The sequence below is a fragment of the Rutidosis leptorrhynchoides genome, chromosome 1, assembly GCF_046630445.1.
Source record: "Rutidosis leptorrhynchoides isolate AG116_Rl617_1_P2 chromosome 1, CSIRO_AGI_Rlap_v1, whole genome shotgun sequence".
Taxonomy (NCBI): domain Eukaryota; kingdom Viridiplantae; phylum Streptophyta; class Magnoliopsida; order Asterales; family Asteraceae; genus Rutidosis; species Rutidosis leptorrhynchoides.
This window is the reverse complement of record NC_092333.1, coordinates 177,704,883-177,776,971: the sequence shown is the minus strand read 5'-3', so window position 1 is coordinate 177,776,971 and position 72,089 is coordinate 177,704,883. Positions and strand designations below refer to the sequence as shown.

At 36.3% G+C, this 72,089-nt stretch overlaps 5 protein-coding genes and 1 non-coding gene across 6 annotated transcripts in view; 4 read left to right on the top strand and 2 right to left on the bottom strand.

Annotated features, from left to right (window-relative positions):
- The first annotated feature begins 26,247 nt into the window (after positions 1-26,247).
- LOC139887302 (small nucleolar RNA R71) lies at positions 26,248-26,354 on the top strand. The gene has a single exon (XR_011773139.1). It is a non-coding gene; the product is annotated as a small nucleolar RNA R71 (small nucleolar RNA).
- A 7,371-nt stretch (positions 26,355-33,725) lies between these two features.
- LOC139892123 (LOB domain-containing protein 23-like) lies at positions 33,726-34,306 on the top strand. Its single transcript, XM_071875164.1, has 2 exons — positions 33,726-33,878; positions 34,022-34,306. The coding sequence occupies exons 1-2, from the start codon at positions 33,726-33,728 to the stop codon at positions 34,304-34,306; spliced, it is 438 nt and encodes a 145-aa protein (XP_071731265.1).
- Positions 34,307-34,964: 658 nt separating this feature from the next.
- LOC139886520 (ABC transporter F family member 1-like) lies at positions 34,965-39,479 on the bottom strand. The gene is made up of 6 exons (XM_071870355.1): positions 39,340-39,479; positions 39,016-39,243; positions 37,565-37,638; positions 37,272-37,482; positions 36,933-37,167; positions 34,965-36,461 (listed from the first exon to the last, which is right to left on the bottom strand). Exons 2-6 carry the CDS (start codon positions 39,241-39,243, stop codon positions 35,404-35,406), a joined length of 1,806 nt encoding a protein of 601 aa, XP_071726456.1. The 5' UTR covers positions 39,340-39,479; the 3' UTR covers positions 34,965-35,403.
- Positions 39,480-48,005: 8,526 nt separating this feature from the next.
- On the top strand, positions 48,006-48,629 carry LOC139892107 (uncharacterized). Its single transcript, XM_071875147.1, has one exon. It carries the CDS (start codon positions 48,006-48,008, stop codon positions 48,627-48,629), a length of 624 nt encoding a protein of 207 aa, XP_071731248.1.
- Positions 48,630-65,624: 16,995 nt separating this feature from the next.
- Positions 65,625-68,352, top strand: LOC139867247 (heavy metal-associated isoprenylated plant protein 3-like). The gene is made up of 4 exons (XM_071855593.1): positions 65,625-65,838; positions 66,484-66,698; positions 66,814-66,901; positions 67,914-68,352. Exons 1-4 carry the CDS (start codon positions 65,685-65,687, stop codon positions 68,276-68,278), a joined length of 822 nt encoding a protein of 273 aa, XP_071711694.1. The 5' UTR covers positions 65,625-65,684; the 3' UTR covers positions 68,279-68,352.
- Positions 68,353-68,851: 499 nt separating this feature from the next.
- The window catches only part of LOC139867238 (probable CoA ligase CCL7), a 3,702-nt gene continuing 464 nt past the window's right edge, over positions 68,852-72,089 (bottom strand). The window contains exons 1-6 of the mRNA XM_071855581.1: positions 71,493-72,089; positions 70,374-70,563; positions 69,810-69,955; positions 69,368-69,435; positions 69,148-69,250; positions 68,852-69,060 (exon numbers count right to left, since the gene is read on the bottom strand). The exon at positions 71,493-72,089 is cut by the window's right edge and continues 464 nt beyond it. Coding sequence (XP_071711682.1) covers positions 68,947-69,060; positions 69,148-69,250; positions 69,368-69,435; positions 69,810-69,955; positions 70,374-70,563; positions 71,493-72,089 — 1,218 coding nt within the window. The 3' untranslated portion in view covers positions 68,852-68,946. The remainder of the gene's footprint in view (positions 69,061-69,147; positions 69,251-69,367; positions 69,436-69,809; positions 69,956-70,373; positions 70,564-71,492) is intronic.

Below are 72,089 nucleotides of genomic sequence, written 5' to 3'. Positions count from 1 at the left end.
GACTTAAGCAAAACAAGATAACAATTTTTAAGGTTCGATGGAATGCTCGTAGAGGACCCGAGTTCACCTAGGAATGAGAAGATCAGATGAAGAAGAAATACCCGCACTTATTTCCAGAAGATACGTCAACACCTCCAACTACTTAAAATTTCAGGACGAAATTTATTTAACGGGAAGGTACTGTAGTGACCCGAACTTTTTCATGTTTATATATATTAAATAAAATTGTTATTTACATGATTAAGTGTTTCCAACATGTTAAGCAATCAAACTTGTTAAGACTTGATTAATTGAAATAGGTTTCGTATAGACAATTGACCACCCAAGTTGACCGGTGATTCACGAACGTTAAAACTTGTAAAAACTATATGATGTCATATATATGGATATATATATATATATAGTTAACATGGTATTATGATAAGTAAACATATCATTAAGTATATTAACAACGAACTACATATGTAAAAACAAGACTACTAACTTAAGGATTTCGAAATGAGGCATATATGTAACGATTATCGTTGTAACGACATTTAATTGTATATATATCATATTAAGATATATTAATACATCATAATATCATGATAATGTAATAATTTAACATCTCTTTAGATATAATAAACAATGGGTTAACAACATTTAACAAGATCGTTAACCTAAAGGTTTCAAAACAACACTTACATGTAACGACTAACGATGACTTAACGACTCAGTTAAAATGTATATACATGTGGTGTTTAAATATGTATTCATACACTTTTGAAAGACTTCAAGTCACTTATCAAAGTACTTCTACTTAACAAAAATGCTTACAATTACATCCTCATTCATTTTCATCAACAATTCTACTCGTATGCACTCGTATTCGTACTCGTACAATACCCAGCTTCTAAATGTATTTACTATTGGTATATACACTCCAATGATCAGCTCTTAGTAGCCCTTGTGAGTCACCTAACACATGTGGAAACCATCATTTAGCAACTAGCATGAAATATCTCATAAAATTACAAAAATATTAGTAATCATTCATGACTTATTTACAAGTAAACAAAATTACACATCCTTTATATCTAATCCATACACTAACGACCAAAAACACCTACAAACACTTTCATTCTTCAATTTTCTTCATCTAATTGATCTCTCTCAAGTTCTATCTTCAAGTTCTAAGTGTTCTTCATAAATTCTATAAGTTCTAGTTTCATAAAATCAAGAATACTTCCAAGTTTGCTAGCTTACTTCCAATCTTGTAAAGTGATCATCCAACCTTAAGAAATCTTTCTTATTTACAGTAAGATATCTTTCTAATACAAGGTAATACTCATATTCAAACTTTGATTCAATTTCTATAACTATAACATTCGAGTGAAAATCTTACTTGAACTTGTTTTCTTGTCATGATTCTGCTTCAAGAACTTTCAAGCCATCCAAGGATCCTTTGAAGCTAGATCTATTTTTCTCATTTCCAGTAGGTTTACCTATTAAAATTAAGGTAGTAATGATGTTCATAACATCATTCGATTCATACATATAAAACTATCTTATTCGAAGATTTAAACTTGTAATCACTAGAACATAGTTTAGTTAATTCTAAACTTGTTCGCAAATAAAGTTAATCCTTATAACTTGACTTTTAAAATCAACTAAACACATGTTCTATATCTATATGATATTCTAGCTTAATGATTTAAAACCTGGAAACACAAAAAACACCGTAAAACCGGATATACGCCGTCGTAGTAACACCGCGGGCTATTTTGGGTTAGTTAATTAGAAACTATGATAAACTTTGATTTAAAAGTTGTTCTTCTGGGAAAATGATTTTTCTTATGAACATGAAACTATATCCAAAAATCATGGTTAAACTCAAAGTGGAAGTATGTTTTCCAAAATGGTCATCTAGACGTCATTCTTTCGACTGAAATGACTACCTTTACAAAAATGACTTGTAACCTGTATTTTAGACTATAAACTTATACTTTTTTTGTCTAGATTCATAAACTTAAGTTCAATATGAAACCATAGCAACTTGAAACTCTCAAAACGGATTTAAAACGAAGAAGTTATGGGTAAAACAAGATTGGAAAATTTTTCTTGTTGTAGCTACGTGAAAATTGGTAACAAATCTATATTAATCATATCCTAGCTAACTCATATTGTATTATACATGTATTCTAATATATTATGTAATCTTGGGATACCATAGACACGAATACAATGTTTTGACATATCATATCGACCCATCAATATATATATTTCGGAACAACCATAGACACTCTATATGCAGTAATGTTGGAGTTAGCTATACAGGGTTGAGGTTGATTCCAAAATATTATATATACTTTGAGTTGTGATCTAGCCTGAGGCTTGTATACACAAGGTCGTGGATTGATTCAAGATAATATATATTGCTTTATTTTCTGTACATCTAACTGTGGACAACTAGTTGTAGGTTACTAATGAGGACAACTTACTTAATAAACTTAAAATAGCAAAACGTATTTAAAATGTTTTAAATATATTTTGAACATACTTTGATATATATGCACATATTTGTTATAGGTTCGTGAATCGACCAGTGGCCAAGTCTTACTTCCCGACGAAGTAAAAAATCTGTGAAAGTGAGTTATAGTCCCACTTTTAAAATCTAATATTTTGGGATGAGAATACATGCAGTTTTATAAATGTTTTACGAAATAGACACAAGTAAATGAAACTACATACTATGGCTGGATTATTAAACCGAATATGCCCCTTTTTAGTCTGGTAAGCTAAGAATTAGGGAACAGACACCCTAATTGACGTGAATCCTAAAGATAGATCTATTGGGCTCAACGAGCCAATCCAAAGTACCGGATGCTTTAGTACTTCGAATTCATCATGTCCGAAGGGAGTCCCTGAATGATAGGGGATATTCTATATGCATCTTGTTAAGGTCGGTTACCAGGTGTTCACCATATGAATGATTTTTATCTCTATGTATGGGATGTATATTGAAATATGAAATCTTGTGGTCTATTATTACGATTTGATAAATATAGGTTAAACCTATAACTCACCAACATTTTTGTTGACGTTTAAAGCATGTTTATTCTCAGGTGATTATTAAGAGCTTCCGCTGTTGCATGCTATTATATGGACAAGATTTGGTGTCAGCATGTTTGTATAATATTGTTTAAAACTGCATTCGAGATTTATTTTGTTGTAACAAATTAATATTTGTAAACCAATATGTATTGGTAGTGTGTAAGTGTGATATTTGTTAGATTATCATTTCTGGATAATCTAAGTGGTGTCCTGTTAACCTTGTCGATAAAATAAAGGTTATGGTTGTTTTAAAAATGAATGCAGTCTTTGAAAAACGTCTCATATAGAGGTCAAAACCTCGCAACGAAAGCAATTAATATGGAACGTTTATAATCAATATGAACAGGACATTTCATTTGTTATTGTATTCGTCCTTATGGATTAGGACGGGTCGTTTCAACGGATACAATGACTTTTGATAAAAACAGTATTGTTTTAAAACTAAACCTAAAAGAAATAAAATTCAAACCGCTGACGATGAAATTATTCATGTCGAAAGTGGTGGAACTATTGAAATTTCACCAACGATTAAATTACCTAATTGTCTATATATTCCAGCTTTGTCTCATAAGCTGTTATCGGTAAGTCACGTAATAAAAGAATTAAATTGTAAAGTCCTCATGTATCCTTCATCTTGCAGGATATCCGGACGGGGATTGTGATTGGATGTGGCACTGAAAAAGAGGTACTATATTATATTAACGAAGTTTCTCAATGGGGTACTGTGTTACTTGCTCACGGAACACCTACGAGAGAAGCTTGGTTATGGCATTGGAGGTTGGGACATCCTTCAGTCGAATATCTACGTTTGTTATTTCCTAGTTTATTTCCTTCTAATGTTTGATAGGTCAGATCATGTTCATATTAGAAGAAAAGACAAGTTAGAATGAGATTCGGTAAGTGTGAAGGAGATTCGGTATTAGAGAGAATTAACAAGATTTACATTCTACAGCTTCTAGAACTCAGTTACAATGCAATGGCTATCTAATTAGGACTACTTAGGTTCCTTATATAGCCCTCTTCTAAGGAACCATCAATTAAGCTTATTTCACATTAACACTATACAACTTCGGGGTCCTAACAATCTCCCCCTTAGTGTTAAATGTGAACTTTACAATATAATCCTATTTAAAACATCTAAAGGAACTTTGTTCCTCTGAAGTGAACTTTGGATTTGAATCCCTTGAGATTCTCATATCTTCGTATGTTCACTCTTGTCTTCAGACGACTTTTCAATCTTATGAGAATGTATTTGACAATCTCATTATCTTCAGTTGAATAGCAGTTATTGATCAGTCTCCATCTCAAATATTTGAAAGCATACATCAACGTTTCGTCTGAATATCTTCTGAAATCTGAGACTCTGATGAAGATCTTTGTATAGTGAGAATTGACAAACACAAACCCATAAGGACAGTCACTTACTTCAAGTAAGGACATATATCTTAGCTCTTCGATTACTTGATTTGGCGGTTTGATTCCGAGCTTTTTGTGTCCAGATTCTAACCCCATCTGAAAATTGTGAACGGACATCCATCTCATCGAGTCAAGAATAAATCTGTAGACTACCTTCATAGCAGTAGCATGATAAATTGTTGCAGATTCATTCAAGTTAATCAAGTAGTTGTAAATGAAAATAATGTCGTCCATCTTTAATCTATCAAAATCTGCTTCAGAGAATTGATAATCTTCATCATCCATTCTTGTTACCTGAAACAATGGCATCTTCACTCCATCCTTGTTAATCATCAAAATCTTATTTATGCTTTTGATCTCTGAATTTCGCTGAACTTGAAGTTTCTCTTCATTCTTCAATTTATATTTGTCACGAACACTCAGATAAGCTTTGAGATATTCTGGTTTCTTATGATATTTCCATGCACCCAGAACACTCATTGATGCAGAAAGGACGAGATCAGAATCACCATAGATTCTATACGCTTGTTGTTCAATGAATGGTGAACGAAGAATCATCTTCTCTTCTTCCTCACTTAATTGGAAATCAGCATCATGCTAAAGAACAATCTCTACAATTTGAAATGGAACATTCAGATTAGGAGGAGTCGTAGTATCTTCCTTGCCATTAGAGAAAATCTCCTTCTCAAAGTGTATCCCATATTCATCAGTTGGAGATGACAAGCTAACAACTTGATGATCATTGAATTCATTGGTGACACTCGACGACCCCTTCAAAATATCTTCAATATTATTGAAGTTTTGATTGTCCTCTTGAGCTGACTTATTCTCTACTTGATCAGCTGAATCCATAATCATAAGCATCCCTGAGTCACCCCCTCTCTGACCTTCTGATTCATCTAGAAAACTTTCACACTTAATTTCCTCAATTTCATCGCTTTCAGAATCAGATATATCAACAACATCTTGATCCTTATGTTGACTAGATGTACCAGCTTCATACATTGATCTTTGAAAACCACTGGACCGATAACCACCTTGTCTATTCTCCCCCTCATGAAGATTGTCGGGATCGAAATCATCATGATCAGGCATGTGATTTGGTCCAGGTGACTTGCATGGAGATAAAGGATATACTGTCCTTGCTTGCTCAAGATAAATCATCATAGTCTCGTGAACTTCATCAAGATCAGTTCGTTTAGCAAATTCAGCAAGATATAGTTCCTCTACCTCATTTTTAGAGAGATATTGCAATCCATATCTATTTGAAATCCGAGAAGGTGACCCAGTTGGTGAAGCAACGGTGTAACCACGAACAACATCAGCATCAGCAGCAACTGTTGAAGGCGATGTCGGTGGAAGTGTTTGATTTGCCGTGAGGGCAGGTAAGGATATATGTGCGGTATTATACTTATATGTAGGGATGTACATACTACTAGTCAGATTCGTGATATCCCCTTCTGATGGAGGTTGGGCAACAACCGGAGATGTCGCCGGCGAAGTTTCTTTCGAAGTATCTGCCTCCATGACTTTAGTCTCATGGGACTCTGACAAAGTAGTAGAACTACCTGTCGGTTTTGATCTCGCAGAGATATTGCTATCTCCGACTCCTGAAATCATTGATATACCATGAGGTGGTACATCTCTTTTAGTTAACGACTCTTCCTCCAAACCCTGAGATTCAGAATCTAGAAGAGAAGTGGTTTAAACCAATCGATCACTTTCATGAACCAAGGGATCAGTCTGCTGGAAGTCTGATAAATATCCCGAAGGATTGTCATGTTGACTCGTTTCCATGGGACGCGGCAGATCTCCCTCATCAAGATAAGCCGGACCTCGAGAACCTGTTGTACGTTGAGGCACAGGAGGATTTCCAGCCGATACGCAGGTTGCCTTTTCAAGACTTTTCAGCTCCCCTTCGGCCGTTCTGGACTTCAATGATTGAGTTTCCTCAATCGATTGAGTCAACGCAGTCTTCCTCGACTTTACTACAGAGGAAGACTTTACTTCCTTAGATGTCGAAGCATCTTGCTGTGTAAGATTTATTATTAAGTCATGTTTAGATTGGAAGGGCTTAGTGGTCTTTTTACCATCCTTGCGTTTAGATCTCTTACCTACCGAAGCTTGCGCTTCATTTAGCGTAGGGCTTACTGTTATTATTGGATGTGATACGGAGATGGGTGAGGGTGACCTAATCGGCTCTAGGTCTTGGTCCGTATCACCAACGGTTGGAGTAACTGTTTGGCGGACGATGGGTGTCGAAGTCCTAGATCTAGTTACTCGTTGGGTTGGCGGAGTCTGAATCATCTCATCAGGTATAAATCGAGTTCTCTTAGGAGAATGTTCAGGAGATGACTCAGTTGCTGAAGAATCAGTGTCACTGCTCACTTTGGGTGTTGTTGAAAGGGTTGGTTCAATCCTAGGTGAACTAGGCTCCCTGATCCTCACGGGTTGAGCTTGGTGTGCTACCCTAGAACGATTGAGGTTCACCCTAAGTGGAGGATTAGCTGGCCCGGGTGGTTGTACTACAGGTTCCTCTACAACCTCTGGGCTGGAACCGTGGCGGTTTCAACTTGTTCTTGTTGTGCCGGGTTCGGAAGAGGTATTCCTACAGCCTCAAAATAAGAACGCATTCGAACGTCTTGGGGTGCAGCTAGCCCCACAAGCCAATTTGGAATCGGCGCAGTGAATTGATTGTCAGATACCATTGGGGTATTCATCTTCAGCTCCCCAAATCTTTTCATCTGTAATCCATGTGTACCTGGAACAAATATATTTGCATTTCTGCAAGCAGTGATAGCATCATGGATAAAGATATAGAAAAACCTTTCATAAGGGATGTATGAACTCCTTGGCTTATCAACTTGAGCCTGAACCAAATCCCATAATAATTCTGCATAATCAGGAGTCTCTACTCTTGTGAAAGAGTAGAACAATCTCAGCATTGGCACAGTTAGGCTTTCGGATCCACTCATGGTCATCAGCAAGCATCTATTGATGATTGAGAAGATCACATACCACCTTGAGTGCAGGTATTTCTTCTGAAACTTACCTGGTGGAACATTGTTTGCTCCAACATAACCAAGATCAAAGATTGATGACATCATTTGCTGAGTAGCAGGGAAAGTAGGAGCATTCTGTACAAGAGAAAGCCTAAAGATCCTCTTAAAATCAGCCTAAGTGATACTCCTCATCCCTTGAACTCCTCTTAGCTCAAACTTAAATCGAGCTTGTGTACCCTCTGGATTTGCAGCAGTAGGTTGTGTAGCTTCCACAAACCTAATGGTTCTATTGAGTAGATCCAGATCTGTCACAGGTACACTGACAGTTGAGCTTAGAGCAGGCCATAGTGTATGCCTCTCTAGTATTGCAGTCCAGTAATTGCAAGGAATGTTGGTTTCAGAGTTGATGAAGTGATTGTTCGCCATTTAGCTGTATAAATAAGAAATAGAAGACCACAAGATATTTAACATAAAGCACATATCTCTATTCTTATTTGCCTTTGAAATCCTTTGTATTTTTCAAATTTTACAATTTTTATGATTTTTCTAAGTTATAAAAAATCATTTATTCCAAATATGAACAAGTAATTGACAAACATGACATTCATATGATATTCATTACAGTATAAAGTCATCATGCAAAGTCAATTATATAACACAAAGAATCAGAACAACACTTAGTCAATTTTAAGCACAAATCAAGCAGATTCGGTATTCATGAAAACTTGAGATTCTATAACCAAATAAGCTTGAGTTTTCATACCAAAGACTTAAATAAAGCATGCAAGATTTATCAAGTTGAAAATCTCAAATTTTGAAAGTACCAAATAGCAGACTCGGTATAATGCCAAGAACAGATTCGGTATCTTCAAAAATCACATATTATTACCCAAACATGCATATTCAGTCTTATATCATGCAAAAACATAGTCACAATCAATTAACAACTCAAACAAATCAGAAAAACATGTTAATGACTTAAACAGACTCGGTACTGTAGCAAGAACACATTCGGTATGTACAGAATCTATCAAATACTCAATTAAATATGTAATCAGACTCGGTCAATTGATAGATCAACTAATTTAGCATGGATTTGACAAAATTTCATGTTAATCAACCAAATCAGATGAGTTTAATCAAAGAATTAAGAAATACGACTCAGATTCAGTATAAGCAACATTTTTCAAAATTAAGTGTCACAATCATGTTATTTGCTTAATTTTCTGGTTTATAAATGTTCAATTATCTCAGATCTACAACATGTGATACTTAAATTCAATTAAAACAAGAATATACCAAAGATTTGAAGATACAGAGAGACGGATTCGGTAGATTAGGCAGACTCGGTAGTTTAGATCAGATTCGGTATGCAATTAGGTAAAAGTAAAAGAAAGTTTGACTTTGACCCTACTATTTATAGATACCGAATATTTTGAAGACATGGGCTTTACCGATTGGGCCTTACTTACCGAATGCAGTCCATTTTCATATTTAGACACATTGCACTTCAAACTTTGACAAATCTTTATCAAAAATCATTCAATATTATCACTTTTTTGATGAAAAACATTTCTGAGACAATTATTGAAAATTTTGAACTTACCGAATATGTACTGTTGGTTGTCAGATTCGGTATAATGCTAAAATTGGCATTTATTCATTTAAATTCAAATCTTTTTGGATTTTATCTTTTCCAATTTTTATGAATTTTATCAAAACAAGATTTGTACTTAGAAAATTTTGAATTATATACAAAGTATAAATCTTCAGTGATACCAATTGTTAAAACAGGTTGCATACTGAGATGTATACAAGCCTTAGTGAATTATTTCAGATAAAAAACAAAGAATTTATAAAATTCACTTTTGAAAAACAATTTTCTTTTCATTTTCTCCCTTTTTCTCCCCCTCAAAATGTGATATACAAGAAAGTAAATCACCATTTTGATATATTCCGAAGAAAATGAGTTAACTCCCCCCTGAAATATGATATCAATGAGTTACCTCCCCTTTTTGTAACCATTGAAAGTTAATCCCAGTAAGTTAACAGAATTCTAAAAGTAAGGCTCCCCCTTGAAAGATGTTATCTAAAGCATATGAAATCAGTTGCTTCCCCTAGAAAGTATCACTCCCCCTAAACACAATATCCCAAGTATAAGTCCCAACAGATCTAAGGAATATCAAGCACTATACTCTACCATGCCAATCTCTTTGATCAAGAACTTTAACCTAAGTTCATCTAACGGCTTAGTGAACACGTCAGCTAATTGCACTTTGGTAGGCATAAAGTATAACTCTACATCCCCTTTTTCTACATGGTCCTTAATGAAATGATAACGAATATCAATGTGTTTAGTCTTAGAATACTGGACTGGGTTGCTCGTAATTGCAATAGCACTTTGTGAATCACAGTAAATTGGGGTCTTAGAAATCTAAAAGCCATAGTCCAAAAGTTGAGTTTGCATCCACAAAACTTGTGAACAACAGTGAGCTGTAGCAATGTACTCAGACTCAGCTGTTGATAAAGACACACAGTTTTGTTTTTTGGATGACCAACCAACTAGCCTATTCCCCAACATCTGAATTGATCCAGATGTGCTTTTTCTATCAACATGGCAACCGCCATGATCCGCATCAGTATAAGCAGTGAGATTGAAATCGGATCCATGAGGATACCAGATCCCAAGGTTAGGTGTACCTTTAAGGTACTGAAAAATCCTAACAACCGCATTGGAGTGAGATTTCTTAGGGTTGGACTGAAAGCGGGCACAGACAGTTACACCAAGTGTAATGTCTGATCGACTTGCATTTAGATACATTAAAGAACCAACCATGCTTCGATAAAGCGTAACGTCAAAGGGTTCCCCATTAGCATCAGTATCCAGTAAATCCTCATTGGGGTTGTCATTGGTTTTAAATCAGTCATTTTAAAACGTTTTAGCATATCATTGATATACTTTGTTTGACTAATAAAAATCCCATTTGGTAATTGTTTTACTTGTAACCCCAAGAAGAAATTTAACTGGTCAAGCATGCTCATTTCGAATTTGTTGGCCATAAGGTCACCAAATTCTTTGCATAAGGCCGGGGATGTGGAACCAAAAATAATATCATCAACGTAAATTTGAACCAAGAGAATGTGACCGTGGTTTTTACGGATGAATAGCGTTGTATCAATCGTTCCACGAGAGAAGCCATTGTCCAGCAAATACTTTGTTAAGGTCTCGTACCATGCATGCGGTGCGTGCTTCAGACTATATAAAGCTTTCTCCAAGTAGTAGACATGGTTTGGATGAATGGGATTGGTTGATCAACATAAACTTCCTCTTAAAGATGACCGTTCAGAAAAGCAGTTTTGACATCCATTTGAAACACCATGAACTTCATATGAGAAGCAAATGCCAGGAAAAGACGAATAGCCTCAATCCTAGCAACCGGAGCAAACATTTCGTCATAATCAATACCCTCTTGTTGTCAATATCCCTTGGCCACAAGACGTGCCTTGTTTCGAACCACAATTCCATTAGAATCCGTATTGTTCTTAAAAATCCACTTAACCCCTATTGGTCGTTGACCCGTTGGTCTTGGAACTAATCGCCATACTTTCAAACGATCAAATTGACTGATCTCTTCTTGCATTGCTACTACCCAGTTCGGATCTAGTAAAGCTTGAGCAACCATTGTTGGTTCAATCTTACTAAGAAAGGCAGTGTATAAACACATATTCCGAGTCGCCCTTCGAGTTGAGACTGGAGCAGATGCATCACCAATGATAAGATCAATTAGATGACTTTTAGTCCATCGATTGTTATATGGAAGAGGTTGTACATCAGTGGTATCCATTGAAACATCAACCGTTGTTGACGTTGAGCCTTGATCCATTTGATCTGATGTAATACCATCTAATGGATTCAACTGAGTAGCTGTAGAAACAACTGGAGTTGTATCAACGATGAATCTTGAATTGGTTCAAGATTATCTGTATCTGGAGGAAGAAGGGAGGATGAAGAAGCAACGGGTGAATCAGTTGGTGTTGTATCTTCATTGAAAAGACTTGATTGAGTCTCTACAGTAGTTGACTGTGATGGTGTAACCAGTACGATTTGAACATTTGGATTCCATTGAGGAGCATAAAGACTATCAAACAAGACATCTAGTTCCTCTGTTGTTACCGTAGGAACACCCTTCTTCAAGAAAATTGAGTTTTGCATAGAAGAAGTAATAGAAAGGTTAGGATCGGGTTTTGAACTGAGTTGTTCAAAAGCCATTCTCGATAATTCATCGAACCATACATTATTACTTTCCTTAATCGTCTTTTTCCGTTTGTGATAAACACGATAGGCAACTTTGTTCGAAGAATAACCAAGAAATATGGCCTGATCGCCATGAGGATCAAACTTTCTGAGGCTGTTAAAATCGTTAAGCACATAGCATATACAACCAAAGACACATAAATATTTGACATTCGGGCATCTACCATATAGTAACTCAAAAGGAGCTTTATCAAAATGTTTATTAATGATGCAGCGATTTTGGGTATAACATACAGTAGAAATGGCTTCCCCCCACATTTTCGGAGGTAGTTTAGAGTAAGCAAGCATCGTTCGAGCTGCTTCGCACAATGTACGATTACGTCGTTCGACTACTCCATTCTGTTGAGGGGTTCGTGCAGCAGAGAACTGATGTTCAATGCCTTGGTCTTTCAAATAACTATCAAGCAGGTCATTCTTAAATTCCGTCCCATTATCAGTTCGAATACTCTTAACATGTTTGTTAAAAGAGCGTTGAGTCTTTTTAATGAACTCAATGATAATGGCGGGGGTTTCTGACTTTGTTCGTAGAAGGAAAATCCATGTAAATCGGGTATAATCGGGTATAATCATCAACAATGACAAGCACATGTTTCCGGCCACCAAGACTAGAAATCCTCATGGGTCCACATAAGTCCATATGCAATAATTGTAAGGACGATGAAGTACTGGGGTGTTGCTTAAGCAGATGATTAGTCCGTTTCAGCTTACCCATTACACATGATGGACACATATGATGCTTATCATATTGAAAGTTTGGAATACCATCAACTAAGTCTTTAGAGACGAGTCGATTAATACCCTTGTAATTCAGGTGAGATATCCGGTGATGCCATAACCATGAATTTTTCTTTGTTGAACGAGTGACCAAATACATGGTTCCATGTGATGGTGCATCATTGAGGTCAATAGTATAAAGTGAAGCACAACGTTTACCAACAAGGAGATCGTTTCCATCGGTGGATTGCACCGAGCATTGACGACGTTCAAACAAAACCTTGAGATCTCCGTTACAAAATTGGATGACACTAAATAAACTGCACCCCAAACCCTCAACATATGAGACCCGTTTGATCGTTATTCCATTTTTCACAAAATCTCCATAACCCGTTATTCCTGCAATCTCATCATTTCCAAAAGTAACCGTTCCTAGGAATTTGTCAACGAAATTAACAAGCAAGGATTTATCGCCCGTCATGTATCGAGAGCAACCGGAATCGATATACCAAACACAGACGTCAAAACCCTGTAAACGTTAATTCCCTAGAGTTTATGTACCCAAAGTTGCTTGGGCCCTTTAAGGTTAGTACCAACAATAAACTTTGGATCAACAATGAGATAATCACGTAAAGCATCATGCAATTTAGACAATAAAGCATCATTTAAAACCACATTACATGAAGCATCATACGCAATATCAAGTTTTACATCGTTATCAGAAGTCTTAACACACAACTTATTCCAAGTAGATGTTTTGTTCACAGACGAAAATCGAAAAACATGAGATGATTTCCTAGGTCGACTAGCAGATTTCTTTGGTTTAGTTGCTACTTTCTTAGTCGTGGACTTAGGAATCCATACAGACTTGTAAGTCAAATTTGGATTATAACCTGTGACACGAAAAACACCTATGTTAGTTAGACATCCAAACTTTTCAGTTGACACATGAGATGATTGATTTCGCAAAATTTTCAATTTGATTTTACGTTCCTTTGCATCATACTCACTCAAATCGGGTTTTAGACTCATGTGTTGTGTTGACTTGACTGATTTCGGTAAAAGACTTCCCTTTGATTGATTTGACATTGGAATCATAGGAATCTTTTCAGTTAACACAGAACCATTTTGAGAATGAACTTTCTTGACAACAAATTGTGTTGAAGGTGCAACTTTTAAAACACGTTTACCAAATTGAGAACGTAATGGGTTTTTAAGAATAGTAATGGGTTTTGCATCCGTAGATGTTGTTGTTCCCTTCCCCTTCTTATAAATCCCACCAACACATTCAGACACATTGGTTTCAACAGTAGATGATTGCTTAAGTGTGTTAGCCTATTTCAGTTGAATTATTTTTTGTTTTAAGCTCTTAATTTCAAGACATAATTCCTCTGCAGAAACAAGCACTTCACCTTCCGTAAAATCATAAGTACATTTTTTCTTAGGAAGTGGAGGCAATTTATCACACAAAGCAAGCATTTGTTCTAATGATTGACACATAAGTTGCAAATCAACATTTTCCTTTTCAACTATACCTAATATACGTTTCAAGTTTCGTACAACATGTATGTTTTCATAAAATTCATTAATTGTTGTGTTAAAGTCTATCACGTTTTTAACATTTGGTTCATCTCGAGGTTCTACCTTTACATCAGGTTGGCCTAGGGATTCTGTCTCAAAGAAGACAGTTAGTTCATGTGCTAGGTCTTCACAGAAAACATTATCAGAACATGCAGGTAAAGCCGGTAGAATTGGTTTCACATCAAAAGTTGGTTCATCAAACACCTCATCTATGGCAATAATGCTAGAACTAGGTTTGTTAAACACTTCATTCTCAAGCATTAAAATATATTTCTCTAGCATGAGTGTTGGGATATAAACCAGTCTACGCTTAGGCACATAATTTTCACGTTGCATATTCTTTTCAGTTTCAACAAGTTCCTTCAAGAAATCAGGATTTAATTTACCCATTTTAGCATTGATTTTCTCATACATTAAGCTAATTTGATGGTATTTCCTAGATTTGTGATTAACAATAATATCATCAAAATCAGCATCAGAAGCATGCACAAAATGATATGGTAAACCAGCTTGAAAGTAATCAGAATGATATAATCTCGGAATCTTTTTGGAAGCATTTTCTAATATCTTAGGATCTTCATAACCCAACCCCCACTTGTCACCATGAATTGTTTTTGGTCTATTCATGAAAATAGTTTGTTTTGAAAGTTCCATATTCATGATAGCTTTGGATTGATCTGTTCGATAGAGTTTTTCCTCATATCGAGCAAGTTGTGCTTTCATTTGAAAAGACTCTTTTGACAACGAAGAGATTTCAGAGTTCTTTTCAATTATGGTGTTTTCTAATTGAATAATTTTCTTGTTTAGCTTTGAAAGTGTGGGTTCATGTTGAGTTTTCAAATCAGAAAGATCTTTTTCTAGAAATTGAACTTTTTCTGCAAGTCGTTCCGGTTTTAGACGATAATCTGTCCTTTCGACCTTAATCGGATGAATTGATTTTTTAAGATCTTCCAACTCAGTTTTCGTGGAGCTAAGTTGGACAGTCAATCTTTGCAATTCCGATTGTAATTTAGATGAAGATGGTTTAGTCTCAAAAAGTTTGATTTTATCTTTTAAAACCTTGTTTTCAGATTTTAAATCTTTGACTTCTTTTGACACTGAGACCAAATTCTTCATCATGCCATTTTGCACTTTGATAAAATCAGGTGGAATTTCAGATGATTGTACCTCATCATCATCAGATACTGAGTCAGAATTCTCCATTGCTTCCGTAGCTTTGATGAGCTTAGTCGCCTTGCATACATTTGCATGTTCAACCTCTGAATCTGAATCGTCAGTCCAGTTAAACCAAGTATCATCAACTGGTTTCAGCTCTCCCCCAGTTTCTACAATCTTAGCCATCAACATTTTCTTCTTGTAGTAAGTTGCATCCTTCTTCTTAGGCATCTTGCACTCACGAGAGTAATGACCAGCTTTGCCACAATTGAAACAGATTGAATCATCCTTCTTGGAATCATCGGCACGTTGTTGTTGTTTTGATTGATCAGCTTTCTTGTAGTACGAGGAAGACGATGAATTCTTGCGTTGATTGCTTGATTTGCCTTTGAACTTGTATTTGTTCAAGGCTTTTGTGAACATGGTTGCCATCTTGACTAATTCAAGGTGAGAATCATCAACATCAAATAGATTCAACTCTTCACAATCAGTTGATTCTTCAGCAAGCACTTTCTTGGACAAGCTTTTGGAAGTCGTAAATGATTTGCTCTTCTTTTTGGCAACGAGAGCAAGATGTTCACTTGGAGATGACTCTTTCCTTCCTTCTTGAAGTTTAGACACTTCAGGTTGGTAATGCATAAGAACTCCAACAAGCTCATGAATAGTCAGCTTGTCAATCTCTTTGGTCGATCGAACAATGGTTCCATAAGGAAGCCAATCAACATTGAGCTTTTTGAGAAATTTCATGTTGACTTCAGCATTTACTTTTATGATCTTGCACCTTTTCAACTCATTGAGAACACCATTGAAATGACGGTAGGTATCCTTGAGTGGTTCATCAGGTTCCTGCGTGAAATCTTCATAAAATCTCAGAGCCTTATTCAGTTTAGTAACATCTGACATGTCATAACCTTCTTGCTGTCGTTTGATCTCATCCCATATATCTTTTGCTGTTGTGTTGCTATCAACATTTTCAAATAACTCATACGGAATAGCTTGCATAACAATGTTCTTTGCCTCTATGTCACCCTGAGCTCTCTCACGTTTATCACCAGAAAGTTCATTGACTGGAATTGGCATACCAGTATCTGAATGATAATCTACAACTGGACCATCTCTCAGAGAAGCCCATATGTACTTTGCTTTCTCACCCTTGTAGTCTATGTACTGAGTGATACAGTGAAGCCACTGAGTGTACTTGCCATCAAACAACACTGGAGGACGGGAATCTGATCTAATAATCAAAGTATCTTGAGTAGACATCTTGAAAATGAGGTAGATTCGGTAAAGATTCGGTATTACTCAAATCTAAGATGAAAAATCACAACAATCTAACACAAATGTCAGATTCAGTAACTGATTCGGTACTGTAGCAGATTCGGTACAGATTCTGTACTGTAGCGGAATCGGTAAACCAGATTCTGTATCAGAAACTGATCAGAAATACAAGTAACACACCCAGATTCAGTATAGATTCAGTAACCACAAGATTTGTAGCCTGAGAACACTTAAAACCAATGAATTAAGTGATATCGAGATCCTGATTCGGCATCTGACTCGGTAGTCAGATTCTGTATGAATTTGAATTCAAACACAATTCAATTCCTTTGAATTAGATTCTGTAACCTTGCTGGACAAGGAAACAAGTTAGTATCACACAAAATATCAAAGATACCGAATGTATAGGATACCGAATGTCAACTGTAGCAGTTGACAATACTGAGTCTAAGTATGAAAACTTTGAATTCAAACGAATCCTTTCTCAAATCACACCAATTAGCTAAGTATGACCAAACCAAATGTGATAGAATCACAAACACACCACAATCTGTAACACTGATTGAGAATTAATAACTTTAAAGCAGATTCGGTATGGAAGTTACGATACCAAATGTGTATCAAATCTTCAAAACTTGAAGAATTGATGAAATTAAACCATCAGAAATGTGATTAAACACCTCACGATCACAACTGAAACCTCAAATCTTTACTTAACTACAGAATCAAGCTGTAATTGATGAATACCGAGAGTTTTAGCCAAGAACTCTAAAAATCAACTTGATTCTCCATAATTGATGTTAAAAAAGCTGTAATGATGATTAAAACTCTTTCTAATCAACCTAATACATCTTCGCTGAACTTATCAAAGGAATCTGAACGTCAGATTATCAGATTCGATTATACCGAATCTGATTCAATATACCGAGAGTGCTCAGATTCTGTAATCTTCAATCTCTGGATCGATCTAGTAATGTAATATCACTCCCTGGAAGCTCTGATACCAAATGATAGGTCAGATCATGTTGAGATTAAAAGAAAAGACAAGTTAGAATGAGATTTGGTAAGTGTGAAGGAGATTCGGTATTAGAGAGAATTAACAAGATTTACATTCCACAGCTTCTAGAACTCAGTTACAATACAATGGCTATCTAATTAAGACTACTTAGGTTCCTTATATAGCCCTCTTCTAAGGAACCATCAATTAAACTTATTTCACATTAACACTATACAACTTCGGGGTCCTAACAATGTTAATTTGTGTTGTGAAACTTGTATTATGGCGAAAAGCCACTGGAGTACTTTTAAAACTTCTAATACTCGGAAGAATGTATCTTTTGCTTCAATTCATTCTGATGTTTGGGGACCGGCTCCGATTAATGGGGGAAAATTTTAAATATTTCGTTACATTTATTGATGATTGTACTCGGATGACATGGATTTACCTTTTAACAAACAAATCAGAAGTATTTGAAAAATTTTGTCATTTTTATAAAAGGGTTCAAACCCAATTTAACAAGAGTATACAAGTTTTACGATTTGATAATGGGGAGAATTTATTAATACATCCATGAAACTTTTTTACGAAGAAAAAGGGACTATTCATTAAACAACATGTGCTCATACCTCGGAACAAAACGGTGTAGCCGAACGAAAAAATTGAATACTTCTAGAAATGACTAGAGCTTTAATAATTGAATCTAAGGTTCCGAAAAGCTTCTGACCTGAAGCACTTGCTACTACAACCTTCCTTATAAACCGATTACCCACTAAGATTCTTGGTACAAAAACCCCTCGGGATATGTTATCCCAATTTTTTATTCTTCCGTCCTCACTTAACCTTGAACCTCGAATTTTTGGGTGCTCGATCTTTGTCCATGTTCCAAAACATAAGCGTACAAAACTTGATCCATGTGCCAAAAAGAGTGTTATGGTAGGATATGGTGTCAACCAAAAAGGGTATCGATGCTATAATCTCAAAAGACGGAACATCATTACTACAATGAACTGTGATTTTATTGAAACTGAATATTTTTACAATAACACCCAACTCACGAATGAGGGGGAGAATGATAGTAATGACACTCTAAGTTGGATGACATGGGTACTACCTCAAACACAAGACCCCGAACCAATACCGTATCCCGAGCTAATAGACCCCGAGCTAATACCAAACCCCGAACCAATACCAGATCCTGAACCAATACCAAACCCCGAACGTACAGAAACCATTTCACCAAATCATGAGACCACTGAAACCTCCTCGAATAATGATCATCAAACTCAAGAGGAACAAAGTGACTCAACTCCCAACGAAACCACCCAACACTATATCTTACCTCAAAGAATAAATAGAGGTATCCCACCAAAACGATATTCTCCAGAAAAAGAAGAACAGAGATCTAGATATCCTATGGCTAATATAGCACAAGGAAATATGTCAAAAGAAGCTCAACAATTTAACTCCGCAATTTACTCTGAAAATATCCCAACTACTGTTGAACAAGCTTTAAACTCAAAAAATGGAAAAAAGCAATGGAAGTTGAAATGGAAGCTTTGAATGATAATAACACTTGGGAAAAATGTGTCATACCTCAAGGAAAGAAACCAGTGGGGTGTCGATGGGTATTTACGATAAAACACAAACAAGATGGTACTATTGAAAGATATAAAGCTCGACTGGTTGCGAAAGGGTACACTCAGACATACGAGATTGATTATTCCGAAACTTTCTCACCAGTTGCAAAAATTGATACCATCAGAGTTCTTTATTGATTATTCCGAAACTTTCTCACCAGTTGCAAAAATTGATACCATCAGAGTTCTTTTCTCAATCGCTGCCAACAAAGAATGGCCACTGCATCAATTTGATGTAAAGAATGCATTCCTACATGGCGAACTAAAAGAAGAAGTCTATATGGAAGCACCACCTGGATTCGCCGACAACTTCAAAAACAGGGAAGTTTTTCGACTTAAACAGGCTTTATATGGGTTAAAACAATCTCCACATGCTTGGTTTGGGAGATTCACATTAGCTATGAAAAATTATGATTTTAAACAAAGTAATTCAGATCATACCCTATTTTTTAAACGAAGGAATAATCTTATCACATGCTTGATTATTTATGTTGATGACATGATAATTACCGAAAATGATAAAGAATAAATTTCAAAACTAAAAACAAATTTATTTAACGAATTTGAAATGAAAGATTTGGGCCGACTTAATTATTTTTTAGGAATTGAGATAATACGATCCCAACAGAGAATTTTTATCTGTCAAAAGAAGAACATTCTTGATTTTCTTGCAGAAACAGGGATGATCGATTGTAAACCAGCTGAAACTCCTATGATTCCAAACCAAAAGTTATACATGGAAGACGAAGTTGATCTTGCTAATAAAGGACGATATCAAAGACTTGTTGGAAAACTCATCTATCTTGCTCACACTCGACCTGATATAGCACATGCAGTTGGGGTTGTGAGTCAATTCATGCATCAACCAAAAGTTCATCATATGGAAGCAGTAATCAGGATCATCAGATATCTAAAGAAAACAGCGGATCATGGAGTTGTCTTTAAGAAGAATGGACATCTAGAAACCAGAATTTATACAGATGCTAGCTGGGCCGGAGAAAAAGGAGATGGAAGATCTACATCAAGATTTTTTACTGATGTGTGCAGCGGGGTGTACGAAATAGTATTAATTTTTACTACAAAATGCGACGAAATATTACACAAGTTTTATTTATTTATTTATCGAGTGGATATACCTAAACCTTGCTACAACACTTATAGGCAGTGTACCTAATCGTAGAGTAGTGTAGTTTTTAGTAAGTCCGGTTCGTTCCACAGGGAGCTGGTGAAGTTAACGCTATATTATTAAGTTTATTTGTAAAAATATATATATAAATAAGTAGTAGTATTATTATAAAATGGGGGTTTTACCGTTTAATGACCGGTTTGTCGATTTTAAGCGTAAAAATAAATGACAAAAATTAAAGTGCGTAAAATAAATTGCGATAAATAAAATGACAGAAAATAAAATGACAGAAAATAAAAGTGCGATGAAAAATACAATAAAACAATTATGCTTATTTAAACTTCTGTAACCATGATGTTTGACTTTTTGATTTTAATTAATTGTCCAATGGGTTAATTGTCCTTTGTCCTGGATTATTTGAAACCTATGTGGTTTTTGTCCAAAATAGTTCACCGGTCATAAATATAAAGTGCGAGTGTCCCCGTCAAATTACCCTTATACCCGAAGTCAAATATTCCAACTAATTAAGGATTTAAACTGTGACGCAGTTATCACTTCTGTCAACAATTACACCAGTTATCACTGTATGTAATCTACCCTTGTTTTGATTAGATATGAATATTAATTTACCCACTTGATCAGTTTGAATAATCAATTACCCAACCCGAATAATTAATTAAATGATTATAATAGATTCCATATGAACGTCACTAAATAGGACAACCATAATCATTATTAATTATTAGGATAATTAATTTGAAGATAGGTTCGACAGACTCCAATGAGTTGTCACTCAATTAGACAATACCCCCCCCCCCCCATCTATTAATAGTCAATAGTCCAATTTCCACAAGTGTCGGTCTTTTGCCCAAACCTTAATTATGGTACAAAGTTCAATAACCCCGTCTTAATATTTTAGCCCAACATCACGATTACTTCGGCTCAAATAAGCATAATAATAACTTAGTTACGAGACATTAAATTAAAAAGGAAGAACATAGCTTACAGTGGTGATTAATCGCGTAGCGTTACACGGACAGAGTTCCTACTTTAAAACCCGTAAAACATTTCTTACAATAACCCAATTATTATTAATCTTAAATTAAACTTAATATTATAAATATAAATATAAATTACATAAGAAAGAAAGAAGATTGAAAAAAAGGTGTATCTAAATCATCGATTTAGATGGCCTTTTATAGGCAAATGATAAATTGAAATTTTCACTTATGACCCCTGAACTATGCTCAATTAACAACTTTTTATTATTTAATATTATTCTTATTATGAATTATTTAAATATTATATTTTATTCTTGTGCATAGTTGACTTGTAATTTTTACACCGTTGCGTCGAGCGTTGAGAGTTGACTCATGTCCCGGTTCTGGATTTTCGAACGTCCTTTCGTACAATTTTATATCGTGTACTTTGCGTTTTGTAACTTGTACTCTTGTCATTTTTAGACGTTCCTCATCAATAATTTGAACCACTTTAATTGTATCTTGTACTTTTTAGCTTTTCGGACCTTTGTGTCTTCAATTCGTCGAATCTGCCTTTTGTCTTCGCACTTATTTAATATAAACGAATATTACTTGAAAATAGAACAATTGCAACTAAAATCTTGTCTTTCTTGAGGGATAATGCTATGAAATATATGTTCCTTTTTAGCCTTATCAATATCCCCACACTTGAGCGTTGCTTGTCCTCAAGCAATACAGTCTTGAAATAAGATAATACAAATCACACGAATCACTTCTTTATTCTTCACACTTTGTACATCAGTGATTTTGATAGAGCGGTATAAACAATGATAGTAACGATAGAACCATGGTTGAAGGTGGTTGTGCCATCCACAGTTGCCTCGGGTTCAGGTCAACGACACTTGCAATCAAATAGCCGATTTACTTTCGGTTTCCAAAGCAAAGTGCACATTTGAAAGGCGGTTTACAGTCCCACATGACTATAAAAATGTAGATCCTTAAGGAAATTGGATCTTTATGAAAACATTTGATCTTTTGAAAATTCAATCTAGATTTTACCCTAGATAAGTTTTCTGATTTGACCCACCATTCGTTGTTGCAAAATATATTTGTGGATCAATATTTTGGCTAAAAACTTTTAGGTTCGTGTAATCCACTGCTATCCCTGTATCGGAAAGCACACATCCAGTTTACTTGTTCCGTATACTACCTTTCGGTAAACTACCGTCCGGTTGTAAAGGAAAGCGATGAACAAGAAACTGTTAAGGCAATGTCCCGTGACATGCAGATGATTATGGTCTTTTAACGTGTCGGATGCTAGAACTATCCTTGGTAGGAGCAATAGTAAAGATCATCCTATGATTTTTCGGTCTGGCACAAGGTCCTGTCTCCGACCATTCTATGCAACCACCGTTCTTACGGTTGACACCCGATTTGGTTCAGGTGACCTAATGAATTCCAGGTGAATTCCTAGGATTTTACGTTCAATGGTAATGAACGCATTGAAAATGGGTTTTCAGAAAACAAATCGGTTTGTATTTTTGATCAAAATATTTTCTCGTTCAAGCTCGAGTTTAGATATCATTGAATTCCATGAGTTTGAATTCTCAATATTTAAGGTCAATCTCAAGGATTGAGTAATATCAGTCTTAAAAGCTGATTTTTAATCTTTAAGGAGATTATCCTTTCTGGGGATCTGATTCATTAGTCTTATCAAGCTAATTTTCACGGTGCCTCCCCATTGTACGAGATAAATCCTTCTCATGGTTAGGATAAATCTGACCACTTGGCGACCCTGTTTGATGCTGAGGTCCGTGGATTTCCTGCTGATTTTAGAGATGACTTTTCTAGATTTTTCGTCAACCTACAGCTGGTCTGGACGACAACTTCTTGACCTAAATCAAGAAGCGCGTGTCTTTTTCGGAAGACTTTACTTCCTTTTAATGATGGAATTGATTCATCGTGTAGATCCATCTCTTCTTTCAAAAGTATTACAATAAATCGGGTAAAACAGTTAATTTAGTCCAAAACAAAAGCACATGCAATAAACTTTACACAAACATGTGATAGATAGTTTTTAATTGAATAACTTGGTATATTCTCCCCACACTTAGTTTCTTTCTTTGCCTTTTTATTCTCCTTTATTCCATTTTAAATGAATTCAAGCGTTTTGGGTTGTTTCTCAATTTATGTCCTTTTTGAGGTAACAATAATTTCGGTATTATCACCTAGTTTTCACCGTTCATAAATATGTATAAACATGATTTTGACTTCATTTAATTGAAAATTTTTCAAATTTTCACAAAATTTGGCAAATAAATCAAGTATAAACCTGAGAGAATTTATAACCCTTCCCCACACTTAAGATCATGCAATGCCCTCATTTGCATGAAATCAGACTATAATTATAAATTCATGAGGGTGATTAGTGTAGAAAAGTGATTAGAAATACCGAGTTCGCAATCATATTGTTGTTATTTCACATTTGATCTTTCGCGTCTTGTTGTCAAAATTAGTACCTTTTGCTGAACTTAATGACAGTCTTTGAAAGTGCGCTGTTTTACCCTGTTTTGTATATAATAAAATACAAACATATATATATACATATTTTTGAAGTTTGGTATATAACCCCACGTTCAAAAAATTATAAAATATAATATTTTTTTGGCATACTTTATATCAATAAAATTAAAAATAATGATAACAAAATTTGTCGCCCCGCCCTAGGGTAAAGCAATTTCGACTCAACGACCTAGTCTTCAACTCACGACGAATTTTAAAAATCATATTTTTAAATTAATGAAATAAAGTAAATTTTTGATTTTAAAAACATAAATTAAAATGCATATTAATTTCATATAAAACCTAAAAAACAAAAAAAATCAGAATGGAGGGAGAAAACTAGTTCTTTAGTGTCTGCTAGCGGAAAAGACCAATCGGATTCCATTCTCGGAACTACACGAGAATAGAACAACTAACTCTAGATAGCATTCTCTTTTTAAAATATTTGAATCTCCTCACACTTAGGTAGTTGTGGTGTCTTCATTGTCAATTTCTTTTGGTCCATAATCAACTTGCATATCTGTGACTTTTTCTTTAAGCCAGTGCCCGGCTTCTTCCGTAATATCCCAAAATTCAACTAGCTTCGTCTTTTCTTTAGGCGACAGATTGGATACTAACCGGTTACATAACTTAAAGTTCCCCTTACTTTTAGCATCAATAACCCGTTTAAAAAGTTTCTTCATTGAACTGTTAATAACGGGGTCATTTAATTTCGTATCAACAATGGGGTTCCTTGTTATCAAGTTATCATTAGGTGTTACTTCATTTTCCCCACACTTAGGCGTTTTATTATTGCTAAGCACTACCGTTGGAGTTGGTAAAACAATATGGTTCTTACCAATCGTTTTTGCTGGTTCAACAGTTTTGGTTGGTGGAGATTTAGACTTTCGAATCATAAAGGTGATCGATTTTTCATCATTACTAAGTGTCATTCTACCATTTCTTACATCAAATAACGCCCCGGTGGACGCTAAGAATGGTCGACCTAAAATTAGAGGAATGTTTGGGTCCTCTTCTATGTCAATGACAATGAATTCGACTAGAAAGGTTAAATTACCTACTTGAATGGGTAGATTGTTAGCAATTCCAACTGGGTGCTTAATGATTTGATCAAGGAGTCGAACACTCATATCCGTTGGACTTAACTTACCTACACCTAATCTCTTATATAAGGAAAGAGGCATAACACTCACACTTGCACCTAAATCTGCCAGTGCATCATACATGACACAATCACTAAGTAGACAAGGAATAATAAATTCACCCGGATCACCTACCCTAGGTGGAGGTTTTGGTGGAACTGTATTCACCGGGTTTACTTCTACGGTTTTTGTTTCTTGTACTTCCTTATTCTTTTTCTTCTTCTTCTTTCCAGAGGTATCACAATCTTTATTACCTATCACTTGCTCATACTCAACTCCTTTTATTGGAAACGGGATGGGTGGTTTATATGATTCCACCACTGGCTTTACATACTCGGGTGGTGGTGGTGTTGTAAATTCTTCATTGTTACTCTCATCTAAAACCTTCCCATCTTCTGGAGCTGGTTTTTCAAAATTTGTTGAAACCATATTAACATTTTCATTTCGAGGATTTACTTCAGTATTACTCGGTAGCTTTCCTTGTTCCCTCTCACTCATCATGCTAGCAAGAGTACCAACATGTTTTTCTAGATTCAAAATAGAAGCTTGTTGAGTTCTTAATGACTGATCAAACCTTTCGTTTGTTTGAGTTTGAGATGTAATAAATTGTGTTTGAGATTCAACTAGCTTTGCCATTATTTATTCTAGATTTGGCTTTTTCTCTTCGGTTTGTTGTGGTGGTTTATACAAGCCATGTCTTTGTGGATTGAAAGTGTTGTTTTGAGTTGGTTGGTTATTCGAACCTTGTTGGTTATACGAGTTGTTGTTGGGTCCATTTGGATTGTAAAGAATGTTTTGATTTCGATTGAAGTTTATCCTTGGCGGTTGATAATTATTTTGATAATTACTTCCCGTCCTTTGGTTCATATAGGAAACATTCTCTCGTTGTTCCATCGTTGGTTCAATGTGACAATCTTTCAATAAGTGTGGTCCACCGCATTGCTCACAACTGATTCGTATTGCGTGAATATCTTTATTCATCTTTTCCATTCGTCTTTCGAAAGCATCTATTTTTGCGGAAACGGAATCAAAGTCATGGCTAGAATCGGCTCTAGCCACTTTAGATGATCGAAAGATATCTTTTTCTTGATGCCACTCATGTGAGTGGGAGGCTGTGCTATCAATGATCTTGTAAGCTTCAGTTGCAGTTTTCTTCATAATGGAACCACCAGCTGTTATGTCGATGTCTTTTCGTGTAGCAACGTTGACACCTTGATAGAATATTTGTACTATATGATAAGTGTCTAAACCGTGTTGAGGACATCCTCTCAACATCCTTCCGAATCTTGTCCACGCCTCATATAATGTTTCATTTGGCTTTTGTGTGAACGTAACAATTTCTCCTTGAAGTCTCACGGCTTTAGATGCCGGAAAGAATTGTTTAAGAAATTTTTCAACTAAAACATCCCATGTATCAATCGCCCCTTCAGGTAACGATTCTAACCAATCTTTGGCTTCTCCCTTTAAAGTCCAGGGAAACAACATGAGATATATCTGTTCATCCTCCACTTCTCGGATTTTGAATAGTGTACAGATCCTATTAAAGGTACGAAGATGTTCGTTGGGATCTTCTTTTGGCGTACCACTATATTGGCACTGATTAGTTACCATATGTAGAATTTGTCCTTTGATTTCATAATCTGGAGCATTAACTTCTGGCTTAATAATGGCGTGACCTTGGCCCGTGCGTTTAGCTCTCATTCGATCTTCCATACTTAGAGGTTCCGTTACTTCCATAATTGAATTCGTTGAATACGAATCACTAGAGGATTCTGATTTAATGGTTTGTGGTTCAGGAGGAATGATTAGTGGTTCTGGATCTTGGAATTGTCCCTGAATATTCTCCGGATTCTCAATTGTGAGGTCGGGTTCAAAAGATGGATTATCGGAAATTTGAGTTGGAGTTCTTGGTCGACTAGATGATGATTCTAAAGAAAAATCAACGGCGACAATATTGGCTAGATGTCTTGATCGAGTTATAGGTGGTGAACGTATGAAAGGTGGTGAACGTTTTACTCGGTGCATTCACTGAATATCCTATTAGTTTTTAAAAGGAAAGAAAAATTATATAAGTTATCCAATTAATAGACTTTTTTGATTTTGCCCACGTTTCGAATAGCCAAAAGATGCAGCAGAGGGGCAGGATTCGTTTGGTCTCAATATAATTGAGTACTGTTTGGCTCCAATAACTCGGTCCACGTACAAATCCAACTATTACTACGAACCAGAAAATTTTGATGTCTATCAATTTAACCACTTAAAATAAATTTTCGTAATTTTAAGAAATTTAGAGAAGAAGTAGAAAAAATTCTAAGTCCTAAAAACTAGAATGGCGAGAAATAAGAGAGAAAAAGATTGCGCGTCGAAAAGTGTCGAAAAATGAAAAAGACGAAGAGTGGTTTGTAAACACGCGGTTAATCCAACCTTATAACTATCACTATCTTAAAATTAAAACTACAAATAGAGATCACTAATTGGAATTGTAATTGATACATAGGTAAACGGCGTCGAAAGATAAATAAAAATAAGAAAGTAGCACGAAAAATAGCGTCGCAAAATTTTAAGGCACCTAAATCTTAGTCTAAAGAAAAAGCACTTAAGGGATTTTACGGCAAAGCCTAAAAATTCTAGAAGTAAAAATAAATACTAAGGCAAAAACTATACTTAATACTAAAAGTTGTAACTAGATTCTAAAAATCTAAAGGTAATAAAACTTAAATTTTTTTTTTTTTTTTAATTTTTTTTTTAGTAGAATACTTACAACTAATAAAAAGAAAATATTACGGAGTAGGCAAAAATGGGTTGGCAGAATCTTTCTTTGAATGCTTTGAACTTGTAAATCACATGGGGTTGAATATTGGTTTTTGTGTGTGATTCATTGAATTTTGTGTAGGTAGTCACAAGTCCCAGTGAACTAGCTAGCCTACTGATCCTATCACTCTTTTATTTTTATTTTTATTTTAATTTTTTTTTTTTAATTTTTTTTTTTTTCGTTTTTTAAGGATTTTAAATTTTTTTTTTAAAATTTTTTTTTTTATATAATTTTTTTTTAAAAACTTTTTTTTTTTTTAATTTTTTTTTTTAAAAAAACGATTTTTTTTACAATTTTTTTTTAAAAACGAATTTTTTTTTTTTTTAAAAACGATTTTTTTTTACAAATTAATAATTTTTTTATAATTATAATTTTTTTTCCAAAACTTTTTTTTTTAATTCATTTACTATTCATGAATAGTAAATGAAAAGAAATTAATTAATTTACTATTCACATGAAGACGACATGATAGAAATTATTAATTACAAGTTACATAATATACCCCTGAAGTATTTAATAAATACGACTTTTTAAAAACGTATAAAAATTTTGATTCTAAAATATTATTATATTATTATATTCTATTTCAATATTATTATATTATTATATTCTATTTCAATATTATTATATTATTATATTTTATTTCAATATTATTATAATTAAAAATATAGCGTTTTAGCGCTCCCCGGCAGCGGCGCCAAAAACTTGATGTGTGCAGCGAGGTGTACGAAATAGTATTAATTTTTACTACAAAATGCGACGAAATATTACACAAGTTTTATTTAATTTTTACTCACACTCGACCTAATATAGCACATGCAGTTGGGGTTGTGAGTCAATTCATGCATCAACCAAAAGTTCATCATATGGAAGCAGTAATCAGGATCATCAGATATCTAAAGAAAACAGCGGATCATGGAGTTGTCTTTAAGAAGAATGGACATCTAGAAACCAGAATTTATACAGATGCTAGCTGAGCCGGAGAAAAAGGAGATGGAAGATCTACATCAAGATTTTTTACTGATGTGTGCAGCGGGGTGTACGAAATAGTATTAATTTTTACTACAAAATGCGACGAAATATTACACAAGTTTTATTTATTTATTTATCGAGTGGATATACCTAAACCTTGCTACAACACTTATAGGCAGTGTACCTAATCGTAGAGTAGTGTAGTTTTTAGTAAGTCCGGTTCGTTCCACAGGGAGCTGGTGAAGTTAACGCTATATTATTAAGTTTATTTGTAAAAATATATATATAAATAAGTAGTAGTATTATTATAAAATGGGGGTTTTACCGTTTAATGACCGGTTTGTCGATTTTAAGCGTAAAAATAAATGACAAAAATTAAAGTGCGTAAAATAAATTGCGATAAATAAAATGACAGAAAATAAAATGACAGAAAATAAAAGTGCGATGAAAAATACAATAAAACAATTATGCTTATTTAAACTTCCGTAACCATGATGTTTGACTTTTTGATTTTAATTAATTGTCCAATGGGTTAATTGTCCTTTGTCCTGGATTATTTGAAACCTATGTGGTTTTTGTCCAAAATAGTTCACCGGTCATAAATATAAAGTGCGAGTGTCCCCGTCAAATTACCCTTATACCCGAAGTCAAATATTCCAACTAATTAAGGATTTAAACTGTGACGCAGTTATCACTTCTGTCAACAATTACACCAGTTATCACTGTATGTAATCTACCCCTGTTTTGATTAGATATGAATATTAATTTACCCACTTGATCAGTTTGAATAATCAATTACCCAACCCGAATAATTAATTAAATGATTATAATAGATTCCATATGAACGTCACTAAATAGGACAACCATAATCATTATTAATTATTAGGATAATTAATTTGAAGATAGGTTCGACAGACTCCAATGAGTTGTCACTCAATTAGACAATACCCCCCCTCCCATCTATTAATAGTCAATAGTCCAATTTCCACAAGTGTCGGTCTTTTGCCCAAACCTTAATTATGGTACAAAGTTCAATAACCTCGTCTTAATATTTTAGCCCAACATCACGATTACTTCGGCTCAAATAAGCATAATAATAACTTAGTTACGAGACATTAAATTAAAAAGGAAGAACATAGCTTACAGTGGTGATTAATCGCGTAGCGTTACACGGACAGAGTTCCTACTTTAAAACCCGTAAAACATTTCTTACAATAACCCAATTATTATTAATCTTAAATTAAACTTAATATTATAAATATAAATATAAATTACATAAGAAAGAAAGAAGATTGAAAAAAAGGTGTATCTAAATCATCGATTTAGATGGCCTTTATAGGCAAATGATAAATTGAAATTTTCACTTATGACCCCTGAACTATGCTCAATTAACAACTTTTTATTATTTAATATTATTCTTATTATGAATTATTTAAATATTATATTTTATTCTTGTGCATAGTTGACTTGTAATTTTTACACCGTTGCGTCGAGCGTTGAGAGTTGACTCATGTCCCGGTTCCGGATTTTCGAACGTCCTTTCGTACAATTTTATATCGTGTACTTTGCGTTTTGTAACTTGTACTCTTGTCATTTTTAGACGTTCCTCATCAATAATTTGAACCACTTTAATTGTATCTTGTACTTTTTAGCTTTTCGGACCTTTGTGTCTTCAATTCGTCGAATCTGCCTTTTGTCTTCGCACTTATTTAATATAAACGAATATTACTTGAAAATAGAACAATTGCAACTAAAATCTTGTCTTTCTTGAGGGATAATGCTATGAAATATATGTTCCTTTTTAGCCTTATCATTTACACTTGTGGGAGGTAATCTAGTTGCATGGAGAAGTAAGAAATAAAAAGTTGTCTCACTCTCAAGTGCCGAATCAGAATTCAGAGGGATAGCTAGAGGAGTTGCTGAAGTCTTATGGATTAAAAAGTTACTAACAGAGATTGGGTTCCCACCAAAAGAAACAATTCAGATTATGTGCGACAATGAAGATGCGATAGCCATCTCAGAAAATTCAGTTCAACATGACCGAATAAAACATGTTGAAGTGGATAGACACTTTATTAGAGAAAGTTGGATGCCGAAATTATTTCTCTTCCACACGTAAGATCAGAAGACCAATTGGCCGACATCCTAACAAAGTCAGTCAATGGAAGGCTGTTTAGCGAAGTCCTTGTCAAGTTGATCATCGGAAATCCCACTATTCAACTCGAGGGGGAGTGTTAAAGAATAGTATCTAAACAGCACACCTGCAACATTCCTTTTATGGCAACATTGACTTTGGATCAGAGAAAGAGCACACTCATCATATCCAAGTTTAGAAGGGTCACAAGGGACAATTAGCAGGTGCAGGAAGTCATCAATAACAGTAAAGTCAGCAGTCAACAACGGCTCTTTAACTAGCCTTTTTACCATTTGTGTCAAGGTGGTTTCAAAATGTATTTGGAACCATACCTTAACTTAGAATTAGCTATTAGGCCATTGTTGTATATATTTATGCTCATTTTGCAATTGTAAAATCACTTCTCGGTTTGAAATAACTGAACACTTAATCAAAACAAGTTTCCAATTGTTATAATCACTTGAAAACACCTTCATTAATTAACAACAGTTTTGGAGTTCATACAATCTAAAAAATACGACAGTACATGGTTAGCATTGATAGACATGCATGATAAAGTGATTCGAAAAAGCACCAAAATATTCATTTGTCTTGAACTATAAGGTCCAAATGTGTATGCTGAACTCGAATATCATACTTTTGAGTAGCTTAATATTCAACGAAAAAACAATGCTTAATATTCAACGAAAAAACAATAATTGATTAAAGTTCCAACTTGAAAATTGCATTTATGACCCTAGCTTCTTATATTCATTGCTTAGATATTTTGAATAACATTTACATAATTTCTTAAGCAGATTATACTAAATTATATACAGAAAGTGCATACAAATTTATTGTGGAATAAGGTCAAGTCTACATCTCCATATTTATATGCTTCCTACGGACTAGAAGTAGAGAAAAAGACGTCGGTACCTCAACTTGACTACATTCATAATTCATTGGTTATATATACATTCCAAACGCGTTACTTTTGAGTTTGTAGTTTTTGACATTTTTGAATGAGTTTTTCACGCTTAAAAGTGTGAATATAAATTAAAAGCGTTAAAATATATAGCGTAAAAAAATTTGATGCATGAGAAAATGGGACGTCAATATTTTTAATTGTTATTAGCTTTTCGACTTTTTAAGTGTCATTTGGTTTTCATTTTTCATGTTTTTAAGTGTCAAAAATTTTGTAACATTTATAGACGCTAAAAATATACCAACTATTCATGTTTTAAAGTGTCAAAAAAATATTGAAATCGTTAAAAAATAAACTTTTTTGTAGTGTGTGTACTACCTGCATGTTATGATATTTATTGTATCACCTGTAAACTAAGATATTTCTAAAGATACTATTTTTCGAAGATATTTTACTTCCAACGTTAGATTTGGTTATACGAAAGTGGTCTGTTTGATTTCGGTTGAAAGTTTGTAACATATTCCGTATTTCGGAACAAGGGAGACATGAAATCATATAATATATGTCGATATATAGTATCGCTACCGAAAAAAGTGAGTGACCTTCATGCTGTATTATTAGGCAAAACTTAATTAATTTCAAATTAAATTATGAACTCAAATATATAGTACGAGTACTAGGGCTGTGCATGGTCCATACCCGGACCGGACCAGACAATACCCGGACCGGACCGAAACCCAAACTTTTACGAAAATTAGAACCAAGGACCGGACCGTTTATACATGGTTCGGTTCGGTCCGATTCTAGCTTCGGTCCAAGCGGTTCGAGTAAATACCCGACCCGTTTATATTTTTGAAAACAATATAGAAAAGATACATGCTAAGTTAATCGTATTGAAGCAAAATTTAAAAGTGAAGATGATGTTCGATAAAAATAATAATTGGATATAAATATAGAGTAAATACTTCTTTGGCTTTCTCATTGTATACGAATTACATGTATATATAAACACCACTAGACCACTGACTTATAACCAAATTAGGATTTTTTTTATTCAATATTATTATAATTCATTTGACTATAAGTTATATAAATGCTAAATATGCATGCTAAGTTATATACATGATAAATATAATTCATTGGACTATAAGTTACATTCATGCAAAGGATCGATGTTGATTAAAGATTGAATTTGTTAAAAGAGTTTATCGGTTTACTTATTTTCATATTTAGTGTATGTATAAATGTAGATAAATATAATATGGTATGTGTCATGTCGAACACGGATAAACATTCTCTGAATCACCAAAGAATCTCTCACATATATATACATCATTCGGTTCGGTCCAAAACCATGGTCTTTTAGGGTTTGGCCCGGACCGGACCGATACCCGAAAAATCGAAAAATTATGGACCAAGGACCGGACCAAATACGTTCGGGTATTTCGGTTTTGGGTCGGTTCCTCTTCGGTCCTCGGTTTTTTTCGGTTCTGCCCGAACCATGCACACCCCTAACGAGTACTATGTAATGTAATAATCCTAATAATAAATTAGCGAGAAAATAGCTTCAGTTTTAACATTGAGTGAGAAATTTAGTCTAAATGGAGCTGGCTCAAATCTTAAAAAACAAAAGAAATAACCGTTAGAAATTGACTCAATTCATTCCATTATTTCTAGTAATTTTTATGATGACAGTAATTTTATTACCATATTGATGCTTACCCTTGATAACTTCCCATAATACAAACATAAATTTTAAATATTTAGCCGTTATACATACATCACCCTCAAAATACAATATTTCAAGATCAAAATCATATCTTCCACTAGATTTCTACAAGATACTGAGAGTAGATTTTCATTTTAGAATATATTTTTTATATTTTTCACTAGATTGGTCAAATGACTTCTACAAGATGTGCGGCTTGCAAGTATTTTAGGCGAAGATGTCGTCCCGATTGTATTTTCGCACCTTATTTTCCTGCCGATAACCCTCAAAGATTCGCTTGTGTTCATAAAATTTATGGCGCTAGCAACATCGGCAAAATGCTTGAGGTACTAATAATCACAATTAAAAAGTTGTACTAATAAACTTTCTATCATGGTCTATAGATGAAACATGTCTTTTTCAATTTATGTTGATATTGAATATTTATTCTAATTCTAATTACTATTACTAAATTTTTTTGTTGATGTAGGAACTACCAGTGGAACTTCGAGTGGATGCAATGGAGTCGTTGTATTACGAGGCCAAATGTAGAATACAAGATCCGGTGTATGGATGTGCTGGAATAGTATCTTTGTTGCATCAAGAACTTCATAGCGCACAAAGCCAACTAGCGAAAGTTCAAGCAGAAATTGCTTTCCTCGATGCTACTAACGTTGCACTAGCCAAACCTACATCAAGTGCGGATGCTTCGTTGGTCCAAGAAAATGGTATTGATCAAGGTCTAGATGACCAATTTAATATGTGGTTTTACTAGAATTTTTTAGCTTTAGAGTCCGATCCGCACGAAGAAGATTTAATTTGTTAGACTACGTTAAATATAATATATGTAGTTGGTACATGGAACTGAAATTTATATCCAGAAACCTCAATTGGAAAAGATTGGCCATTTTTGTTACCGATGTATACGTAACAACTTATACATGTTATGTTTTTTTGTAGGTATTGGTTTTACACATCATGCCCATGTTAAAAAATGTAGTTTTAACCATTCGTTGTAGTGCGCATTGGTTATTTGATGAGAGTAATGAAGCCTAACCAATTTACAATGCTCCAAATTAGCAACAAAAACAAAAAACACAAAGGAATACATGTATTGGCAGGTTCTCAAATGAGTATTCTGAACTTGCATTCTGTTTTTATATCACATAATAAATTGACGATCAAAGCCATATAAGGAAGTTGAACTTAAAAATGGTCTTTTTATCGGACTAACCATATGCACATTCATGAGTTATATACAAACATTTTAAGATTCGATAACCATATAAAATCAACATCTTGTAGTGGTCACAAGATGAGAAAAAAAAGGTCAAAATCGAAACCTTCAAAATGTATAACCATTAACACATCAAATATAAAATAAACCTACTAATAAGTCATAACATGCCATTTTATTTAACTAACAGTAGAAGTACAAAACAAGGTCCTGATTATCATAACTTTAACAACCACCAAACAGAGAAGTTATGACGAAAAACCAAATATAGCTTTGAAATAACAAGTCATTACACTATTGAATAAAAATTATAGCAATCATATTGTAGCCGCAACATATGTTCTTGTTTGAAAACCAAAATCAAAATATAGTGCAAGAAAAACAAACCTACATTATGAAGAAACTGCAAAAGGGATGATAAGGGTTCAAAAGCCCCCCTAAAAAATTCACAAGGTAAACTGTGTCCATCCTCCTGCAACTCCTTATGGGCTTTAAAATCATAGTCCCACATCGTCAAGTTGCCAAGAATATGCCGCTTGATCAAGTCAACTCGAGCTCCAACGCATAATAATACGCTTTTTGAGCTGGGGGTAACACAGGGAGGCTATGAATGATTAAGCCACTTACGAACCGATCTAACGAGATAGACCAGCCTTGGTTCTCAAGTGCTCCTTGAAACCCATAATGTCACCATTCCACCGCGTTATAGTCTGGTTTTCACACACCCAGATCTCACGGGCCACCTGGTTTATGAGCCGAAAGTCGTGGCTAACAAGCACCATTCCACCGTCCCATTCATTCAAAGCCTCAGCTAACGAATCAATCGTTTCAATATCCAAATGGTTAGTCGGCTCATCCAAAAGCAGCATTTGTGGCTGCCTATATGCTAACCACGCAAATATCACACGGCTCTTTTGACCATCCGACAAGTTCTTCATTGGCATGGTTTGGGCCTTCCCGGTTAGCCCAAACCGGCCGATAGCAGCCCGCATCTTCTCCTCTTCGTTACCAGGATACTCTCTCATCATATATAACAAAGCCGACATATCGAGGTCGAGTTTTTCAGCCAAATGTTGGTGGTATTGAGCGATCCGCAAATGGTTGTGACGCTTCACCATACCCTCAAGAGGAGTCAACTCCCCTGTCATCAGCTTCAAAAGTGTACTTTTACCAGCTCCATTGGGTCCCACCAATGCAACGCGTGAATCCAAGTCAACTCCAAAGTCAAGACACTTGTAGATGAGGTTATCGGGTGTGTAACCAAACTTCACCTCCGAAAACTGGAGGACAGGTGGCGGAAGCTTGCCCACATCAACAAACCGAAACACTAAAACACTGTCCCGAGTTACCTTTTCGGTTAGACCACCACGTTCCATCTTGGCTAGGGTTTTCTCTTTACTCTGAGCCTGACGGGCCAGTTTAGCAGACCCGTGCCCAAACCTGGCAATGTATTCCTTCATGTTAGCAATCTGATCTTGCTCCCATTTATATTGTTTCATCTGATTTTCCTCGAGTTCTGAACGGGTTTGAACATATTGGTCGAAATTACCCGTATACATCTTTAATGTCTTACTTTGCATGTGAATTATATTTGTGCAGACACCATTCAAGAAATCTTGAGAGTGCGAGACAACCACAAGTATACGCGCAAACTTCTGTAGGGTTTCTTCAAGCCACACACAAGCTTCAAGATCTGCAACAAACTCAAAGCTAATAATTAGTATCACCCCTTTATGATATAATTTATGAACCGAACACATATATAATATATAAAGTACATAAATATGAGTATACACAAGTTGACATGGATGTATGTGCAGGTTGGGGTTGAACAGGTTAACTAGAAATCGATCTGTTCACAGCCTGTACATAGTAATTATATAGAATCGAGAGAAAATGTATTTCTAGAATAATTCCTCGAAAATACTGCAGGAAAATTCGAGTTAAACAGACTAATTGTCCTATTAAACAATCATCCTGATACCCATTATTTTTAAACAAGCCGCGGGGCTATGTGGTTAAGCATTGGGTCTTGTTCAAGTTGCACAAAATGTAAGGTGGAAAATTTGGATCTTTAGGTTTTAAAAGTAGTTCTTCAGGTTCCAACCCAAATTTACAGCCGAATCCTTCTAGTTCTTGTTGTAATGAAAGAAGAATGACTCACCAAGATGATTTGTGGGCTCATCAAGCAGCAAAATGGTTGGGTTCATAAAAAGAGCACGTGCCAAAGCTATACGCATTCTCCAACCACCAGAAAAATCTCGCGTTTTCTTTGCTTGCATCTGCTTGTTAAAACCAAGACCATTTAAAATCTCAGCTGCACGTTTTTCGGCAGTGGCGGCATCCATGGCATCTAACCGTTCATATATACGATCAAGAGCTTCACCGCCACCAGCATCCTGTATCAAAAAATAAACAGTAAAGATATATCAAGATACATTCACACTACACAATTACTATACTAACTACTGAATATACATAATTTTTCAAACAATGTTAGTACCAATGCGGCCAGACGCTCAACTTCTGCCTCTAATTTCAGTCGCTCGTCATCACAGTTCATTACAGCCTCAAGTGAAGACAGATCAGAAGCTTCAATTTCTCTTGTGAGGTGAAATATATCCATATGTTCAGGAATAGGGAGTTCTCGCATTCCAATAGAAGTAAGAAGAGTTGACTTCCCACAGCCATTCAACCCAAGCAGACCGTAACGTCTAGATGATAAAAAAATAATTTACATCGTACAAAAATCTAATATGAAATAAAAACAATTAAAGACAAGAAGATGATGCAAACCTTCCGTAGTTGAGCTCCAGCTCAGAATCAACAATGAGATCATGTCCATGGAAAGTAAGCGACAGTGACTCTATCTGCAATCACAAATATAAAGGTCACACATTCGCAAAAAGGGTACAAAACAATCAGAATTTGTTGTATCTTTAACAAATTTCTATAAAGTGAATGCCAAACATTTAAAGCTATAGCAAATTTCCATAAAAAGAGTGATACCAAACATCGAAATATATTTAGCACATAAACATAAAATGGTACACAGGTAGTCTGGTACTAATCATGGAAATATCTTTAACGGATTTCTGTAAACTAAATCATACATAATATAACTCTACGACCTTCCACTTTTATCCTTGTCTGACGATTAAAACATACCTAAACTCGTTGATACATAAGGAAATACATTGAGTTCTCCGCTTGGTATGTTCTAGTACTAATAGAATACAAGTTCCACACGCAGACGCAAAATTGGTAAAAATTCAATGAGTGGGTCAAAAAAGTTTTTGCATCTTTTTACATTTTGAAGGGCAAAAGACATACTTACAAAATAATTAATACCTGAATATAACAATTCCTTATTAAGCAATTTGAAACTTTCCCAATTGTCCCCTTCTAGATCCACCCCTGGACCACACATTAACCAGTAATGTATTCCCCATTCCCCCTCATTTCATAACTTATAGGGAGTATAAACAAGCCCTAAAAGACAACTTCTAAAACAAATGTTTGCAGAAGCCAAAAATGGGATACGGATTGACAACCTATATATGGTAGCGCTCATACATAATATAATTCTACAACCTTCCACTTTTATCCTTGTGTATCGATTAAAACAAACCCAAATTTGTTGATACATAAGGCAACACATTGAGTTCTCCGATTGGTACGTTCTAAGTACTAATAGCATACAAGTTCCATACGCAAAGGCAGAGTTAGTATAGTTTTTGCATCTTTTCACATTTTGAAGGCCAAAAGTCATACTTACAATAATTAATACCTGAAAATAACAATTCCTTTTTAAGTACTTTAAAACTTTCCAATTGACCCCCTTCTAGATCCACCCCTGGACCACACATAAACCAGTAATGTATCCCCCATTCCCCCTCATTCCATATCTTACATAAACAAATGTTTGCAGGAGCCAAAAATAGGATACAGTAACAACCTATATATGGTAGCGCTATGCCAACTGTCAAGAACACTCATCCCACAAACAATACCATATATATACAGTAACTTAAACCTGAAAACCGTTTTTTATATTAGTACATATAATAAACAGCAACAATTAAACCTAAAAACTAAGGCTTGCTACCAAGTATTTTCAAATCCTTAAACCTACCTATTTCAACAAATCAGTAATTCAAATAAAATGAAATAAAAAACGCATCAATTGAAATCAAATCAGTAAATAAAAAACCCCCAAATTCCGTTTAACAATAAAATATTCTTACCCTAATATCCCTAGACAAGGGATGAGAGCATAGCACACCCGTACACGTACGGTCAGAAATAGCAAGCGATCCAATTCCGTTAGACAAATTATCCGTACTTGAACTCCCGTTCATCCCAATCGACGCCGCTTTAGCCGACACGGCGGCGGCAGCCGCCTTACCTCCTCTTTTAGCAGCAGCGGCTGCCTTCTTCTGTAGCGCCTTCTTTTTACTCGCATCTGACACCATCTAATATAAAAAGAATACACAGATTATTACATTTACAAGCAAATTAATAAATTTATCAGAAAACTTATAAATTGATAAAATTGATTAGATCGGTACCTTTAGATCGGAGATTGAAAGATCTAGGGTTTGATTGACGGTGAATTAGGATAATCGTCGTCGGCCGGAAAATTAACGAGTCAAAATTGGGGCCTCAGGTGATGCGAGAATTTGAGAGAAGTGGAGAATGAGGTTTAGGATATTATATAGTGGGAGTGTTTGGAAGTAGGGATTACACGTGTTGTATTTTAGGTAGTACCTCCTGAATCTAAAGGTTACGTATCTGAAGACAAAGATATTTTTGTAAGTTATTTAATTTTAATTTGTGATTTGTGATTGTGATTTGTGTTAATTCAAAGGGATTATCACTAAAATGCCCATTTTTTTTTCCTTGTTTGACTTGGAACCCATAAAAAAATAAAGTTGACAATTTGCTCGCGCAAGGTGCATTTTGCGACCTTGCTTCCCGGAGGACGCAAGGACGCAAGGTGCCTCTTGCGACCTTGCTTTCCGGGGACGCAAGGACGCAAGGTCTCTCTTGCTCCTGCCTGAGATCATATCCAATGTTTTCTTTCAGACATTTCATCAAACACCTTAAGTGCATCCGTGATACGATTTTTTACAACTTATCAAATCATTCATAAAGAAAGTCACGATTGTTTTTTCTTACCACCATCACAAATGAAACATAATGGATGCCACTGGCTCTAACAAAACTTTACGTGCTCAAATTATTATAAATTAATTATTCCAAAATCAAGTTTCAAATGTAATAATTCAAAATCTCAAATGCCAAGATACATGAAATACTACTGGTTAACTATTGTCACCTTAAAAGGCAATTGACTGAATAATTGGGCATAATCACTTTACCAGAATTGTCACCATTATTAACATGCATCGAACAGTATGTTACACGGAAATTTTTAATCTAAAATAGTATTAAAAAAATTCAAATACTGTAGACGCACGTAAGGTGTTTGATGAAATGTCTGAAAGAAAACATTGATTATGGCATCAGTCAGGAGCAAGACGCACCTTGCGTCTTTGCGTCCCCGAGAAGCAAGGTCGCAAGAGGCACCTTGCGTCCTTGCGTCCACCGGGAAGCAAGGTCGCAAAACAGGCACCTTGCGCCCTTGCGTCTTGCGCGGGCAAATTGTCAACTTTTATTTTTTATGGGTTCTAAGTCAAAAAGGGGAGAAAGAATGGGCATTTTAGTGATAATCCCTAATTCAAAACACCAAAATCCGAATAATTGATCTTCATACTCCAATGGACTAGAAGTTTTGGGCCGGCTAGTATAAAGTTTTGGGCTTTCGGTCCATTAATCCAGGAAAATTTTTATTAAAAATAATAAATTTTCAAAAATAGACTAGTTGAATTGAATTAATTGAAAAAATAAACCTTAACTTATGAGAAATAGGGTGTCTGCATCTTCAGATATGTTTAATATGACTTGAATTACTTTAGAAAATAAATCTTAACTTAGACTAATTTTATATGAATTTGGTTTAGTTTCGTAATTGTTTCCGCTGCAGAAGTTTAGGGTGTCTACATTTGGAGTTTGTTTGCCATTATTTAAACAGTTGTTTGCATTCACTTTTTAATACAATTTATCAAGATGTTGGATGACTTCTTTGACGTTGCGATCAACGTACTGTTTGGAGAAGTTTCTTTTCTAAAAATTTACTATTTTAAGAAACTTTCTATTTTGAAAACCTGCTACTTTTTGCAACTTTCCATTTATGTAAACCTTTATGAATAATAAATGCAAATTTTTGTTAAAACGTCTCATATAGATGGCGTAACCTTGTTGTGGGATCGTTTGTTAATGTACTAGGTTAATAACGATTTTGGCGGGTCATTACCGAAATAAATACAGATCTAAGTATGGCAAATATTTGGTAATGATTGGACCGTAGTTTTGCGGATATTTATTTTCGATTTTTCTGCAGATTTGGAAGAATATTTCGAGTTTGATGTCGTGGTGGTTAGACAATTTTGTCTCGGAAAACTCCGGGCTATACAGTTGAATTTACAAAAGGTAGTGAATGTTTGAAGAAAACGAGAGTGAAGTTATCGTAGGACAACATCCTTATATTATGTCTTCTGCATTTTGATGATTCTGCTTAGTGGAGGGAATCTGATTTGTTTTTAGGATATTCATACGCAATCACAGGACTCTAATATCTGATTTTGGAGAGTCTGAGTGTTTACTGGGTTGTTTGGGATTGTTAGATGTGGATTGGAAGCCTCTATATTTTCCCTAATCTAATAATAAGTCATAAAGACTATATGAGCTACAACGTTTATAAGATGTTGCTAATAGTGAGGGGGAATGTTTACAGATGGTGATTATCAACAAGTTAGTTTGTATGAAGAGTGAAACATCGAAAATATGATCATTTCAACGCATGTAGAGTTCATTGACGAGAGGATTCTTTCTGCAGTGGTACTATGTATAACATGTAATGTAAAGTTAAAGAAATTACAAAATCACCAGCGTTTTGACTTCAAGGCCTATAAATAAGAGTTCATGTGTTTATTTATGGTTAAGAGTTTAATCAAATTCTAGAGAGACGTATTTGGTGAATCCGGAGTTTAAGGGAACTCATGCTCGATCTCCCTTGACAATCAATGTTTCTCTGTTTAAACGATTTTTACTTTCGTCATCATTAATATATTATTCGTTTATCTTTCATTCATTGTTTATCTTTTCTGTTTGTATTATGCACGATGTATACTATCATAGTGTAATGGTACAACACTAACCTCACATTTATGATTTTATTTTAAAACTTTCATATGTAACTTTACTTTTTGAGGGGTCATGATCCTTAACTACCCTTAAAAAATCCGTCTATTAATTTAAAACTGTAAGTGTAGGTTGACTTTTCAGAATAATTTCTACACATTAGTTTATGACTTGGTCCGTATCTAATATGAGATAAGTTTTAGATTTCTTAATTGAATATTGATAGTGTACCCAATATCTTGAATAAATTCTATAAGGCATAAAACAGTTTTCCGAAGACAATTTGCGACGAAGACATCCTAGGTACCATCGACCGATCGTCACACACCATCGGTCGGTGGTCAGAGACCATCGGCCGATGATAGTTCATCTGCAGCAGCAGCTACCAAAGTGACGGGTTTCTCACCAAACTCACCAATTCTCGATCTAGAGCTCGTTTTTAACCTCAAAACTCACCAAATCGAAGACACTAAACATTAAGAAACATAAACACACAAGATTTGGACTCAAACAACATCAAATTTAACCACTTAGACCCAAACTACTCACTTTGTAAAAACTAACACAAAAACTCAATTTTCTCAATGATTAAAGCATGAAAAGCTATGAATCTTACCTTGTTAGAATCAGTAAATCAAAAGGAACACGAAAATGTAAATGATTTGAGCTCTAAAACAAGAATCAAGGATTAGGGTTTGGTAGGTGAGGGAGATGAAGAACGGGTGTGTGTGGAAGAGTCTGGAAAATGAGAAAGGAACCAGCACACTAGTCACTTAATTGGGTTAAATTCCCACACTGTGCAACACACGGGTATTTATCAGTTATCTGATATCTTTCGTACATCATTTGGCAACCCAAACGAAGTCCAAATTAAATAAACAAACCTGTTCTGTGACCCTTGTCACGAACTGGTCCTAACCACATCATTAAATAATGACAAACATTAAATAAAAATAAAAGCATATAATAACACAATACTAACTTAAAGGAAAAATAGTAATCTTACATCTAGGCCCGATTGAGGATGTTACAGTTTCGAATACATCGACGATGAAATTGTAAAATCAAACATGTAATTGATTAATACGCTTGGTTTATTATGAAATGAAATTCATTGAGTTGAAACAGAGATTGTAGTTAAGGATGGTTAAGTCGTTTAACGAAGGATGTACATACTAGCATATTAGTAATATGAATTAACCTACTTACCCTTTAAAATTCATACATAATAGCTTAGTACGAAAAGATATATTATAGTTTCCAAAGTTCATATATATAAATAATATATAAATTCTTTGGAAATAATGATTTAGTACTCCATAACCCGTTATTTCAATATACCCATTGGTGATTGTGGTGTCGATATCATTGGTGGTTATGGAGCTAGTGGAGCTTGTGGTGCTACAGGTATTGCTGGTGTTGGAGATACTGATGGTGATGCTGGTGATACCGCTGGTGGCATTTGTACAACAAGTCTAGCTTGTAAAGCACACACCATTCTTGTCGGGGTTTCCTGTATCATCTCTATCCATCTACTCATCTGGTTTAAAGTTAGAACTAGAATAAGTAATCTCTAAAACTTTTAGAAACTACATATTCTCTGCAGAATATTTCTTTAATGAAGTGATGAATTAATACTTCATCATTTGTTGTTGTTGGTACTCCTTGGTACCTATGGTGTGTATGATGTTGATGTCCGAGGTACATATTGTGATGTTGAGGCGTGTGATGTAGAGGTAGTTGTTGGTGGTACTGGTGTTGTTGCTGGTGCTTGTAATCTTTGCACCATATTCTCCAACGCCACTACTCGAGCGCGAAGATCGTTGACTTCTTCTATTACACTGGGATGATTGGCGGTTCAAACGAGCGGATGAATAAGATTTAGAATAGTAGATGTTACGTAATCATTGCTAGCTATTCTGGAAATGAGGGTGAAAATAGTGTTACGGATTGGTTCGCCGGTAAGTGCTTCAGGTTCTTCGCCCAGAGGGAAATGTGGTGGCTGGAAAGGATCACCTTCTTCCTGTCTTCAATGATTAAGTAGATTACAAACCCATCCCCAATTCATACAGAATAGATGATGGCTAATTGGTTGATCCATTCCGGTTACACTGCTTTCGGAGCTCATGTAGAAATCCATATCGGAATAGCTGTCGGAATCTGAGGAACTTGAACTAGATGCGGGATCCATCTTTTATAATTAGGGAAATGATTTTTGATATGAAATAGATTATAGGACTTAGATTGGTATTCTTCAATACATAATTTACATATGTATATATAATATTAAAATCCCATAAATTACGGAAGAATCTTCGAAAGATGTCAGACAAAGTTTACAGTAACAGATATTGTAATATATGAATTCGTCTGTACACTATCTATGCAATAAATGCAGAAAAACGTGTGTAGACTTAAGAATGATAAGTATGTAATTTCTGACAAGAAATGATAAGCAAAAATTGGTAAACACAGATACGGTTATAGTCCAGACTCACTAATGCATCCTAATAATTACCAGTTAAACACACTAATGCAAATTCTGGTTCCCTATGACCTCAAGCTCTGATACCAACTGTAACGACCTGTCAAAATCGCTATTGATGCGGTACGTTATTCATTGATTTCATAGTGAGGTTTTGACCTCTACATGATACGTTTTGTAAACATTGCATTCTTTTGAAAAGGCACACCATAAATGAATATCTAATTCCAAAGTTTTTGACATCTGATGATTTCTACATATAGACAATCACCGTAAATAATAGTTTACAATAATACATCCTTTGACAATGCAATCAAAATAAGATACATGGTGATGATTTTGTGAATGCAAAGTTTTCTTGAATAAAGCATGTATGACTCCATGCACATAGCTTGTATAACGTATAAGCAAACAGCGGAAGACTTCTAGGAACCTGAGAATAAACATGCTTAAAAGTGTCAACACAAAGGTTGGTGAGTTCATAGTTTTAATATTGCGCATACTCTGTATATAAAGGTGGATCACAAGATTTCAGTTATTTCATCCAAAACGTTTATCAAAATATTCTACGAAATTGAGCACCCTGGTAACTAAACTTAACGTTTATATAATAAGTACCCCTGTTTTAACATACATGCAACCAACATGTACAATACACGCAAACCAACGTGTACTAAACTCAAATAGCATACGTCCGCTTTATAGTTCAGGCTAGGGTCTCTATACCTGGAACAGACGGGGATGTCAAGCCCTATGGATCCATATACAACTACTCGCGCCCACCAGTTCTTATAACTAGCAGTTACTAGTTACCAAAGCTAAGAGATTTTCGGTTCAAACTCCGTGTAGAATTTAGTATGTACTTGTATCCATTGCGTTTAAAATAAAGTGCATGTATTCTCAGCCCAAAAATATAGATTGCAAAAGCAATTAAAAAGGGATCTATAAACTCACATATCAATATTGTGGTTCAATATTGTAGGAAAAGTATGCATACGCAACGGAAATTACAAATGAAAGGTTAGCCTTTGATTCACTCATGGTACCCACGAACATTACCCATATCCTCCATAGCTATAACCCATAATTTTCCTAGCTTCATCTGGCTCGAAAACTCGTTTTGAAAATCACCCGAACATAACCCCGTCGTTGTATTTTATGTATATTATTATTTTTGTATCATAAAAATAATAATACTAATAATAATAAGATTGATAATAATAATATTAAGAATAATAATAAAATATTGATACTATGAAGTAACAAGTGTGTTTTAAAAAAAATTGACGAAGTGTAATTCATCTATCTATCCATATGCGTATATATATAGAGATATAGATGTAGATATTTTAAATTTAATAATATAATAATATATTAATATATAATATAATAATATAGAATCAAACGTGGGATTTAAAAGCCGCCCATGTTTTGTCATTTCTACCGACAGTTTTTACGGACCGGTATTTCGTACTCTGTTGCTAATAAATGACGGGTAAAAGTATAAATAAAAAGAATTCCACTTTTTATAATTGAATACATATATTTATTTTGGTCTTAAGCTTTATAAAACTAGTTGTAAAAAGGTCCATTTATTTATAAAATTACTATATAAGTTCGATGTAGAGTGTACGTACTAGTCTGCTGATCATTCTGCGCCACCGTAAATTACTGAATTCGTTTAATTCAATCGAATTAACGAATTTTAATATTTTAAAAAGTCATATTTTTTAAATACTTCAGGGGTATTTTATGTAACTTATTAATTTCTATCATGTCGCTTTCATTTAAATAGTAAATTAATTAATTTTGTTTCATTTACTATTCATATGAATAGTAAATGAATTAATTTCGATTCAACTATTTAAGTTACATTGTTGTACATTGTGCTTTACAGCTTGTACATCTTTGATTTCATTGCATTTCTTTTTATAAATAAAAAAATTTACATCATAAAAATAAAACGATCATATACGTAAGATTTTTAATTTGAAATTTCATCATTCAATAGTAAATTTTTATCATTTCGTATATAAATATTATTCGCATATTTTCGTATATATAATTATCACAAGTTATGACGTTCGTGAATCGTTAGACAAACAGGGTGGTCAACCGTTATATAAAACTCATTTACAAAAGTTATAAAACTTGTCAAAATGCATTGCTTATCATGACGAAAATATTAAATCATATAGAGAATTGGTTTAAATAAGTAGAAATTTTCCGGTCATCACAGGTAGCCAACCCTGTAATGGTCAAAAAATCAGATGGCGGTTGGAGAATGTGTGTCGATTTCACCAATATTAACAAAGCATGCCCAAAAGATTGCTACCCCCTGCCCGAAATAGATTGGAAGGTGGAGTCACTCAAGGGGTATAAGTTCAAATGTTTCCTAGATGCCTACAAAGGGTACCACCAAATTCAGATGGCAAGGGAAGACGAAGAGAAAACCTCTTTCTATACCAGCAAAGGCATATTCTGCTACCAGAAAATGCCATTCGGGCTAAAGAATGCCGCAGCAACCTATCAGAGATTAGTGGACAAAGCTTTCCATAAGCAGCTAGGCAGAAACCTGGAGGCTTATGCCGACGATATGGTGATCAAAAGCATCGGGGAAGCTGGCCTCTTAACCGATATAGAGGAAACGTTTCAAACCCTAAGGTCGATTAACATGAAGCTAAACCCGAAGAAATGCTCTTTCGGGGTTGAAGAAGGAAGGTTCCTTGGTTACTACATAACGAAGAAAGGAATCCAAGCCAATCCAGACAAAGTCGACCGAATCAAAGATCTCAAAGTTCCAAGTACCCTGAAGGAAATCCAAAGCCTGAACGGAAAATTGGCTTCGCTTAGTCGTTTTCTATCAAGGGGAGCTGAGAAACAGCTACCTTTTTTCAAAATCCTCAAGGATTGCTTGGGCAAAAAGAAGATTACTTGGACCACCGAGGCAGACCAAGCTTTCAAAGAAATGAAGGCATGCATCTCAATTCTCCCGGTGTTGACCTCTCCAGACAAAGGGGAAACCCTGTATGTCTACTTAGCAGCATCCAAGAAAAGTATCAGTGCTGTACTCATCGCAGAAAGGGCACAGAGCTAAATTCCAATATACTTCATCAGCAGAACGCTCCAAGGGGCGGAAGTCAACTACCCCGAGCTAGAAAAGTTAACACTTGCACTAGTGCATACCGCACGAAAGCTATGAAGGTATTTCCAGGCTCACCCAACCGTTGTCTTAACCAACAAACCAATTCGACAAGTGCTCATGAAACTAGAGAAGTCCGAAAGGATGGCCAAATGGGCCATCGAATTAGGCGAACATGACATAGAGTTCCAGGTGAGAAACTCGATCAAAGGACAAGTCTTGTCTGACTTCATAGCTGAAACAACCGAAGAAGAAGAAATGCCTTCAACACAAATCATCATCACGAAGAATGGAAGTTATTTACGGACGGGGCCTCAAGCTCTGATAGCTCCGGAGCAGGGCTCATGCTAGTAAGCCCCGAGGGAAAGGAATTAACTTATGCACTACGCTTCGAGTTCAGCACGATGAACAATGAAGCAGAATACGAAGCCTTACTTGCTGGACTAAGGTTGGCAAGGAATCTTAACATACAATATCTCAAAGTATTCATTGATTCTCAACTTGCTGCGAACCAAGTAGCAGGGACCTTCGAAGCAAGAAGTCCCACCATCCAGCAATACTTGGCAAAATCAAAGGAACTGATTGAGCAGTTTAAAGGCTTCGAGATAGAGCACGTGAGAAGAAGCCAAAACAAGAAAGCAGATGCCTTGAGCAAACTTGCCTATATCACCTTTGCTCACTTAGCGAAAGAAGTCTTGGTTGAAACCCTAGAATGCAGATCTATAGAAGCTGAGGAAATCTGTGACCTCTATCCGGATGAAGAAAACACATGGATGAAACCAATTAAAGACTACATGGCATATGGGTTACTACCGGAAGACAAAGGAGAGGCAAGAAAGATCAGAATCAAGGCACCTTCGTATAAACTTCAAGATGGCAAGTTGTATCGAAAGTCTTTCCTTACCCCATGGCTAAGATGTGTGGGACCCTCCCAGGCAACCATCATCATCCAAGAAATGCACGAATGAGTATGCGGTTTTCATGCGGGACCAAGGTCTATCGTGGCTAAAATCATGAGGCTCGGATATTACTGGCCAACCATGCACCAAGATACGGTCACCACATTACAAACCTGTGAATCGTGTCAAATCCATGCAAAAGTTCAAAAGCAGCCAAAGCAAGAACTTATATCTGTACTCTCAGCATGGCCATTCGCCAAATGGGGGATTGATATAGTGGGACCATTAACGGAAGCCCCAGGAGGAATATTGTTCTTAGTAGTAGCAGTTGACTACTTCACCAAATGGGCCGAAGCCAAGCCACTAAAGAAAACAACAGGGAAGCACATCGAAAAATTTGTATGGGAACACATAGTGTACAGATTCGGAATTCCCCAACAGATTGTCTCAGACAACGGTAAGCAATTTGCTGAAGGAATATTTCCCAAATTTTGCGAAAGGCTGCAGATCAAGCAAACCTTCACTTCTGTATACCACCCTCAAGGGAATGGATAGGTGGAAGTTACCAACAAAGATCTCATCAAGGGATTCGAGAAAAGGCTAGGCAAATGTCACCAGGGGTGGGTTGAAGAATTACCATTGGTACTATGGGCATATAGAACAACCCCAAAAAGAAGCAACGGAGAAACACTGTTTAGCTTGGCCTACGGAACAGAAGCGGTCCTTCCCGCAGAAATTCAAGTGTTAAGCAACCGAACAGCAAACAGAGAAGACAACGAATAAAACTTGCATTTAAACCTTGACCTGGTCGAAGAAAGAAGAGAAGCAGCCCTCATTCGAGAGGCCTCTTACAAAAAGACCATCGAGAAATACTACAACAAAAGGGTAAAATGCACAACCTTCAAAGTGGGGGATTATGTCCTCCGACTCAATTCCACCAGCAAAGTAGAGTATAAGGGAAAATTAGGGGCCAACTGGGAAGGTCCATACGTGATCTCTAAAGCCTTCGACAACGGGTCATACAAATTGGAAGATACCTTCGAAAAAGCAATACCCCGCACGTAGAATGGAGCCAACCTACGAAGGTTATCCTACTCGTATGTTGTCCCGATGGGTTCGAGTAAAATAATCACATACCCACGATAGCAACAAGAAAGCGTGGATAAAACGCACATGACCTATGTCATAGATAAATAAAGCAACATATGCACACAACAATTTCCCCCTAAGTTCGTAAGTAAATATCCACTGGGACGCCAAATGATATTTGCCAAGACAAAACCAAACATTATAAAGGTTTCCCTCATGTGATGACCCGAAAATTTTTGACTTATTTAAACCAATTCTCTATACGATCTATTATTTTAACACGTTAAACAAAGTCTGTTAGATTGAGTCTCAAAATTTTAGAACTGTTACATATATACAATTACCTTTGACTACTCTCGACGATTCATGAACAATTATATGTATGTATATATATATATATGTACAAGTAAAAACGACTTTCCTACAGTAAAAATTACTTTGCTACAGTGAAACCGTATTTTGCTACAGTGCTACAGTGAAAACGAGTTTGCTACAGTGATTTGCTACAGTAAAACACTATTTGCTACAGTAAAACAATATTTGCTACAGTAAACCACTATTTGCTACGGTAACACTATTTGCTACAGTAACACTATTTGATGTCGACGAACTAGCAAACAAAAACAGAAAAGGCGGCCATGCGATCGCATGGTAAAAACACTGAAAACTCATGTGATCGCATGACCTACAGTAAATCGAAAAGTACTATAAAAGGTCAGTTTTGCTCGACGAAATTTTTCATAAATATTTAAGTACGTAAATTTTATATTTATAATTATAATTATAATTTTAATTTTAAGTTCAATAATAATAAAGTATATTCGAGGGTATTTTTAATTCGGGTTTCAAACCGTTTTAAAATAAGGAAATATTGGGTATTGTTCGGGGTATTGTTCTTGAATCCAAGACCAACCATACAGTCGTCTACCATCATTACGTCTACGCAATTTGCCTACAATATTGAATCGCAATATTGAACTGTGAGTTATAGTCTCCCTTTTTAAATACTTTAAATATTTTTGGGCTGAGAATACATGCAATTTATTTTAAACGCGATAAGACACAAGTACATACTAAATTCTACACTGAGTTAAACCGAAAATCCCTTAGCTTTGGTAACTAGTAGCTGCCAGTACATAGGATATGGACTGGTGGGCGCGAATAATTGTATATGGATCCATAGGGCTTGACATCCCCGTCCGAGCTAGAGCGCTAGCCTTTTAACGGACGTATGTTATTTGAGTTTAAGACACGTTGGTTTGCGCGTATTAAAACGAATGGGGTAATTATCACTATAGCGTTAAGTTTAGTTACCAGGGTGCTCTGTTACGTAGAATCTATTGATAAACTTTTGATGAAATCTTGTGGTCTATCTTTATATATGTTTATGACTCGAGCAATTAAACCTATAACTCACCAACATCCGTGTTGACTTTTTAGCATGTTTTATTCTCAGGTCCTTAGAATGCTTCCGCTGTGATGTGCTTGTTGCCTACATGGAGTCTCTCATGCTTTGTACAAAGTTTATTGCATTCAAAATAAAACTGTGTTGTGTAATAAATAATTGGACTGTGATGTCAACCTGTAAATTAAAGACTTATGTATTTTGGAGTTTTGCTTATACCTAAGCACTCGCCCACATGTTTATAACTTTCTATGTTTAGAAAGTCACTTATTTTAATGAATGCAATATTTTATCAAAACGTATCATATAGAGGTCAAAACCTCACTGTGGAATCAATGATTAACGTGCCGCGTCAATAGCGATTTTGACGGGTCGTTACACCTCAGTGGAAGAAAACATATGATATAAAGTATCCTATAAAAGAATACAATCACGCTTCCCAAGAAATGGAAAGCAAGCATGCTAAAAACACAGTGCCCCAATTACGAGGGTACAATCCGGATAAACGTTTTCTAAGACAAAGAAAACAAATAAGAACATCGCACAAAGTTTCCTTTAGAAACTGATACTCCGCCAAAAAATACTTTAAATCTTCACCTCCTGCATTCAGGAAAGGATAAAAGTAAAGCAAAAATCACCCCCACAAGGGGTTGATATTAAACAGAGCATACCATTAAGTGGAGCACTAGAAAATGACAAGTTTCCTTTAGCAAAAAAAGGAAACTTACAGATATACCCCAAAATGCCTCCGGGCACTCATTCAAAAGAATGAGTCAAAGAGGGACTCGCCAAAATAATAAATGGCGACTTAATCATCAGGACTATACAAGTAATATAACCTGCATAAGAAAATTTCTGCATGGTCAAACATGACATACAACATACTGAAATTTTCAAGAACTAGAACACTAAACTAAAAGCATTGTTCAGAGGGCACAACGACCAAATAGCAAATATCCAACAAGGCCTATAAGCCATTACACAATCAAAAAAGGCACGCAGGCCTCCAAATCATGAGAATTGTTCAGGAAACATAACAGGTAATAAAAGGACTAAGATTGTTCAAACTACTGGCACTATGGCCACCATCACGAACAGCTAGCAAAAGAAAACCACGATTACCAAATGGTTGAAGAATTAGGGTTGAGGTTGGGTACCATCAGCAGCAAGCTTGAGCAGATCCACTGGCTTCGCATCATGGTGAGCAACAACGACAGCAACATAGTTGAATTGAGCATTGAGAAACTTGTCGCAGGCAACATCCACCAAGGCACCAGCTTGATCAATATATTCTTCAAAATCAGAAATCTGGATACTGCCTTTGTCTACAAGCTCCTTGAGGAGCAGACATCGCTCATGCTGCCTCGATGCGAAAATTATGCCAGCAAGATAATCACTTAGCTCCTTGCTATCCACCAACTGCTTACAGACGTAAGGAATCACTTCTGAAACTACCCGTTTGTAATCAGACCTAAGAACCTCATTCGTCCCCCTTGCTTCCTCTAGCTTCACACCCATCTCTGCCAAACCTTCTCTACCCTACCTTTCCAATGTCTGTAACCTTGTGATCTCATCCCTTGCTGCTTTTAGATCTTCCTCCAAAGAGGGGGTCATCAGGATCTGACGCTGCAATTGCTTAATAAGCTCGGCATTGGAAGAGTTAACAAGCTTTAACCCGTGGGCTTCAGTCTGTAATGCTACAACATCATCCCTAGACTTCTCATAGCAAGAAAGAAAAAGATGATGCATCACTACAGACTTGTAATTCTGGATGGCACATTCCTCCATAAATCTCTGAGGATCAGCAAAAGCAGATTTGAGCTCGTCAAAGACAAGACTAGCCACTTTGGCATGACATGTAGCAGCTGTGGGGATGATAGGCAAAGGTTCTGCAAACAAAACACACATTGAATAAAAATCAAAAAGAAAAAAGATGGGTAACGAACATACAAAGAACATTGAGAAGAAAATAATACCTGAAATGGTATTTGCATCCGAAGCTTCACAGTGACGAGAATCAATAGCATCATCAAGAGATAACTTAGCTTTCTTGGAAGGAGGGGATTGATCAACTCCTCTCTTCATCTTGGATACTTTCAAACGTTTGGAGGCCCTAAGCTGGTTCCTCTTTTCAGGAGGAGAATCAGGCAGGGCATCCACATCCACCGTTTGATGATCCGAAGCAACCCGAGCTTTACCCTTATCCTTGGGGAAAGCTGATGAAGCAGTAGCCGACTTGAGTTTGCTCTGAATCTCTGCATTGCCAGATACAGAGGGGGAACTGAAATCCTTGACAATGGTTGTAGCGGCACGGGCAGCAATCGTCATCTCCTTCACACCAAAAATTTTCAAAACATTCCTCAAGGCCATCTCTGCAAAAGAACAAATGCAAGTAAGCATAGCACAACATGCAAAAACATTATAAAATCCTAGAAATTAGATTTAACCTACCCCTATTCCCAAATAAGAAAACTGGATTCTGTGTTCCTTTCTCCCAAGAAGGGGACATTCCAAGCTTAAAGAGAATGGGATCAGGATATGTTGAAGCAATGAAAGGATGGCGACAAATTCTACCGAAAAGTGGAAGATCTTTTGCACCCTCAGGAACATGATCCCTATATTCCTTGGGGATTTCTTGATTCTTTGAGTCAAAAAGGGAAGGATAGTCAGCAGGAAAGAAGAAATCTTTCTTCATGAAAACGAACTTGTTCTTCCAACCTCGAATCTCAGAACATTGAGAAGAAAAACAGATAGGGGTATCAGAGATTCTACCACCCTTCTTTCGACGCTTACCAACGGTTAACCAATTACCGGCATCACAAAGGTTGAAAAAACAGCGAAATAAATCAATCGACGGTTGATCACCATAACCCCTACACATAACCTCGAAGGCCATGACCTTCTTAGTTGCTAGGGGATGGAAAATGGAAAGATGCACTTTAAAGTGATTCAGAACATCAAGATAGAAGCGAGAAACAAGGATTCTAACATTGCATTCAGTAAAAATTTGGTAATAAACACCAACATAACTGTTTGGGGGTTGGAGAATCGTTTTACCAGATTCTGGTGAAATAATATCACCATCGAACAAACCTAGGGTTTCTATTAGTTGGGCACCTTGATCAAAAGTAACAGATGAAAAGGTAGATCGAAGACCTTGCTTCTCCATTCAACAAAAATCAAAGAAAGAAAAAGATGAATACTTGATTTCGAAAGAACAACAAAGTGTTTTCACCAAGTAGAAGAATGGAGAAACTAAGTTTGAAATAAGAAAAAATAAAACTTAAATCAATGCAATTAAACCCTGCAGCGTAACTGTCCAATCAACCTACAAAGTCGTCAGCGTCAAAAGGAAAAAGACCATAATACCCCGGAATAGAGAGAGACGGACCAAAGATTCGCTAGGGGTAAATAGGTAATTTTGCTAGAGACATAAATTATAACGGCTGAAGAGATGTCTAATAACATGGATTAACATTTAAATAAAGCCCATTGCGTTTCCCAAAAATGCAAAAATAAATAAAATTAATAATCCTAAACAAAATATGATTATAATTATATAACAAAAGAAGGATAACACATAAAAAGGATTACACAATATATCCTAATGTTATCCAAAAAGAATCAAGCAAAAACCCGAAGAAAAAATAAAGTATATCACTGAAAATGGTTTCGATAAATCAAACATAGAGGAGCCAATGGAGTTTAACTTCACGAAGAAAATTTAGCAATATGCTCCGTAAATTTAAACTGGGGGGCTTGATAGTGTACCCAATATCTTGAATAAATTCCATGAGGCATAAAACAGTTTCCCGAAGGCAATTGGCAACGAAGACATCCTAGGTACCAGCACCAAAGGGTTGTCATTACATCACATGACTACATAGAACAAAGAGATATGGAAAATATTCCCCACAAACAGTATTCGGCGCCACCAAGGTAAAAGAGGAAGGCATCTATATGACTTTCCTTGAGCACTGTAGCGCCGTCACCCATTTATAGAAAGTTCACCAACATCTCCAAAGTCACCTTGGAGACTGGTCAAGACTTCGAAATAAGGGACCAGCTCCCCAATAACACTATAAAAGGAGATGTTTATCCCAGCATAAAGGCATCTCATAAGCGATTCATGCATCTAAACTCATAAACTCAATACGATAGTAGAAAATACCTTCATGGCGTAAAGTGAGATTGATAGTGTACCCCACATCCGGCACGATTATCAGCTTCAAAGTTTGCTTCGGAGGATATGGCTACAATATATGGAACAAAGGAAACTCCAGCTACAGTGAACGAGGTCATGAAATCAGAGCAACAACAGTGAGCTTAGAGCCCATAAAACCTCGGTCATTTACAATGTCAAGACTAGCAAAACTATTCCTAGCTCGGTGCACGCCTATACCACAAAGGAAAGGGGACAAGCTCACTTTCCTTTGCAGGTTTACCAAAAGGGAAAGTCAACTAGTGATCCAAAATCATTGGAAACTAGCGAACTGGTATGGAAAGCCGTTCCATTTCACTTATAAATGGTATAGAATGCAGGAAACATTCCACATTCAATCCAGATACACATAATAACACAATGATGTTATACCATTTGCTTCGGTGGCGTAAAACAGTCTCCTGACTGTTACCTTCGGGGAATCGCCAGCGAACATAATCAAAACCATAATCACCCAATTCCAATCTCTGTAACTTGTATGTCTCCATACTCATACTAATTGCCAGTTATTGTACAAACAATTGGCGCCATCCGTGGGACACACACATCTTATTCATCTTGTTGAGCAAGAACCGACGCAATGGCAGACTCCGATCACATACCTCCAGGCTTCACGCCACCCAGAATTACACAAACCTCAGATTCAACACAACTAGAGTTCTCAACTGTGGGAACCTTAACCAGGTCACCCGCTACTCCGGCTATACTCGTCTCGACGAACCTCCATGGCTCCCATTCCGCAGAACCACCACCGTTAATAGACAAAAACTTTATCTTGAACAATTATGATCATATCAGATCGGTGATAAAGAACCTAAGGGACAAGGGAGTCTTATAAAGTAAAAGGATGCTAACATACGAAAGTGAGGAGTATGACGAGGAGATAGAGATGGAGCGTCCGAATCAAACTTCACAACCTAGGATCCCACCAGCAAACTCATCGGCCGAAACTGTGACTCGTGCTGGGGAAACTCCCAGTATTTCTCAGGTAACCCTAACTATACCTACAGCACCCCTCTACACTTGTAACACAACAGCTCCGACTGTGTCCCTAACACCCCAAGCGCCAAATATACATATACCACCACCTCACCCGAGTTGGGGTAGCTTCGGACAACCCAACCAGTACATGTGGGGCCAAGGAAATCCCCATGTCACCCCAATCATACCATGTGTAGAGATAACTCCTGCAGGCAGCCAACCAAATGCTTCGGTATCACCAGTGACCAACCACGCCTATTTCCAAAATTGGAACCAACCACCGCAACAGCTGACCACCACCTGGATATATCCTCCTAACCCAGGGGGGATATGTTACGCCCAACGTCACCAAGTACTACCTTCCAACACATCCAACATTAACTTCTGGATAAACCAAAAAACTCCGTTCATGCCCTACATCCAAAACTGTGCATTCCCCGATGGGATGAAGATATCCTCGCATCTAATTTATTACGAAGGAAAAGATGATCCGGATGATTTCCTTAATATATTCGAGGGGGGAGCACGAATGGCCAAATGGGACATACCCGTAGCATGCCATGCATTCTCTTACATGTTAAAGGGAGATGCTAGGGTTTGGTTTGACTCCCTACCAAAAGACTCCGTAGCTAGCTTCGACGACCTAAAATGACAATTTAGGTCTAAGTTTAGTCAGCAAAAACGACACAAGAAGAATCATGTGGCTGTCCATGGGATAAAGCAAAAGGATAACGAAGGATCTAGGGCCTTTCTCGCTAGGTATACCAATGAAACACAGCAAATTCCCAACCTACCAGAATCCCAAAGAATTTCTGGGTTACTCTATGGATCTAGGGTCAGGCCTCTCATTGAACACCTTAGCCGAGACCTACCGAACACTTACGAAGCATTGTTAGAAAAGGCATATGTATGGTTGGATGCTAAGGAGACAGCGGGTAACTTCGTCTTAGACGACACTTCCATGAGTAAACGAAAGGAAAAGTCGGAAAAAAGGGAAGACAGACATGGTAGGAAAGAGGATAGGGGAAGATTCCACCCTTATCGAAGGGAAACAGGAGCTGGGATCTTGGGAGCGTTAATGAAAACTCCTAAGGAAATCCTAGCAATAGAAAAAGCTTCCAGCAAGTTCAAAGCCCCGGGAAAAATGTCCAACAGAGGAAGAAATAGGGACATGACCAAATTTTGTGACTTCCACAACGATTTTGGGCATGATACGGACGAATGTTTCAACCTCAAAACAGCCATCGAGGAGGCTGTAAAGTCGGGCAAACTGTCCCATCTCATAAAGGCAATTCGGGAACCTAAGAAAGAGAGGATACAGGAAAAGAAAATGGAGGACACGAGGCAAGAAGCAGAAAATGCAATCCTAGCCATAGATTCATACCAGCCCTACAAGAAAAGAGAGAGATGCCGTATCACCAGAGAATGGAGCGAAGTGTCATTCCCAGCTCTCGATACCATATGTCCTTCGGACCTACCGGTCACCATAAACGGAGAGATCTTTAATAGGGAGGTACGAAGGATATACCTCGACAGTGGAAGTGCTTGTGATGTCATGTACGAACATTGCTTCGAAAGGTTAAGTCCCGCTATCAGAGCACGGTTAGGTGCCCCAAGAGTACCCTTGGTTGGGTTCTCCGGAGAAAGATGTTGGCCCATCGGAGAAATTGATCTTGACTTCACCATAGGGGAACCACCACTGACAAGAACAGAAACCCTTGATTTCATGGTAGTTCGAGCAAATTCCCCACACAACATCCTGCTTGGGAGGGTAGCTATGAAAAAGATGGGCATAATCGTATCCACGGTCCATCAAATGGTCAAATTCCATACCCACGAAGGAATCGGCACCCTCGCATCAACATATGACAGAAACAAGGTAATCTTAGCCATAAAGGAAACGATGAAGGAGCCAACCGAGTGTATCCTGGAAGCTTTGGAGGAGGATCCCCAAGTAGAAAAGATATTAATAAACCCGATGTTTCAAGATCAACAGATCAGCATAGGGAAAATCTTGACGGCATCCACCAAGCAAAAGCTCTGGAAGTTACTTCAAGCCAATGTGGATGTATTTGCTTGGGAGAGTAGTGACATAACTGGGATACCACGAACCATCAACGTGCAAGGGTCGCCCTTCGTAACGGAGCATCGGCTCAATGAACATAAACACCTCGAACCAGTGCATGAGAAAAAGCAAAATTTAGCACCAGAGAGGGACAAAGCAGCTTGTGAAGAAGTAGAAGGTTTGTTAAGAGCAGGAATAATTCGCGAAGCAAAATACCCTTCATGGGTTGCTAATCCTGTGATGGTGAAAAAATCAGATGGAGGTTGAAGAATGTGTGTCGATTTCACTAACATCAACAAAGCCTGTCCCAAGGATTGATATCCTCTACCCGAAATCGACTGGAAAATCGAATCCCTCACCGGGTACCGATACAAAAGCTTCCTAGACGCTCACAAAGGATACCATCAAATCAAAATGGCTAAAGAAGACGAAGAAAAAACATCTTTCTTCACCAGCAAGGGAATCTATTGTTATCAAAAGATGCCCTTCGGTCTAAAAAACGCAGGGGCAACTTATCAAAGGTTGGTTGACAAAGCCTTTCATAATCAGCTGGGAAGAAATCTGGAGGCCTATGTAGATGACATGGTAATCAAAAGTCGGAATGAGGAAAATTTAATAGAGGATATCCAAGAAACTTTTGATAAGCTCCGGGCCATAAACATGAAGCTTAACCCGAAGAAATGTTCCTTCGGTGTGGAAGAAGGAAAATTCCTCGGGTATTACATCACCAAAAAGGGGATCCAGACGAATCCAGAAAAGGTGGACAAATTAAAGCAGCTTCAGGCTCCAGCAACCATCAAAGACATGCAGAGCCTAAATGGGAAGCTGGCGTCGCTCAGCAGATTCATATCAAGAGGAGCAGAGAAACAACTCCCCTTTTTCAAAATTCTAAAGGGATGCTTGGGAAAAAAGAAAATCGTCTGGAACGAAGAAGCGGAGAAGGCATTCGTTGAAATGAATGAATACATCGCCAAACTCCCTACTTTAACCTCACCCGAAGTAGGTGAAACACTCTTCATATACCTGGCTGCTTCGGAAGAGTGCATCAGCACAGTATTGGTTGCCGAGCGAGAAAGAATACAAGTACCAATATACTTCATTAGCCGAGTACTTCAAGGAGCTGAACTAAACTATCCAGAGCTAGAAAAGCTCACCCTAGCACTCGTCCACACAGCTAGAAAACTCCGAAGGTACTTCCAAGCACATCAGATAGTGGTGCTTACCAACAAACCAATCAGGCAAGTGCTCTCAAAACCGAAAAAGTCGGGGAGAATGGCCAAATGGGCCATTGAGTTAGGAGAACATGACATTGAGTTCCGAGTCAGACATGCAATCAAAGGACAAGTCCTAGCAGATTTCATCGCCGAAACAGATAGTGTGAATGAAGAAGACGCGAAAAACTCAACCCAAGTCATCACCCCAAAGATCGAAAGTGAAGAATGGAAGTTGTACACCGACGGTGCATCAAGTTCCGATGGATCAGGTGCGGGTTTAATGCTAGTAAATCCGGAAGGAAAATAGTTCACTTATGCACTTCGTTTTGAATTTGACACAACCAACAACGAAGCAGAGTACGAAGCTCTACTAGCAGGGCTGAGAATGGCAAAGGAATTAAAAATTCTTCACCTCCGCGCCTTCGTCGACTCGTAGCTAGTGTGCAACCAGATCAAGGGCACCTTTGAAGCAAAACAACCCACCAGTCAACAATACTTGTCAAAAGCAAAAGAACTGATCGAAAGCTTCAAAAGTTTTGATAGAGCATGTTCGAAGAAGTCAAAACAAAAAGGCAAACGCACTGAGCAAACTTGCTTCGTTGGCATTTGAACACCTGGCAAAAGAAGTCTTGGTGGAGGTGCTAGAAAAGAAATCAATCTTAGAGGAAGAAGTTAATGGCCTCATACAAGAAGATGAGGTGACATGGATGACTCTGCTACAGGCATATCTCGAGTCAGGGAAGCTACCAGAGGATAGAAACGAAGCAAGGAAGATAAGGATAAAGGCACCTTCGTACAAAATAATGAACGGAGCATTATATCGAAGATCCTTTCTTACCCCATGGCTTCGATGTGTGGGGCCAAAGCAGGCAACTATAATCATCCAAGAGATGCACGAAGGGATATGTGGTTTACACGCGGGTCCAAGGTCAGTGATCGCCAAAATCATGAGACTAGGATACTATTGGCCTACGATGCACCATGACACCACGATGATACTACAAACCTGTGAGTCTTGTCAAATCCACTCAAATGTCCCAAGGCTACCCAAGCAAGAGCTAATTTCTGTCACATCTGCGTGGCCGTTTGTAAAATGGGGAATAGACATAGTCGGACCCATCAGTGATACACCAGGAAGCCCCAGATTCCTACTGGTAGCAATCGATTACTTCACCAAATGGGTCGAAGCAAAACCGTTAGCAACAATCACTGGTAAGCAGATAGAGAAATTTGTCTGGGAACACATTGTATGTAGGTTCGGAGTCCCCTAGGAAATAGTCTCAGACAATGGGAAACAATTCGCAGAAGGAATATTCCCAAAATTCTGCGAACAATTGAAAATCCAGCAAAGCTTCACCTCGGTATATCACCCCCAAGGTAATGGACAGGTAGAGGTGACAAACAGAGACATAATCAAAGGAATAGAGAAGCGCTTGGGTAAATGCAGAAAGGGGTGGGTCGATGAACTTCCCTTGGTGCTGTGGGCACATAGAACAACTCCAAAATGAAGCAACGGTGAAACCCCGTACAGCCTTGCATATGGAACAGAAGCCGTCCTTCCCGCAGAAATACAGGTGTTAACAGAAAGAATAGCAAACAATGAAAACAACGAAGTAAACCTTCAAGTTAATCTGGATCTGCTTGAAGAAAGAAGAGAAGCAGCTGTGATTCGGGAGGCCTCATACAAACGAATGATTGAAGGCTACTACAACAAGAGAGTAAAGCCCTCAAACTTTAAAGTAGGAGAATATGTCCTAAGGTTAAACAGTGCAAGCAAGGTAGAATACGAAGGAAAATTGGGACCAAATTGGGAAGGCCCCTATGTGATTGCACAAGTGTTGGGAAAAGGCTCCTACAAGCTGGAAACAACGGGTGGTAAACCAATACCAAGGGCATGGAATGCAACCAACCTCAAAAAATTTTATCATTAGAAGTCTTGTACTTTTTATTTTGTAACATGTAGTTGAAAGATGCGCTATTGGTAGTTGAAGTCTAAACTTCCTACACGAGACTTAATGAATTTCTCAACTACTTTTGATAAATTAATGTCTAGACGAAATTAAAACTCCATACGGAGCATTATGTGAGAAAAATGATAGCAGGAAAGATAACCCTGTCATAATCCACACTATACCGAGCAACGAAGCAGACTATGCTTCAACAAACTCGATGTAAGGAAACAAGTTTTCCTTAAAAGTGATCACTGCACCACCATCCTGCAAGGTAGAGAGTTTTTACCCATCCAAGCAGGATAAAAATCCATGGTAACACATAATAAAAAACATGCTAAAATTAAACGAACTAAGAGGTATGTCATACATGACCATTGTTCAAAAGGGCAATAAAACCCAGGCACCCAGGCCAAACACAAAAGATAATTGTTTCAAATGATTACAAACACCAACTAATTAACAGGGGCATCAACTTTCCCAGATTCCCCCATAGCCTCAGGAGCATCAATGAGAGTTTCTTCGTCATCTTCTTGAACAGCAGGCACAACGGTAGCGAGAGTCTTCAAAAGCTCACCAGGCTGGGCATCAATCTTGGCTGAAATGGTCTTGACATAATCAAAATCAGCTTGCTCAAGCTCATCAAAAGCAGAGTCAACCATCGCCTGTCCTTGATCAGTATAATCCGTAAAGTCAGCAAGCTACACGATCCCCTTAGACGCCAAATCCCTTATCAGATCAGACATGGCCTGAACTTTAGAAGCTAACACCACATTACCAAAAAGTCGCCCAAAATCTGCACTTTTCAGTAACTGCTGACAAGCATGAGGAATAACCTGAGAAACAACTTGAGAGTAATCACACTTCAACACCTCACAACGCTTCTTGTAATCTTTTAACTAGTCAGCAATGACAACTTTCTGAACCTCGCCCACCTTAATCTGCCTCTGTAAACCTGCTATTTCATCACGCGCAGACTTCAAATCCTCTTCATAACTAGGAGCCATCAATATCTGCTGCTCAAGCTTTTTCATCCTTTCACCCATAGAAGCATGACTCTCCCTCAAAGCTTCAAGCTTAGCAGTACGCTTCTGTAGGAGAGAAGAAGCAATATGACCCATGGAAGCAGCTTGATAGTTGATAACAGAGTAAGCATCATGAAAGCTCCTCATATCATCAGCGAAAAAATTCCCCCAGTTATTGGGAACAAGACTATCAATAAGATCAAAGCAGTTGCTTGGAGCAGGAACTTCAGAATACACAGGCAAATCTGCAAAACAAAAAGAATAAATGAAAACAAACAATAACGAACGAAGCAAAGGTTGAAGTAAAACATACCAAACAAAGGGTTAGCAGCAACAATGTCATCACTTGCTTCATCTTGAAGCTGGCCGAACTTTTGCTTTTTCACAGAAGTAGCATCAGGATGAGCTTTTTGCTTCATCACACCTTTAGCTTTGTGACGCTGTGCCACCCTAGATCCAACTCCTGGCGCAAGGGATGCAAGAGGTTGGTCATCCTGAGTATCTACATCAATAGGAGCTTCCACTCGCTTCAACTTTTCCTTCGTACTAAACTTTGATGAACTCACTTCGACATGGTCAGTCTTTGGCTTACTAGATATCTCCATAAAGCCAGAACATGTAGGAGATCCAACATCTTTGGCAACAGTCGACCGAGCTTGGACAGCAACAGTATACTCCTTCAAACCCTGAGCCTTAACAATGTTCTTCAAAGACATCTCTGCCAAAATCACAAAAAAAAAAAAAATGTAAGCAGTTAGAGAGGCAACCAACGATACACAAAAGCAAAAACGAAACATACCCTGCTCCCCATAAAAGAACACAGGAGTAGCAGTACCCTCCTCCCAATCAGGTGCCATCCCCAACTTAAAAAGTATAGCATCAGGGTAAGTGGAAGGTATGATGGGATGGTTACAAATCCTCCTAAACAAAACATCATCTTCAGGAACAAAAGGGATAGGATCCTTGTATTCCTTAGGAACAAACGCCCTCTCAGGATCAGAAACGAAAGGATAATCTTTCGGACACAGAAATGACTTTTTCAGAAAAACGAAGGAACATTTCCAATTACGAATATCAGGAAATTGGGAAGCAAAGCAATAAACAGGAGGAGGAGCACCTCTCCTACTTTTTCGTTTTTGAACGGTAACCCAATCACCGTTATCACCAGTGCGAATGAAACGGCGAAAAAGATCAACGGAAGGTTCACCACCGTAGGCCCTACACATTACCTCAAAAGCCATAACCTTTTTCACAGCCAAGGGATGAAAAACGGAAATATTTACTTTAAAGTGATTCAAAACACTGAGAAGAAAAGGAGAAACATGAACCCTAACGTTAACTCAGTAAATAATTGGGTATACACGCCAATGTAACCCTTAGGAGGATTCAAGATGTGCCTATCGCTAGCAGGAATAACGATATCACCAGATTTCAAACTGAGCATCTCAATCAGATACGACAGCAAGGAGGGATTAACATCGCTAAAAGAGGCCTTAATACCACGCTTAGACATGGTAAAAATAAACAAAAAGCAGAAGAAAAGCGTAAGAGGAAATGGAGAATACCTTAGTGTGCGAAGAAGAAAGATTTCCAGAAAGGCAAAAATTTGAATGAAGGATAAACACAGATAAAAGGGAGAAGAGGAAGGGTTAAACCCTTAAGGGAAAGAGAAAGTCGGTTGTCAAATCAAACTGCAGGGCACCCTCGGTAACCGCGAGCAATTGGACGATCGTGCCCTCAACTCAAAAACAGATAAGATTCTCTCATTAAGGGTAAAAAGGTAATTTCGGGGACAAAGGTATTAAAGGACGCAGTTAATTGTCAAATCAATGCAGCAAAAGTAATTATTACTAAGTTTAACTTCACGAAGCTCATATGTTGATACTTACGCTTCGTAAAATTAAACTGGGGGGCTTGATAGTGTACCCCACCTCCGGCACGATTATCAGCTTCAAAGTTTGCTTCGGAGGATATGGCTACAATATATAGAACGAAGGAAACTCCAGCTACAGTGAACGAGGTCATGAAATCAGAGCAACAACAGTGAGCTTAGAGCCCATAAAACCTCGGTCAATTACAATGTCAAGACTAGCAAAACTATTCCTAGCTCGGTGCATGCCTATACCACAAAGGAAAGGGACAAGCTCACTTTCCTTTGCAGGTTTACCAAAAGGGAAAGTCAACTAGTGATCCAAAATCATTGGGAACTAACGAACTGGTATGGAAAGTCGTTCCATTTCACTTATAAATGGTATAGAATGCAGGAAACATTCCACAATCAATCCAGACACACATAATAACACAATGATGTTATACCATTTGCTTCGGTGGCGTAAAACAGTCTTCTGACTGTTACCTTCGGAGAATCGCCAGCGAACATAATCAAAACCATAATCACCCAATTCCAATCTCTGTGACTTGTATGTCTCCATACTCATACTAATTGCCGGTTATTGTACAAACAGAGATCATAATCCCACTACCTTCGGGAAATCGCCACTAAATAACCAAACACCCCCCTCACCCTTAATCATAGCTAACCACACTCTAATCCATCATTCACCTGTAAGTCAACCAAATCCTAATCAACATTACGATTACGCCAAAAAAGTGTACAAACAAGTATTCAAGATCATATAAAATTGATTGAAAAGAGAAAAGTAAATGAAAAAATAACACAACTCTTAAAAACGTATTCCTAGATCACATATAGTACACTTTAAACGAGCACTAAATATGAATGAAAAAAATAAAGTAAAAAGGGTTAAAGGCTATCAAATTGTTATCTTCAAAAGAAAAAGTGACATCCATTATTTTCTACTAGTATTTCTTTTCTCTTTTGGACAAAGGTGGGTGACCTTTTTAAGTCAACTTCCATAGAAACCGAGTGGTTTGTAGTCACATGCTTCACTTACATTATAAAGAAATTTCTTAGTAACCACCATGAAACCATCTCTTCAATTCCAATTTTTCATCTTTAAACTCATGTCCTCAATCTCCTTTTTCTTCCTAACAAAACAACAAAATAACATAGTACTCTTTACATAAAAGAAACTTCACACTACCATCATTCTCACACCATTATAAATTAAGTCCACACTCATTTCATTATAAACATAAAATTTCACTTCTTTTTCTATATAACAAAAACTTACTTTCTTACATTTTTAAAAAATGGCTAAGAAGATCCACAATATTGAGAATGAGAAGAACGGAGATGGTCAGAAGAACAATAAGAACGACGGTAGTGTAATGCTGCTTCTTAAAATTGACATGCATTGTGAAGGTTGTGCTAAAAAAGTCGTCAAAACTGTTTATTCTCTCGAAGGTAATCCATTCCCTTTATTTACTAATTGACGGGTATATATCCTACCATTATATTTTGTTTACGTAATTAAGACAACAGTTGACAGAGCCGTCTCATTACTTTCGAAGACCCTGTTCGAAATATTAAATGGGCCATCATAATAAGTAAACTTTTCACTGTCGTCATCGTCACGTTTTATCTAAGACCCCAGTTTTGTGTCCCACAAATCAATGATCAAACGCCTTAGTTGTCTCATCCCATTTTATCAAACACCACAGTATTATTGGGCCCTTTCAAAATTTTGATTCTGTTCAATTGCCCCACTTGCACACCCTCTAAAACACCCTCATAATTGATTATGGGCGCTCATGGAACAATAACACTTGAACGCCCCAATGAGGTGTTATGGGCCGTTTAACATGTTTTAATGTTTTAACCGGTAAAAACAATAGTACTCTTTTTTTTTTTTCTCATTCATTTTTCTTTCATTTCCTTTTCTTTCATTTAGGTGGGACCAACATTCTATCCAACCACATTCCCCATTACACTCTGTTCGTTTCTGTCACCAATCACCATTATAAATCGTCTTATTATTTATGAATCTCTCAAAGATATAAGTATGTTTCATAGTAGTACGTCAATATAATTGCTAAGTGATATATATAGGTGTGGAGTTGGTGAAGAGAGGGGACAATGATTTCAAGAAAATTACCGTGATTGGTAAGGTCAACCCGGTCAAACTCTGTGAAAATGTAGAGCAAAAACTTAAAAAGAAGGTTGAATTAATATCTCCGGTAATAAACAAGAATAATGACGGTAAAAACAGTAACAATTTTGATGCTAAAACCGTTGCTGTGAAAGAAGACAGTAAACCTAAAAAGGTACTGATTAATTATAATTAAATGTGTACCTTTATTTAGCACTTTATTACTGTGGGTAAATTACGCTTCTCGGGTGATTAATTATAATTAAATGTGTACTTTTTTGTTAAATCAGATTCAGGTGACAACTACGGTGTTAAAGATGTCATTACATTGCCAAGGATGCATTGACAAGATTCGAAAGACCGTCAAGAAAACCGAGGGTAATCAAGAATATTTATCTTTGGATTTTCACGTTAAAGAAGACAATCAGATTTTAGTAGTTTTAAAACAGGGATGATAGTCACACAATCAATATTGATCCATATACACAGAATTGACTCTTATATTCTTACTTACAATAATAGATAAATTTAAGGTTATAATTGTAAGTTTTATGATAACAAGTGTGTATGGATCAAAAACTGGTGTGTGAGTATCACTTCCCTTTTAAAACAATAATAGTGATTATTAAATTTTGGTAAAAATATAAAATTATTCTAACAGTAAGACAGTATTACTCGTATAGTCCTTTTATCCTGTAATTTTGTCATAAGCACCTTTATAATTGAGACCCTTTTAATCTAAGAGCTGCAAGGGTTTTAGAAGCACATAACATTTTTTATTAATTTAAGCAACTTACAACAACAACATTCATATTCAATTCCACTTATAACAGACCTAGAATTTTATTTAATAACCCTGGTCATGTTAATACGTGTCTTTAGTAGCTAACTAGGACATTGGTTGTGTCTAAAACGTGTAGTATCCAATCCCGCTTATAGCATATAAATTAAGTAACGAGGGTCATGTTAAATACGTGTCATTGGTAACTGATTAGGAAGTTAGTTGTGTGTAATAGGTAACGTACCTAAAATGGTAACGAAAACAAAAGTAAATAACTAATGGAGTTGATTTAGACCACCGAGGTTTTGTCTGAGTGGTTCGAGGGGGCAGCCTGTTTGTCCTTAACAAGTTGGCGCAGGTTCCATTCTAATGATCGGGATCTAATTGGTATTGTCAGCAATTAGCTTCTCGGAGGGGTATTTCCAACTTTCAACCGTAGGGTTGTAGCAATTTGGTTTTCATCATAACGCGTGTGTGGGTGACATATGATCGCGAAGGTGGTTAAGTCTCCTCTCAGTGATGCCGATACTGCCATTTAAAAAAACGAGTTGATTTAGTTCTTTGTTAACGTAGCGTTAATCAACTAACGGTGTAAACTAACTTTGATAGGGTTTATGGAAATGTCGATCGACAAGAGCAAAGATTTGGTGATCGTGAAAGGAGGAATAGATGTGAACAAGTTGATCACGACGCTAAAGAATAAACACAATATTAAGGCCGAGGTTGTTCCGGTTAAAGACAATATTAGCAATGATGGTGGAAAGAAGGGAAAACGTGGCGGAGGCGATGGTGAGGAGAAAGAAAATGGTGATGGGGTGCAAGTAGTTGAGGGTCAACAAAACTTGGTTAATCAAAATCAATACATGTATCCATATCCACAATACATATATGAGCCACAATACCCTTTTGGTTATAATATGCATGCATCTCAAATGTTCAATGATGAAAACCCAAATGCGTGTGTGGTTATGTAAATGACTAAAGTTGAGGAAAAGGTTACCTCAATAACTTAGTGTGTTATATGTATCTTTAATTGTTTACTTTGTCTTAGTGATTATAATAAAATAATTTGATAACATATCTTATTGATCTATTTAAAGTAGCTCAATTGAACAATAAATAAAGGCCGGCCAGTTGTTTATGGCTTTATGCAACTACTACTATGAAGACATTCATTCATAAATATAATACAAAAATAGATATATAGACACTTACAGATTAGAGGAAAATTAAACATGGCAATTTTTAACTGATTATACTAAAAGTGGATTAACTTGAATTATAATATCTAAAACTGGTAGCCTTTAATTATTTATAATAATACAAGCATACTTTAAATTTGCCGCTAATTTATTTTACCCTAATGTATGCATCCTAACCGATTTATTAGGTGACAATTTACAATATGTGTCTAACGAAGTTTAAACCTAATACCTCTTGTTAGATATCATAGCCTCAACACTAGGCTATTTTAGGATGATTCGTATCTAAAGTTAACTCATAACTAAATCATGACCTATACTAATAAAAAAAAAAAGGTCTCAGGAGACAACACAACAAATTTCGTGATAATTTAAGTTCACATATAAATTTATTGCAGAACAAGAACAAGAAATGTCAAACTTTATAATGCAGAAAAATCCTACATTTTCGACCGGGCCTTTTCAATAAGTTCGCGCCTTAAAAGTTTCCCTGAAGCTGACTTCGGAACACTGTTTACAAACGTTACCCGCTTCAATCTTTTATAAGGTGCAACCTACACCATGTAAACTCAAATAAGTATTGTGTATTTGTTGAAAATTTCAATTGATCATGATATATAAAGTATTGAATGAATATCTACCTGCTCTGCAATAAATTTCATGACATCTTCTTCGGTCAACGAACTGTTGGGTGATCGTACAACAAATGCAATCGGCACCTCACCTGCTTCAGCATCTGGATACCTAATAAAGAGAATAAAAAAGCACTTTTTTATAATAAAATATGTCGATTAATGTGATTATAAGACGGATACAAAATGGTGTAAGCGAGTAACGAAAAAGTTTTTATTTTTGGCTTACGGGATAACTGCAGCATCTGATATTTCAGAATGTGATACCAATATGTCTTCAAGCTCTGCTGGTGCAACCTATATGTACAGACATTAAAAATTGAAGATTGTTTAGGCCAAATTCGAAATATTTCAAAGAATTTTATGTGGCAAAATGGGTAGGTCAGTAATGGGTCAAAATAAGTTGCGTCATTTCTATTTTAAGATATTATAAGTGAGTTAAATAGTAATAACCATAGCAACAATCTAATTTGGAAAAAAAAGGTTTTAGTTATCTTTTTCAGATCACTGTTTGACCCGTTACAGACGGTACAGGTTTAGAAAGAAAACACCCAAATCGACTCATGTATGATATTATTCATTAATGAGTTAAGTTATGCTTTGTATCTCTAATAAGAACCTATACAATAGTATATTTGCAAAATCTGCCTTATTGAAACATGCAGTATTACCTGAAAACCCTTGTACTTAATGAGTTCTTTAATTCTATCGACAACGAACAATTGACCTTCGTCGTCAATATAACCAAGATCCCCTGTATGCACGAAGCCCTGTTTATCTATTGTAAGCTTTGTAGCCTGAGGATTGTTGAAATAACCTAACCAAAGTCAAATGTCTCGACAGTTATTCATTCCATCCAAATTTAATATTGGCGTTTCGAGTGTCATATACTTGTATATGAATAATCAAATCAGAGTTACCAAATTGGCAGGTCAAACAAGTAACATTTGAATATTCTTGGTATGGGTTGAAACAAATGGGTTGCATTGACTCAAAACACTATTACTTACAAAAATATAAAAAATTAGTCTCTATATAATTATAAATACATAGTAATCTTCTCTTACGTATTAATATAATAAATTGATGTAGTAGGTTTGGTGTATTAGAGGAAGAATTTAATAAGTCATTTAACATGTTTCCTTTTTAGTTCATTTCATCCGGCCAGTTAAAGATAAAACATAACCCAAATTGACTCATTCATATACCAAAATAGGGCGAATTTGCCAACTTACCTTGCATCATGTTATCTCCCCGAACCCATATTTCACCCATCTGCTTTGGTGGAAGCGGTTTGCCCGTATCCACACTAACTATTTGGGCCTCGACTCCCGGGATAAGCATTCCGGCTGAGCCCGAGTGTCGAGGACCCATAATCGGACTCTCCACAGATATAACCCCGGTTGTTTCAGTCATACCATATCCCTGTTGTACATCAAGTTTCAATAATTATGTCATTAAAAAAATAGTACAAAATCATTATGGCTAAGCTATATAGAGTAATAGAGTAATAGAGTAATAAACTCATTTTTCTATAGCACATTTAAAATTCGTCAAGGAAAGAGAGAGCTAATATTATCAAGATTCATAACTATTGTTTATAATAAATTTATTTAAGGTTGGTCAACATTCGTGTACTATTGTCATAAATTCAAGATCTACATAAAGATCACAACTTTAACGTGTTTATTTTTCTAAACTAAAATCTACAATGATAGGCAACACATGGAAGTACAAAATAATAAGATCAAAAAGGGTATAAAATTTGGAAAAAAAAAAACTACCTAACCCACGTGCATATATACATTTGCAGTAAGCAACCAATTCCTTCACAAAACTACACATTTGATGAAGACAACAACAATATTGGTTTGCAACTAATAAAATGTAAATTATTAAAATGCATGATTAATGACACACTATGAATCAAAGTATGAGGAAACTTCTTAGCACATATTTTCAAGGTTCAAAAAACAAATTAAATACAAATCACATGTCAAGATACTATAAAGATTCAGGGGGGAAAATAGTAACCATAGCAAATTGGAGTTCAAAATCATTGATTATAACATGTTTATTTGAGTAATTTCTTTTTAGCTTCAAGATTCACATAAAGATCACAGCTTTAATGTGAAGTCTAAAAAGATATATCCGTACAAACATGAAACTTGGAAGTACAAAACTATAGATCAATCAAACATGGTATATAGACAATGAAAGAGTAAATCAATCAACCCATGTGCATACGTGATAGATACTACACCATTGATTGATATTGATAAAGACATCAAAGATTCAAAATAAATACCAAAAACTTAAAATGTTGCAACTAACAAAACTGTAAAAAAATTCACCTGAAGGATCAAAATATGAGGGAACTTCTTAGCACACTCTTCCATTAATTCCTTCCCTAACGGTGCAGCACCCGACCCGATTTGTTTAACGGATGACAAGTCAAACTTTTTAGCCACATCTTGTTTAGCTAAAGCAAGTATAACAGGAGGAACAACCCATACATGTGTAGGTCTATATTTTTCAATATTCTTTAAAAACCCAACAAAATCAAATTTATCCATTGATATAATAGTGTTCCCTTCTTGTAACTGTGAATACAATATGACCCCAAGTCCAAATATATGAAACATGGGTAAAAAACATAAAAATCTATAATCTTTCTCCCCCATAAACTTTTGATCAGAAGTAACCATTTGTGAAACTGATATAAAATTCTTATGACTCAAGATCACACCTTTACTAGCACCTGTTGTACCTGAAGAATACAATAAAGCTGCAGTATCATCACCTTTGATCATCACTTTAGGCAATTCTGAAACTGACCCAGATTTTAAAATCAAATCTTTATATGAATAACACCCTGTTCTTGAACTTTTTGATCCTAAAAACACAATGGGTAGTCCAAAGTTTTCAACTTTATTATACAACTCATCAAC

Coding starts and splice junctions, on each gene's coding strand:
- LOC139892123 (XM_071875164.1), top strand. CDS start 33,726: ATGACTTCTACAAGATGTGCGGCTTGCAAGTATTTTAGGCGAAGATGT. Junction 33,879..34,021: donor ACATCGGCAAAATGCTTGAG/GTACTAATAATC, acceptor TTGTTGATGTAG/GAACTACCAGTGGAACTTCG.
- LOC139886520 (XM_071870355.1), bottom strand. CDS start 39,243: ATGGTGTCAGATGCGAGTAAAAAGAAGGCGCTACAGAAGAAGGCAGCC. Junction 37,483..37,564: donor CTGGAGCTCAACTACGGAAG/GTTTGCATCATC, acceptor TTTATCATCTAG/ACGTTACGGTCTGCTTGGGT. Junction 37,168..37,271: donor TTGAGCGTCTGGCCGCATTG/GTACTAACATTG, acceptor TTTTTGATACAG/GATGCTGGTGGCGGTGAAGC.
- LOC139892107 (XM_071875147.1), top strand. CDS start 48,006: ATGCTAGTAAGCCCCGAGGGAAAGGAATTAACTTATGCACTACGCTTC.
- LOC139867247 (XM_071855593.1), top strand. CDS start 65,685: ATGGCTAAGAAGATCCACAATATTGAGAATGAGAAGAACGGAGATGGT. Junction 66,699..66,813: donor AAGACAGTAAACCTAAAAAG/GTACTGATTAAT, acceptor TTGTTAAATCAG/ATTCAGGTGACAACTACGGT. Junction 66,902..67,913: donor GACCGTCAAGAAAACCGAGG/GTAATCAAGAAT, acceptor TAACTTTGATAG/GGTTTATGGAAATGTCGATC.